This window comes from Nicotiana sylvestris, chromosome 3, assembly GCF_000393655.2.
Source record: "Nicotiana sylvestris chromosome 3, ASM39365v2, whole genome shotgun sequence".
NCBI classification, from domain to species: Eukaryota; Viridiplantae; Streptophyta; class Magnoliopsida; order Solanales; family Solanaceae; genus Nicotiana; species Nicotiana sylvestris.
In genome coordinates, this window is record NC_091059.1 from 209321721 (window position 1) to 209392872 (window position 71152).

Sequence of the window (71152 nt, forward strand, 5' to 3'; positions counted from 1 at the left end):
ATTTTAAGGGACCAACAGTCCTCTATACTGTGTCCCACTACTCCAGAGTGGTATTCACATCTAGCATTAGCTCGGTGCGATAGGGACTCAGGGTTCAGCCGGTTCGAGGCCACTGGCTGCAATAGATTTGGCCTGATTAGCCTTTGGAACAAGCTTGAATACGATTCACCAATAGGGGTGAACTGATTCTTTCTGAAAGGATGTCTTGGGCGAGGATTGTATTGGGGATCGTTTGGTTGAGGATTATATGGAGCTTGGTAAAGATGGGTATTTCTGGGAAGTGGAGCTCGGTTTCGTGGATAATGTTGTGGCCGCGGGTAAGGTTGCGCATTCATCACCGCATAAAGAGGTGATGCCACGACATAAGTAGCATCTTGAAAGGGATAATAATGTTGAGGGACCTCACGAAGCATATATGATTAGCTGAATGACCTGCAGGACCCCCTTGAGCTGGAAGCCATCATGGATCCTTCTTCTCTCCCGTTTCCATTTATCAAACCCTCTGAACCATTTTGAACACCTGATGATGTGGCTTTAAAAGTAGCATAACTCAAGATTCGACCTGTTTTTAGCCTACTTTCTACCAATCTCACCAATTTTGATAGCCTCAGCAAATGGCTTTCCCATAACAGACATCATGTTCTGGAAGTAGCCCGCCTCTTGGGCCTATAAAAAGACCGTGACCATTTCAATTTCATCCATTGGAGGCTTTACCCTGGCAGCTTGCTCACACCATTTGACAGCATATTCGCGGAAGCTTTCCGTAGTTTTCTTTTTCAAATTGGACAAAGTGTTTCTATCATGAGTGATGTCCATATTATACTGGAATTGGCGGACAAAATCTCGGGCCATATTGTCCTACACGTGCCAATGAGTAATTTCTTGATCCATATACCACTCAAAAGCGATTCCTGTGAGGCTTTCCCCAAAATAGACCATTAACAGCTCCTCTTTTTCACTAGCACCCCTCAACTAGTTACAATATCGTTTCAGATGAGCGATCGGGTCTCCATGCGCGTCGTACTTTCAAATTATGGCATCTTGAAGCCAGATGGCAAGTGGACATGGGAAAACATACAGAGGTCAGAGTATGAGATACTCTTTTGGCCACTCAGATCTTGCATGTTTTTTAGGCTTTGTTCGATGCTCTTCATCTTCCGAGCCATTTCCTCTTGCTCGGGATTTTTAACAACCTTTTCTACTCCTCTGAGAGATCATATTGTGGAGGTTGAGTGAAAGAGTACGGGGTCACATATGCTATTTCTGATTGAAATTGTGGACCTTGAAAGGTGAACATTGGAGGCTCAATATACGGCCGTGGTAAAGTTGGTTGTGCTCTGGTGCAGACTGGTGCTGCATAGAACAATATTGGAGGTGTCCTGGAAACTGGCCCACATAAGGCATGCCAGGAACATTGGACAGCATTGGAGGGTGCCCGCATGGGATGAGCGGGGTTGGGCACAGGGGTGTTGGTAACCTCACCTGACCTGGGGATCAACTCAGGGAACCTAGGGATTGCATTTAGCGGTTCCCTACCGTTAAACCAGGCATCCCACATTTTCAATATGCGGAGACGCAACATCTTATTCTCTTCAGCAACTGCTGATTCTAGCTGTAGAATAGCCGATGCGGGGCTATCCTCGGGACCAATGATTGGTAGATTGCTCGCGGAGGCCATCTGTGCCTTTGGATCTTGTGAAGGAGGGGAGGCTAGACTACCAACAAAACCAACCACCAAAACCTAGCTTCTTTGCACATCCAGCAACCTTGTTAGTTTTGAAATATCTAACATATAGGAAATCGCACGTTGGGATGCAATGCACCTAAAGTTAAACGCTTCTATCGTGTGTTTGAACGGTTGCATGTTTCATCCCGGTCTTAACTGACCTTCTTTTTTTTTCAATCTGCACCCATTTTCTTCATTTCTGCCCCTCTTTAATCACTCTTGATTTTTTTTCATTTCGTTTGTGTCGCTCTTTTTTTCACTCTTTCTTTCTTTTTCACTAAAAAAAAATTCAGTTTATTTTTCACTCAATTAATTTTATGGCTATGATCGAATTCGATAGGGATTACCTGCATATCATAACACCGCATGAGTTAGATCTTGCATAGTTCGGGAGGATCGAAAATGGAGTAAAACCGCACGAGTTAGATCTTGCATAGTTCGGGAGGATCGAAAATGGAGTAAATAAGCTAACCTTTTTTTTGGTTGGAATTTTTGAAAGAAATGCTTTAAAAGAAGAAAGGAAATATATTTTTTTGATTCTTTTTTGTTTTTTTTTTAAAGAAAGACTTCTAAAAATTCATTTGCCATTGATTTGAACTTTGAAAATTTCAAAAGTAAAAAAAAAATATTTTTTGTTTGAATTTTCATTTGTTTTATCTTTTTCTAAGGAAGAAAGAAGATATTTTTGGATTTTGGATGTTGCCTCTTAATTTTCGAAAGAGGGACTTTTTGTAAGAAAAATATTTTGAATTTCTGAGTTTTTTATTTATTCACAAAAGTACTTCTAAAGAAAAGCAAAATATTTTTGGACTTTAATTTTTCAATTTTTTTTGTTGACATTTATGAAATAAATACTTTTAAAGAAGGAAAGGAATATTTCCCTTTCTTTTGGATTCTTTGTTTTTTTTTAATTTTTGGAAAAATACTTCAACATAAAGGAAACCCTGTTTTGGATTTTTATTCATTTTGATTTTTCTTTCTATTTCTTTTTCCGTATGAAAGACTTCAGAAAGAAGGAAACTATTTTTTTTTTTGAGTTTAATTTTTTTTTTGAATTTTATAAGAAAATGCTTCTAAGGATGGAATTGAAGGGAATTGATTTTGGATTTTTTTTAAAAAAAAAGTTAGGGCCGAAACCGATGAGGTCTGCCTACGTATCGTACATCCGGTGAGAATCAGACCCGCGTAGTTCGGTCAGTTTTGACGGAACAAGGGAAACATGGCTTGAAAATTTTAGCTCATTTTGGAATGACTTTTTTTTTCCAGAATTTCGGCAGAGTTTCCAGATTTTCCAAATACCTACCTCACTTTTTTTTTTCTCTTTTTATTTTTTCCGATTTTCTTTTCCTATTCTAGAAGCCGGTCAACATGCAAGCCAAAACAAACAGATGTGCAAGTAGCAAGTAAGATGCATTAAGATGGTCTTTTAAATTGGGTACACCTGTCCTAGACGGACCCAACCCCTATGTTGAGTCCCCAAAGTCAGATGCACGTGATGCAGACAAGCGTACATACTAGGGATCCGACATGAGGCTATGTTATTCTAGGTTTAAAACCTGGGTGTATTGTTCTAGACTTGGTTTACCAGAGCGGACAAATCGAACCGAGAGGGGGCTACGTACCGAGAACCAAAAGGCCATCCGGCTTTGTAACTTGTCCGAGCCTCTTTCTAATTCAAGGTATGACACTAACAAAAAAGGAGTCACGCCAGCGTGCACATCCCCGAAGATGAGAAAAGAAGGGTTTCGTAACAGTTTATATACAGTTCAAATAATATCAAAGCGGTAAAAAGCGAAAATTAGCACATTAGTCTCAACATGTAAAAGTCAGATAAAAACAAGTCAACTATAACAGTTATTCTAAGCTCGAATTCTTGAACCCTGAACCAAAGTTCTGGGTTTTGATCCCCAGCAGAATCGCCACAACTGTCACACCTCATTTTTCCTACCCCCGCAAGGGGGTATAAGGGAGTTTTTTCCAATTTAAGTGACAATCGAAATGTGATTATTCTATTTATTTCAGAGTCGTCACTTGAAATATTTATGGTGTCCCAAGTTACCGGTTCATTTTAAAATCTCAAATCGAGGAAATTTTGACTATATTTTTAAAAGTCTGTGAACCAGAAATTCTAGATAAGGAATTCTGCTAATCCGGGAGAAGGTATTAGGCATTCCCGGGTTCCGTGGTTCTAGCACGATCGCTTAAACTATTAATATTGGCCTAGTTATCTGATTAATTACATGTTTTAAACCTATTGTGCATTTTTAACTTTATAACCGCTTTTATTCATTAAACTGCTTTCTAGGATTTACAGAATTATTTTTTGAACAAGTTATGATTGTCGTACACTTGCCGTTTTGGAACACACCGCAAATTACGCTACATGAAATGCGCCTGCGAATCACGATATGTTTATTTTATTATTATTCGAAGTTGTTATGATCGGGTCACATAAAATACACCCCCGAATTTGGGAATTAGGTATCGTGACTATGCCACGGGAATCTTATCATAGTCACGATAATTTATTATTAGTCGCGCCTAAAGCAACTATGACATTCATAAGTTTGTTTATTTCGTACCGATTTGAAATGGTTTGTAAAGTCCAAAGGTGAGTGAAATTCTTTTGTGGACAAAGCTCCAGCATTATTTGTAATGTTTTACTGGAGATAAACATTTTCATAAATGTAATAAATGTTGCAAAAAGATAAATAAGAGAGAATTGAAGTTACACTTTCAGAAGAGGGCATAAAGGTCCTAACATAGTAATCTATGCTACACCATTGAACTTGTGTGCACCCATAAAAACCCACAAATCGAGTATATCAAATATACGTCAATTACTGGCATATGCAATGTAATCAAAGGAAAGTCCAGCTACTAGTGGCCTACAACTTGAATCCAATTTATTAAATGCAAGAAAACTTCCCATCCTTACATACAACAATGAAATAACTCTCCACGATATTATGCAAAAGCCAGCAATATGAATGAAGACAAAATGTTTTATTTCATTGTTAAAGAATATCTCTACAGGAGGAAAAGGAAGAGGGCAGAAGAAGAAACTAAGCCGAAGGGAAAGCATTAGAAGCACAATCCACATTAGCAAACTTGGATTTATTAGTTCAAGAAAAGAACACACGTGAGATGAACAAAGTATATTCGCAAGATTTTGACGTGTCATGTCCTTCCCCACGAGGTAAAATAAGGAAGCCAATGATATCACAGTCCACAATGCAACAAATTAAAAAGGTTGATTAGAGAATATAAAATGAACTGCAAAATAAACCATAAATTTTGATTATCCACTGAAACCATAAATACAGAGGAGTTCAGAATGACCTATTTGAGCAAGGAAGATGTTAATATGAGCCAAATAAGGGCAGCAAATCAGTCAGAAGAGCTCGGCAAAATAGATACAGCAGATGCAACAGCATTTATCCGGCACAAACTTCAGAATCCCAGAAAAATGAGAAGACGAGGCAATAGCAACTTCAAACAATTTTGCTCTTGATTTTTTGTATGGGAATTTTTATATTCAAATATGCAGGAATCCGTGTATTTTTCTTCTTCCGGATTCGAAACAAACTCAACAGCTGCACTAAACTCTGAAATTCCCCCAAAAATGTAAAAAAAAAAAAAACGAACTTTGTAACCTTGAATTTAAGATCTGATCTCTATAGTTTCACGCTCTTACTAGAGGCCTAAGCGTGTGAGAGAGGGAGGAGCGTGTATGAGTAAGAGGAATCAATGTAGGTGTGTGAGTTTTTCGTTCCATGGGGGCTGAGTGAGAGGCCAAGGAAGAAGAAAGGGAATCGAGAATGGGGGGAGGTTGCGCCTTTTTTTTAGCTTCTTCAGGGTGAGGTCTTTAATTATCTGATGTTGTCTTCTTTCTATATCTAGATTTTATTAAAGGGTAAGGGGTATGGGTAGGTTAGAGTAATAGGCTTGGGCTAAAGGATTGGACTCGGGTTAATTAATTGGGGTCAATTTAAGGATTGGCCCAATTTTGAATAAACAAGACCAAACATTTTTTCCTATTTTCTTCTATTTATTTTTCCCTTTTTCTTTTCCTTAATTAATTAAAAACCTAAATAAAGCTATTTTTTTTGTAGAAAATAAAATTCTTTATTTATTAAAATAACTAATTAACTTAAAACTAAGTAAAACACTAATTTCTAAAGACTATAAGCTAAATATGTAAAAATGATTATTTTTGTAAATTTTTTTCTTAATAATACAATTAACTCAATGTAATTAATTCCTAAATGTAAGTTGAAACTAGGATGGCATAAAAATAAAAATGTGACAATTTTATAATTTTTTCTATAATTTTCAAATATTTAAAATGCATGAAATGCAACTGAATAAAGAAAAATTCCTAAAAATTAATTAAAATTATTTTTGGTCCATTTCTAATAGTTATTTTCATGTAGGACAAAAATTAGGTGTTCACATTACCTCCCCTAATTAATTTATCTTTAAATGTGGTTTGAAGATTATAGGTATTTGGGTAGTGCAATCGTTCAGAATGTCTGGTGGTTTTGGTGGAATCAATGTCTCTGTATCCACGCCCATATTAGGTAGAGGTGTATAAGAAAGAGGTTATGGCAATTTAGTGATTTTAGGAAGTCCAGAGAGATGTTGGAGTTTCTCCTCTAAAGTTAACTCCTCCACTTCTCTTAGCTATTTCTTCTATATATTTACTCCAACTTAGCTGATCCTACTAATTAAATTGTGTACCCCTTCTTATATTTTTTGTTCATCATATAACAACAACAACATACATGTTTATCATGCTTGATTTTGTACATATATTTAACAAAATATTATTTAAAAATAATTTAATTCTATTAGTTTTATTTATCTTTTTATCCTAATTTATTACTCCTACGTATTATTATTATTATTATTATTATTATTATTATTATTATTATTAGTGTTCATGATTCGGTTTGAATCGATTTTTCCCTAAAAAGAAACTAACTTAAATAAGTCGGTTTTTCAAATATTAGAACCAAACCAAACCAATTAAGTCAGTTTTTTCTCGATTTGATGTATGTCGGTTTTTCGATTTTTTCGGTTATTTGTCGATTTTTTTTTAAATATAAGACATACACTATCAAACACATATTTCGGCGACCACATTTTTAACGTAACATTATCAAATCAATTGCCCTTTGAGAAATCTATTATTTACCAAGGTATATTGATGATAATTGAATCAAATAGTGATGAATAATTTAAGGACTCAATTAAAAATATATTATTTTTAACATGAAATAGATTCTTACACTTAACAAAAGAAACTACCAATCAAACTAGAATGTAAAGGTAAAGAACTGCACTAAAAGTGCAAACGATTAATATTTACTATAAAAAGTTTGAAACTTTGTATAAAAGTGTTCATATATATGTGTGTAATTCTAAATTTAAAATAGCTACTCCTATATTCGGTTTGGTTTGGTTTTTTTTTTTATTAAAACCAAACCAAATTTGATCGATTTTTAAATTTTAAAACCAAAACCAAACCAAACCAAAAAATATTAATTTTTTTGGTCGATTTAGCTTAGTTTTCGATTTAGTTCGATTTTTCGGATTTTTTTGAACACCCCTAATTATTATTACTACTTTCACTATATTAATCTTTAGGCGTAAGTATAAATTACTTCAGTTTTCGAAGTTAAATATGCTGACAGTGGGACCCAGCGCGAAGGAATGGCAACGAACGATATCCTTATCCCGCGGATTACACACTATCGTCAACTGCCTTTCATCTTCTTGACTCAGCTTCCTCTGCCTTCCCAGCAGGAGGAAATTTTGCTCACTCCCACTTATTATGGCTTTCTCTTCGCCACTATTCTCTCCTGTTAACTTCGCCTTAAATCCTAACTCTCAAATCCATCCTAAAAGCACTAAACCCAACCGCCGGAACTTCTCCGTCTGCGCCATTCCGCCACTCTCTACTGCCACCGACATCTCGGCGGTCACCGGTCCGTTGGACGGAACGACTCTCGCCGTACTCGGTGGTGGTTCCGTGGCAGCACTTGCAGCTATCCTTTCGCTCGCCGACCCCGAGCGCCGGCGGCAGCTGCAGGCGGAGGAGGTCGGCGGCGGTGACAAGGAGGTAGTCAGAGAGTATTTCAACAACAATGGGTTTCAGAGGTGGAAGAAGATATATGGCGACACGGATGATGTGAACAAAGTGCAGTTGGACATAAGACTGGGCCATTCTAAAACTGTTGAGAATGTGATGAAAATGTTGACTGAAGAGGGGTCTCTTCAGGGAGTTACTGTCTGCGACGCTGGTTGTGGGACCGGTTGTTTATCCATTCCGCTAGCTAAAGAAGGTGCTGTTGTATCAGCTAGTGATATTTCAGCTTCCATGGTCGCTGAAGCCCAAAAACAGGTGATCCTTTTAAAATACTTTTTAGTTTTTACCAACAATAGTTTCACATATATCCTCCGTTCATTTTATGTCTTAGTTTGTCTGGACAGGGAAATTGGATTAACAAGAGAATTGTTTGGGCACCAAGTTTAGGGAAACTTTTGAATCTTGTGATTAAACCAAAGATGTATATAAATGTACCAAAATGCCCTTTGAATCTTGTGGTCTTAAGCATGCAATGTGAGATGTTGAAATTAAAGAGTTACTAAATATAGAAAGTGACATTCATTATGAAACAAACTAAAAAGGAAGGTAAGATACATAAATTGAAGCAAAGGAGTATAGTTTAAAGTTGAAGGTCCAACGAGTTGAATCTGCCTATGCTTTGCATCACATTTTTTGTAGTTGTGGAAGAAGAATTTTATGTATTCTTCTCTTAGCTTGGACAAACTAAATTACAGCGTGGGAAATGCAATGTCTTAGCTCGTACCTTTTCTTTTCACCAGCAGCTTTTATATTATCCTTTGGACTTTGGAGTATATCTTAGATTATATGACGAGCTTTGGTTCATCTTTAAGAAAGAAACTTGTTTTAGAAGTGTAATTGGTACTAGGATTATGGCTTTTGTGGAGTTGAGAACTGAGTTATACTTCTTAATCTTTAATGAAGGCGCAAGAGGAGTTATTCAAGGCTAAGGATGACCAGTCCCCGGCACCAGTAATGCCAAAATTTGAAGTGAAGGACTTGGAGAGTTTGGATGGGAAGTATGACACTGTGGTCTGCTTAGATGTTATGATACATTACCCACAAAGTAAGGCTGATGGTATGATTGCTCATCTTGCGTCATTGGCTGAGAATCGTTTGATCCTGAGCTTCGCCCCAAAGACATTCTATTATGATTTGTTAAAAAGAATCGGAGAGTTGTTCCCTGGACCTTCAAAGGCTACACGAGCATATCTACATGCAGAGGCTGATGTGGAGCGGGCACTGCAAAAAGCTGGGTGGAAGATAAGGAAGAGAGGCCTGATTGCCACACAATTTTACTTTGCAAAGCTTATTGAGGCTGTCCCTGCTTAGGATTGAAAGGCAAGTGAGATCTCATTTGTTTGGCCATGTTTCTTTGCCGCTGGTTAGAGATTAGGAAGTTCGTTGAGTGTTTATCATGAATGTGTTATCTCACTCCTCCGTTTTCTAACTTGTATAATAGTTTATAATGTATCAAAATTCTGCTTCTGACTTGGAAAATTTTTGTTGATATTATTAATAGATCATGAAATGTAAATGTTAGTCATCATTTGGTTGCTTTGATTCATTCCTTCTCGTTTCTAACTTTTGTGGTTCTCTGCCAGCAGCTCTGCTACATTTTTTCCTCAAATAATGCTTGATTGTTGTGAAATCCTATCCTTCCTTTTTTTAAGCTTCTATATTTCATTCCATGTGCATTGGAAACATCAAGATAATATTTTGAACAGTTAGCGGCAGTAAAAGAAAATATAAAATAACAGTTTAAAATTAGTTCAAGAGATAACAGATTACATCAAAGTTGAGAATTGAACAGTTAAATGAATTTGATTTCTTAAAGCCGTGTAAACTGTAAGATAATATTATTAGTGGAATGGTGTTAAACATTCAGGCTAAAGATGGAGATAATGTCATAAAAATTGGAGAAGAGGGGGTAGAATTTACTATCAAGTAATCCATTTTGGAGATGAGGTTGAACCTGTAAATTCTCAGTTATCTTGCTAAGTGTTTGCCTTCCTATGTCCAATTGATGCTAGGTTAAATTCATCACAGAAGAGACCGTCATTCATAGTCGAAGGCAGGTGTAAATGAGATCTTATGGTTGTCAATAAGTTTTGAAGATCACTAAGTAACCGGAAACCATACTTTCATAATCACTGTCAAGAACCTTGATAATCTATAAATAATCAAAACCTACTATTAAATTGTCATTATCTTAAAGGCTGTCTTTGTCCATCACATCTTATCAGCAACTCTTGCTAGTGCATCAGCAACCTTGTTAAGAGCAGCAATTAAGCTATCAGTGTGTTCCTTCTGCTGCTCCCTGTCCAGTTGATGGTTGTCGATTTGAGCATCAAGTTGTGCATGAAGCATGTTGGTGTTTTGCTCCAAAGTTTTCAGCAGTTTATATCCCAGACTAGTAGCAATACAACCATCTGGTGATTGTCTTTTTCTCTTCACTCCGTCCTTAAAAATGGAGCTTTTCCAGAAATCTGATCCAGGCTGTTCACCTTCAGCTGTACCTGAGAGCAATACAGAGGAATGTACTTTACTGTTAAAATCTTTACGGTATAGCATTTAACTAAAGTTGTTATGGATAACTTAAGTTAAATGGTGGCACTTTGAAATGTGCTATTAAATTAGAGTCATCTGAAAAATGATCCATCTATTTTTATTTATTTATTTAAGTTTCTGGTCATTTACTTGTACCACTCATCCTGTCTAGCTTACTGGAGTTATGGTTAAATTTTAACAGAATATTTGTGAAATTGCAAAATGTACTTTGTCTGTCACAAACCAAGCAAGAAAAAAGAGTTGGCACAGAAGTCTGTGTGATAACAAGTATGTGCTAGGAAAGACGAGGCTGCTTCAAGCTTTGAATTGTTGGTTATTATTGGTTATAGATGGGATGGACAGTGGTAGCATGAACCAAATCTCATATTAAATGTGTTAATTTTGATAATGCTCTGTTTGGTAGGAAATTCATAGAGTTGTATGCTTGTGAAGGGCTTACTTTCTGATGGATTGTAGTTGCAAGAAAATATTTATGCCACCAGGATAGAATTAGTACCTCCAACAATATAAATAGGATATAAATATAGTTCTACAGAATAAAATAGTTCCTCCAACATTATAAATCCAGAATTGTGCTAAATTACGAAAAAATTGTGCTAACCATGATATAATAACAGGGGAATTATCATCATGAAAGTTGTGTCCAACAATCTCAGATCAGTTCTGATGTAAAAAGTTAACTAACTCGTGTGCTGAAGTTCTGCTTGAGAGCAAAGCAAGTTTTGAAGGACACTTTAATTTACCTGATATAGGCGTGGGAGAGGGAATGGACTTAGCTTTCTTATGTTTGGCAATCCCTTCCTTCAGTGGGTTGCTTCCAATTTCCTCCATGGCTGGAAACAGAACATCATCTGCCATGATATATCCATCTGTATGAGAAACTGCTTCAGCCTCTGTGTTCTCCTGCTCGTCCTCCTCTTCCTCTTCTTCTGCTGTTTCTATCCCATACTCAACTTTATCATCTGTAGTTATGGTTACCAGAGCTAGTTGGTATGCTTCTGCTGTGAATTCCTTCCCATCCAAGACATCATAGACTTCTCTGTCAAAAAAACCTGGTAGCTTTCTCTCTCGCCTTAGATCATTACTCATAATCCAATAAGATTCGCTGCTTCCATTTGTTTGTGACTCCCATGCTTTAATTTTCCTGAAGTCACTGATCATGTTGCTCCATCGTTTTCTGCATTGAACAGGTCCTCTGTTTGCTCCATGTTGTCTGCAGTAAGAGGAGACCGAATTCCATTTGGGTTCCGGCTTGTCTGAACCGAACACAGAACTGGATTTACGCCCCCTATGAGTTCTTTCCTCTGCAATCTTCTTTCCTTCTATGAGAACAAGTGTTTCTTGTCTGGTCCATCGCGAGTGTCTTGGTGTTTTACTTTTGTCATCTGTGTCTTCAGTTGGTTTTTGCTGTCCATCAACCAAGTCAGCTAAAGATGTGGTGTTCTCATTCATCTCTGTTGAGCCTAATGTCATTGAGTTTTGTTTCAGAGGTCAATTAGGGTGAGATAACATTGCACAAAAGGGGACAGTATAAAGATCTTTGGGGATGGTCTATTGGTGGAAATTTGTCTATTGCCTATTATTGTGGGAGAGATTACTAGTTTCAAGAGATTTACCAAGTTGATTTGGTGATTGATTTCCAAACAAAGGCCTGAATTCTTTCTTTGGGGATTGAATTTTAAAGTCTTTCTTGTTCAAGCACTGGATTTCCTAAGAGACAATACCCATTAATTGGACAGATTTCTTAAAGTATATCTGTGTTACCTTATTGTAGATGCCCTTGTTGGATCAATGTGTTATGACTTGTGTCTCAAAAATATTTCCTCAAAACTTACAGCCTTGTTTGATTCTCTTATTCAAGAAGTTGCCATTTCTGAGAAGGGGACTGTAATCCTTTATTCGACCCAATACTGGTGCTCTATTTATTGCCGAATCGTTTAAGGCAGGTATATTGACCTTCTGCCGTGGGTTACTAGAATTTCCAAGTAACTGTTACTCACCAGCTATTGTCTATTGACTGCTGCCACTAAATAATGAAGTTTACCTAATAAAGCGTGATTGGTATGCCAAAAGTTATATTGAAATGTTTAAATGAAATTTTGAGTATTAAATGTTGATAATAGAGTTCAAATGTTGGTTGAGACAAGTGATATGAAATTAAAAAGTTAAGAGAGCCGTAAGAAAATTCATACACAAGGGGTCTCTTTTAGGTAGGGGTGCACATGGACCGGGTTGGTTCGGTTTTTATCAAAATCAAATCAAACCAACTATATCGATTTGGATTGGTTTGGTTTTGTCGGATTTTCCGGTTTTTCGAATTTTTTATTACTTAAATATTATTTCAATCTTACTTTGTTAAGTTTTTTATAAGTAATATATGTTTAGTAAAAATATAAAAAATTAACAAACATATTATCTATTAAAATATTTTTATGAGAGAATTTTCTTAGTAACACATAATAGTTATTTTTATAGTCGCCTGACAATAATGTTTCATTGATGTACACTTTCAAGGTTAACCGAATTTAATAATTAAACATAAAAATTAATATGATAACTAAATAATAATTATCACTTCACATTCAAAAAAGATATAACAATTTAGTAGATCTTAACATATGATATGAATATGGAAGAATAAAGAGATTGACGCATTTCAATAACACTTGATGAGAAAATGATCATACAACCATTATTTAAGGTTAATAAATATGGAGCACTTCATATACTATTAAATATTATATCCCGCATGGTAATCCCAAATATTTCTAGATATTTTTTTTAAAGAAAATTCTATATAAAATCTTAAAAGTATATATAAAAATTATATATTTATATGTCGGTTTGGTTCGTATTTTTTTATTCAATACCAAACCAAATCAAACCAAACCTAGTCAGGGTTTTTAATCGTTTTGGTTTGACTTTTCGGTTTGGTGCATTTTTCCGGTTCGGTTTGTACACCCCTAATTTTAGGGGTCTTTTGGGTCTTTTTCAGGGATCTTTTTCTCTCGTTGATGCAACATTTGTAAAAATTATCTTATGTTAGGGACATGTTAAACAGGTAGATTCAAGCATATGATGTTCTTTGTTAGTTGGCTTTTTTTATTTTTACAACGCTTATGGTTCGTGAAAATGAAAATGGGGCATCTCTATTCAGCTACGCACAAAATTGTAGCATGGGCAGAAAAATGGAAAACTTAGGTATTAGTGTAGTCCCACATCGGCTGAGGTAAAGGGAGACAAAGAGATGGAGTGGTATAAAATGACATGAGGGAACAACGTCAAACATACTTACCTGGACGGGGTCAATGGGTGGTCATGAATGCCCATGGCCTAGGTTGGTGACTTCCATTGCACTTTGGAAGGGCGCCCGCCTAAGGTCGGCCCAAGTGGCCGAGCCTACGTCATAATTTGTGGCAGAGGGGGCCTGCGTTCGCGCGGCCCCTACCCAATTCATATTTTAAGATTTTGGGCCCTTACATGAATTGCGTATTGCAGACTTGTAGCTGCTTTAACGGTGCTAAACCTATTGGGCCTTATGTAAATTGATAGCCCAAAATGTGCCTGATGTTGTTGCAGACTTGCACCATCTAATCAGTGCTAAAACTTGACTGACGATGTTGAAGATATACTATACAGATATCAATTTGCAACAGGCACCTACTGATGCAAATTCAATAATATGCCCCATTTTCGTTAATAATATGCCCGAAATGAGTTGGGATTCTCAAAAGAAAAAAAATCACAGATATCAAATTCAACATAAAGAATTTGCATAATTGTGATGGTATTAATTTCTATGATTAGGTAAGTCTAATTTGTGGAAGAAAATTAAAACTTGGGGAAGGAGACGATTTAAAATAGAAATATAATAGTAACAGTATACAAATATGCCGTTTGGCATACACTACTATGTAAGACCCGAAAATCCTTAAGTACTACTATGTAAGACCCGAAAATCCTTAAGTACTACTATGTAATACCCGAAAATCCTTAAGTTACAAACGCGGTACCTCGGAGTACGATAGTAGGTCTGATCAACGACGGTACTTGGATCTGCACATGAAAAACATGCGCAGAAAAGGCATGAGTACACTACAACGGTACTCAGTAAGTACCAAGTCTAACATCGATTGGGTAGTGACGAGGAAGGTCAGAGCCCTACTGAGGAAAAAAATTAATACGAGAGTTAACAATATGGAATAAAACAGTATAAATAAGTGCAACGGTAAGAAATAATGTAGAATTGACAGAACAACAACAACTAGATCAAAGACAAAACAAGCTACGAAAAGAAATACAGCTCAACACAGAGATAACAACCGGGCGCCTTCTAGGATACCGTCCTGTGGTCCCAAATATAAATATCAATGGATTTCCTGGGATACCGTCCCGTAGTCCAACTCATAATGCGAGGGGATCTACCGGAATCCCGATTCGTAGTCCCAAATGTAAATATCCAGTACTGGGGGAATTTACTGGGTGTATTCCCGTAGTTCCATATAACTGTGTAGGGAGATCTACCGGGAATCTAACCCGCAGTCCCAAAGTAAACAGACAAGGGGGCGCTACCGGAATCCCACATCCGTAGTCCCAAAATAAATACACAACAACAACAGGAAGATATCCAAAAATGACAAAATTTCATATTAAAGCAACAAGTGATTCTAGCCTAGCATGCTGCACAGAATTCAAGTAAGGCAGGTTAAATCAAATAAAGCAAATTAAGTCATTTAGACATGCTTTCCTAAGCTAACAACATGCTTAATAGTGCGAGAAATAGAAACAGGAAAGGAAACATACTAGTAATTACTTAAGAAAATCGGATTTCCAACAATTAGCACAAGTACGCACTCGGCACCTTACGTACAAGGCATTTCAATTACCAAATATACCAATCCTAAGAGGAAGGTCCCCCACACAAGGTTAGACAAGCCACTTACCTCGAACCGGCTCAAAATCAACCCAACACCACGTCTTTGCCCCGAGTATTCGACTCCAAATGATCAAAATCTATTCAATTAAATTGCATAATGTAAATTATACTTCAAGTAACTGATTCTATAATTAAATTCTAAGCTAATACGCGAAATTATGTAAAATGACCAAAATGCCCCTCGGGCCCATATCTCGGAATCAGGTAAAATTTACATTTTCAGAATCTTTATACCCTCACGAGTCTAACCATACCAAAATTATCCAATTCCGATACCATTTGATCCTTCAAATCATCATTTTATATTTTTGAAATATTTCACAAGTTTTCTTCCCAAATTACATCCCAAATCACGAATTAAATGATGAATTCAATGATGTATTCATGTACTCTAGCCAAATCTGAGTTAGAATCACTTACCCCGATGAATTTCTTGAAAAACCTTCGAAAAATCGCCAAAATTCGAGCTCTCTAGGTCAAAATATGAAATAAAAACCCAAAACCTCGTATTTATAGGGCACCTCCGGATTTACACCTCTGCGGACCGCACAAAAACGATTGCGGTCGGCACAAAACCAGTGCGGTCCTCGCAAAAACGACTGTGACCGCACAGGTTTTGATTGCAGTGACAGACGTTAGTATTTTGGCCATAATTTTCACTAGAGATGTCCAAATTGTGATTTCTTTACCTTTCTGAAAACTAGAGACGAAGAGCTACAACTTTCGTTTTTGAATCATCCTAAAATTTCTTGTAGATTAAAATATATGAGCTTTCGAAGTAGGACCAGTAAAATTTTCCTCACCGCGGACCGCACTCTCTTATTTTATGCAATAAAATAGAATATTACTCCCCATGTTCCAATTTGTATATTTATTGTTTGCACTTTGAGAGATAAATAAGTTTTTGTTTGATCGTATTTTATATACTTTTTATATATTATTAATTATTATGACTTAAAATATTTTATTAAAATATACAATTTTTTAATAAAAAAACATAAATTTTTTATGTTCGAATCCACAGTCAGAATTTAAAAAATTGGCTCTTGAAATTCGAATAGTTCTACGTAACTTGGCACAAAGGAGTAACTAAAAATAATTATATTATGATGGAAAATGTATAAACACGAAAAGCTGTAGAATATTGTAGAGAAGTACATAAACAAATTCTAATTTCTAATAGAATATTGAATAAAAGTAGCAGAAAATGGAATTATAGAAGTTTTAAGATCATTCTTGGATTACCGAAATTCAATGAAGTTTTAAAAATTAGAGATAAATATAAAACTTACCTAGTATATAATTTATAGTAATCCTTTAACTGTTTAACTAAGCGGTAAACTGTGGTTATTTACTTTAATTCGGGTAGTACAGGATTTTAACCTAAATACAGAGAGAGAGAGCGGGTATTCTTGAAAATTGAATTTAGTGGAAGCGGTGCAAGACTGTGGGGAGGAGAAAAATGGTGGAAGAAGAACCAAAGGTTATAGCAGAGGAGATAAGAAGGGAGCAAGAAGAAGTACTGTTGTCTCTCATTGAACAACGTACTAAAGATGTTGAAAATCTTCGCAAACGCATCTCTTATTACACTTCTCAGGTTCTCTTCGTTGGGACCCATACAAACCTTTCATTAAATGTCTTTTTAAGCTTTAATGGCTGAAATTGTAAAGTCTTAAAGTTGTCAACTTCGTTTATTGTTGGGAGGGGACCGGGATTGGTGCGGGACGGTCTTTAATTTCCCCCCTTTTTTTGTTTGAATAATGAAAACCACTGTTGATCCCTAGGAGTTTTGCGGTTAACGTTCTTTAAAAATATTAACCGAATGTAAAGAAAGCTGCTATCTACTCACAAGTCCATTTATATCTTCCGTCGTGGATTTGGATCTCCAAAATTGAAAATCATTGCTTTGTCCCGAAAGCCTTCAAATTTCTTTTTCTTTGATGTTTTTTTTTCTTTTCTTTTTAAAGAATAATTAACTTCAATGTCTATGTATTTTAGGGGCTTCCCAGTTTTGTGTGTGCACGCATATATATGTATGTACATGTATGAAAGATGTTTACCCTACTATAACATTCTTGAACAAGTGATTTCTTCCCATTTGCCTAAGTCTTGGTGGGTAGAGTTCGCCAAATTCATGTCCTAGTGGGAATTAGATGGAATACTCGGACACCAGCAGTCACAAAAAAAACATTTTTGATAAAATTATAGTCTCAATGGAGAGGACCCTCCCCATGAGGTTCGGGGTTCAAGTCAACAAGGGGAAAAAATGAGTAAAAGCTACTGTTGGCCCATAGGTGTTTTTGGATTTGTTACCATAAAATCGTGGTCATCTTAATGAGGATTTGCTTTTAAGAAAACCTGGAATATATGCTTCAGCAGGAATGACACAAGCTGCTGGTATGGACTATTAGAGTTGTGAAGTAGATGTGGATTCAAACCACACTAGGATTTTCAGTCCACTGAACTACTTGAACCACTTGGAAATAAGTATCCTTTCTTTATGTCATTTGGGCTGCCCCGAGATTCTAAGGATGACTGAAGCCTCTGTTAAAGGGCCTCCTGACTTGATCTTCTTCTTTATATACACAATTTGATGTATGAAATTGGAAGAAGTACTGCTTCTTTAAAGAGTAAACCAGGTTCAGGATTCAGACTAGTAATTGTTTTTTTATTATGCAGTTAGCTCTATTCTCGACTTGACGGCGGGAACCGTCTTATCTTAGGGTGTATGCGTAGCCCCAAATTGGGGGGGGGGTCCATTTTTTGATAACCAATAAGTAGCATAGCTTCGATAGACTTGCAAGTCTTACCATCAATCTTGGTGATATCTATGCAATGCGGCTATATCTGGATCGACCAAAGTCAGACCATTTCTGTCAAGGACCAATATAGTCAGAAAAAAGCTAATTACCGTATTTTTTACGTTTTTTTTTTCCTTCTTTTCCTTTTTGGGATCAATTTTACATGTTTGTAGTTCATTGTCTCTCTCTCAATAACAAGTGGTCTAGTGAAGATGGGTGCCTTGAGGAACCTAAAAACTCTACTATACTTTCTCCATGGTCTTCTCATTGTTCAAATAGATGACATGGAGATATTGTCATGTGGCTTAATGCGCGTTCTATTCAAATTATGACATTCAGGGTCTTCAATTGGAATATGAGCTGGCTGTTTAGCTGTTTATGTTTCTAATGCTTCTACATGAATGTCAATTGTATATCTTGTTCTTTCTTCCCATTCTTAGATTTGCAAGTTTTCTCTATGCCAAGGATACTCCATATATTTCTGATTCCCTGGCAAAAGGAGGATACTTGAATGTCCAATTTTATGAGTGATAAGCTTCAAATCTTTGCTTGTGGCAACAGATCCAGCTTTGAGTTAAACTTAGTGTAGTGCAACAGAATCCTTTTGTCTTAAAAATTATATATCTATAAAATTCCATAGGGATGATTGTGTATCTATCAAGTTTCATACACATCTGTGAACTTACCTTACAATCATTTTACTCGCAAAGGGATGGCTGTTGAATGTTGGCTATTACCTGGCGGAGGATTTATTATCTACTTTAATATGTAATTGAAATAATGTTCATTTTACTTCGGAGTCTTTCTCTTACTTTGGGACCATAACTAATATTTTCCATTTTCCCCCTTCTTTGGAATGAGATTTCCAGCTTGATCAAGCAGAGAGGAATTTAGAGGAGTCACAACAGAAACTTGCTAGCCTCCGGGCTCGGGTCAATGTGGCAACATCCACAAGCTTTCATGGGAATGACCTGGATCCGGTGAAAGCTAAAATAAGATCCGTCAGTCCTATTCAGATAAGTGATGATTCTTCTGAAAGCCTCTCTGAGTGTAAGCCTCAACCTGACAAAGACAACATCACAGCTAGAAAATCTTCAGCACTTGATAAAAAAATAGCAAGCCCTTTTCAGAAAAACAATGATAATTCCGCGAAGCTGCCCACGGCAAAACCATTACTTATCATTCCTGACGTGAGACCAAAGGTTTCTCAGCCTTTGAAGATGGTAGAACCTAGTCCTGTCCTATGTGGATCTGATTTGTGTGCTGGAGGATCAGGATTTAATTTTCGTAACACTCGCATTGCAAGGTCAAAAGCAGATAATATTGTGGAAACCCCTCCTGACGTTGTAGCTGCTGAGATTCAACCTAAAGGAACAAAAAGGAAGTTTGGTAATAATTTATTCCTTAGCTTTGATCTGTCAATACTAGTATGTGTAACATGCACTCTGATATAATATGCAAATGCTTTTTTTCGTATGAAAATTACCATTTGACGAGCTTGTTTCTCATCTTCTCTTTGTGGGTATAGAACAGAAAGAGCGTGAAGAGTTGATTCCGTTGATAGGTAGCTCCTCTTCAGCAAGCAAGATCCATTGTCAGACGTGCAATTTCATACCTAGTCAACACAAGCGAAAGATGAGAACTATTGTCTTGTGCCCTACGAATGATCAACTTTTTGCGAGCAGGTAGGTACGCCCTCTGTGTGAATGACAATTGTGGTTGTGTATTTCATTCATTGCTTCTAGATTTATAGATGAATTATGGGTGGACTAACTGTAGAAATTGCTTGTCCCTTTCCCTTCTACAGTTAGTCATGTTTGTCATGGCTCCACCAACTTCATCATGTATGTCATGACTTTAATCTAGTTTAGAGATCCTACAGTAACGCCACATGATTGTGGCCGATCTGAAGATGTTCGTGTTGGGCACATGCCCACGTTGTCCAGCCAAAGGCCCAATGACCTAATCCTATTCTCTTTTGGTTTCCATTCCTATTCGGAATTGGATTCGGTTTTTGTTCCTATTTGGAGTTGGTTTTGGCTTTAAGAGAAAGCACCACTCATGATCTATAAATAGGACAACATTGGAGAATTATTCTATGCTCATTGATACAAGTCTTTGAAAGACTTAAGCACATAAGAGTGGTTTTTGAGAGAGCTTTCGTCAAGAGAGAAGAGAGAAGAAAAATATTTGTTTTGCTGCAGATTTTTATTCCGACCAGCCAACGATTCAAATCATGTTTTCGATTCGTTAACCGTTGGATCGGGCTGAAATTTTGACTGACTGTTCGTAACATCTTGGTCTTGAATTTGAACGGTGGAGATCGGATTTGGAGGCTCGTAGCATCTGATTTTGAGCCTCGAACAACAACTTCGTTTTTGTGTATTATACTCTTTCTTCAATTGATTAGTTGTTGCTTTTGTTGCTATTGTTGCTCCGTATTTGGCATTTGTTGTGTAGCCAATTTGGAGAATTTTTGTAACCCTCTTATTGTGATAGTGGAGCTTTTTTGGATCTTTGTGATCCCGTGGTTTTTACCTTCGGTTTGAAGGGTTTTCCACATTAAAATTTAGTGTTCTTTATCTTCTTTATTTTTGGGTTTGCCTCTTCCTCGGCATAACAGTGGTATCAGAGCCAGGTTATTAATCCGGGTTGTTACGGAATTGAGGCGAATATGAACAAGATGGTATGTTTAAATGGGAGAAATTATAATGTTTGGAGAAGCAAGATGAAAGACTTGTTGTTCGTGAAGAAGATGCATCTACCCGTTTTTTCAGCTCATAAACCTGAGAGTATATCCGATGAAGATTGGGATATCGAGCACCAACAAGTATGTGGATATATACGACAATGGGTTGAAGATAATGTTCGCAACCATATTGTGAACGAGATACATGCGAGATCATTGTGGGAAAAGCTAGAAACTTTTTATGCTTCAAAACCGGGAACAACACATTGTTTCTGCTAAACCAATTGATGACCTTTAAATACAAGGAAGACGACCCTATCCTTGATCACATAAATGATTTTCAGGGCGTCCTTGATCAATAATGGGAGTTAATTTTGATGATGAGATACAAGGACTTTGGCTTCTTAATACTCTGCCAGACTCTTGGGAAACTCTTCGTGTTTCTTTGACAAATTCAGCTTTTGGAGGTAAGGTGACCATGGAATATGCCAAGAGTGGTGTGTTGAACGAGGAAGTAAGGAGAAAATCTCAGGGTTCGTCCTCACAAGCAGATATCTTGGTTACAGAAGACCGGGGGAGAGATAGAACAAGAGGCTCAAGGAATAGAGGTAAAAGTAGAAGTAAGTCAAGGTCCAAATACTATAATATTACATGCAACCACTGTGGCAAGAAAGGACACATCAAAAGGTTTTGTCACAAGTTGAATCAAGACTCTAGAGAAGGAAAGAAAACTGAAAATAACGAGAACAATGTTGCTGCTATTGTTCGAGATGACCTTATTTTTGCTTATGATGAAAACGACATCAATTTGGTATCCCATGAGACTAGCTGGATAGTAGATTCTGGAGCTACCTCACATGTCACACCAAGAAAAGATTTTTTCTCATCTATTCTGGAGTGTTAAAATGGGCAATGCCAGTGAAGTTAAAGTGTTTGGTGTTGACACAGTTTGTTTGAAAACTAATAATGGTTCAATGTTAGTTCTTCAAGATGTCAAGCATGCTCCAGACTTTCCCTTCAATTTGATCTCCGCAGGAAGATTAGACGATGAAGGTTACCATAATGCCCTCTTTAATAGCCAATGGAAGCTCACTAAGGACTCGTTAGTAGTGGCTCGCGGAGTCAAGTTTGGTTATTTATATGTGACACAGGGCTCTATTTTTAATGACTCAATAAATATGGTGGAAGGTGATACTTTATCAGAATTGTGGCATAGAAGATTGAGTCATATAAGCGATAGGGGGATTACGTGTTTGACTAAGAAAAGTTTGCTTTCTGGAGTGAAACAAGCAAAGCTGAAAAGGTGTATCCATTGTTTAGCTGGCAAACAGAAAAGGGTTTCCTTTCATAGTCATCCTCCCTCAAGAAAGCCCGATTTATTGGAACTAGTACACTCTGATTTGTGTGGTCCTTTTAAAGTAAAGTCAAAAGGTGGTGCACTTTACTTTGTGACCTTCATTGATGATTATTCTCGTAAGCTCTGGGTGTATTCTTTGAAATCTAAAGATCAAACACTTAGCGTGTTTAAGGAATTTCAGGCCTTAGCTGAGAGACAGACGGGGAAGAAATTAAAATGTATTCGCACTAACAATGGTGGTGAATATTGTGGTCCCTTTGATAACTATTGCAAGGAAAAAGGAATTCGTCATGAGAAAACTCCGCCCAAGACACCTCAATTGAATGGTTTGGCAGAGAGGATGAATAGAACTCTAGTTGAGAGAGTTAGATGCTTACTTTCAGAGACTAAACTTCCAAATACATTTTGGGCGGAAGCACTTAACACTATTGCCTATGTTATCAATTTGTCTCCTGCTGTTGCTTTGGATGGTGATGTCCTAGACAGAGTTTGGTTTGCCAAAGATGTTTCTTATGATCACCTGAGAGTTTTTGGGTGTAAAGCTTGTGTGCATGTTCCTAAAGATGAGAGATCAAAACTGGATGTCAAAACTAAGCAGTGCATCTTTATCGGTTATGGTCAAGATGAGTTTGAGTATCGTTTTTATGATCCAGTTGACAATAAACTTATTAGAAGTCGTGATGCAATATTCTTTGAAGACCAAACTATTGAAGATATTGACAAAGCTGAGAAGATAGATTCTCAGAGTAATGAGAGCTTAGTTGATATTGATCTAGTTTCAATTGCTAAGGCACCTATTGCACATGAAAGAACCCAAGACAATGATGGAGATAGTGATCAAGATCAAAATGTTCATCATGGTGTAGATGTTATGGATGCTCCAGTTGATGAAGTTATGGTTGATCAGCAATCAATTCCTGCACAGGTAACTACTTCGAATGCTCCTGAAACCTCTCTTAGAAGATCTACAAGGGAGAAGCAAAAATCCATGCGCTATAATCCTGATGAGTATGTACTTTTAACTGACATGGGAGAACTTGAGAATTATGATGAAGCCATGCAAGATACTCACAAAGATCAGTGGATCGAAGCGATGGAAGATGAGATGAAGTCGCTTTATGAGAATGACACATATGAGTTAGTGAAATTGCCGAAAGGTAAGAGAGCTTTATTTAAAAAATGGATATTCAGAATAAAGCAAGATAACCATACCTCTACACCTAGGTACAAGGCGAGGTTAGTTGTTAAAGGTTTTGGCCAGAAGAAGGGAGTTGACTTTGATGAAATTTTCTCCCTTGTTGTAAAGATGTCTTCTATTCGTGTGGTTCTAGGCTTAGCTGCAAGTCTAGATTTAGAGGTTGAGCAGATGAATGTCAAGACTGCTTTTCTTCATGATGATTTAGATGAGGAGATTTATATGGAGCAACCGGAGGGTTTTGTAACTAAGGGAAAAGAAAATTGTGTCTGCAAATTGAAAAAGAGCCTGTATGGATTGAAACAAGCTCCAAGGCAATAGTATTTGAAGTTTAAATCTGTCATAGAAGAACAAGGGTACAAGAAAACTTCTTTAGACCATTGTGTATTCTTCCAGAAGTTCTCTGATGATGATTTTATTATTTTATTGCTTTATATGGATGACATGCTTATTGTTGGCAAGAATAAATCCAGAATTGCAGTCCTTAAGAAGCAGTTGAGCAAATTGTTTGTGATGAAAGACTTGGGGCCAGCAAAGAAAATCTTAGGCATTCAAATCTACCGACACAGAGATAGAAAAGAGTTATTTCTGTCCCAAAAGCAATACATTGAGAAGATACTTAAGAGGTTCAATATGACAGATGCAAAAGTGATTAGCACTCCTCTTGCTAAACACTTCAAATTGAGTATTAGTCAGACTCCATCTACTGATGAAGAGAAAAAGGAGATGTCTCGTATTCCTTACTCTTTTGCTGTTGGTAGCTTGATGTATGCTATGGTTTGCACTAGACCAGATATTGCACATGCCGTTGGTACTGTTAGTAGATTCCTTTCTAATCCTGGAAAAGAACATTGGGATGCAGTAAAATGGATATTAAGGTATTTGAAAGGTACTGCAGATTTGAAGCTGTTTCTTGGCAATCTAGACTACGGAAGTGCATAGCTCTATCCACCACAGAAGCCGAATATATTACTGTCACAGAAGGTGCCAAAGAACTATTATGGATGAAGGAGTTTATTAATGATCTTGGCTTTGAGCAGCCAAAGTACATCTTATTTTGTGATAATCAGAGTGCTATCTGTCTCATCAAGCACTTCACTTTTCATTCTAAGACCAAACATATAAATAAAAAGTATCATTGGATAAGAATGACCGTGGAAGAGAAATTATTTGAGGTTGAGAAGATACACACGGATGAAAATCCTTCGGATATGCTGACAAAGGCGGTGGTTGCAGATAAACATGAATTTTGTAGGAAATTGGCAGGCATGAAGCCTGTCAATAGTTCTTCTACTTGAAGACTCATTTGGCCCCTTGGCTGGAGGGGGAGTTTGTTAGGCCCATGCCCATGTTGTCCAGCCAAAGGCCTAATGGCCTAATCCTATTTTTTTTTTGGTTTCCATTCCTATTCGGAATTGGATTCGGTTTTTGTTCCTATTTAGAGTTGGTTTTGGCTTTAAGAGAAAGCACCACTCATGATCTATAAATAAGACAACCTTGGAGAATTATTCTATGCTCATTGATACAAGTCTTTGAAAGACTTAAGCACATAAGAGTGGTTTTTGAGAGAGCTTTCGTCAAGAGAGAAGAGAGAAGAAAAATATTTGTTTTGTTGCAGATTTTTATTCCGACCAGCCAACATTCAAATCACGTTTTTCGATTCGTTAACCGTTGGATCGGGCTGAAATTTTGACTGAGTGTTCGTAACATCTTGGTCTTGAATTTGAACGGTGGAGATCGGATTTGGAGGCTCGTAGCATCTGATTTCGAGCCTCGAACAGCAACTTCGTTTTTGTGGATTATACTCTTTCTTCAATTGATTAGTTGTTGCTCTATATTTGGCACTTGTTATGTAGCCAATTTGGAGAATTTTTGTCACCCCCTTATTGTTATAGTGGAGCTTTTTTGGATCTTTGTGATCCCGTGGTTTTTACCTTTGATTTGAAGGGTTTTCCACGTTAAAATTTAGTGTTCTTTATCTTCTTTATTTTCTGGTTTACCTCTTCCTCGACATAACAGTTCGTACCCGAGCAAAATTCGAGTTCCTAAATTGCACACTGCAATTGGTCATATTAGATGATAATAAGTTTACTTTGCCTAAGTAATGATTTGATAAGTTGTTTCCTTCAGTGCTATTAAAAGCCATGGATTTGTCACTTAAAGTGATACGAAGCGAAGAGCTATCGCTTCATGAGTGAAACCAAGTGCTTCATAGAATGTGTGCTTCAAACTATGACAGCAAAGTAATCCGGATGGGAAGCGGTCGGTTTTCTGAATCTCAACTTGGAGGAGTTGGATTAATGTCGACATTTTTGTATATAGGATACTAAAACTACTTATTTCAAATTGCAATTTGATCATTGTGGTACTAAATTCATTGGTGTTTGGTATTTTTTTAACGCTTAACTTCAAAGAAGCATGCAACGTCGCTTCTCGCTTTTTGCTTAAACAAGCCTCATGGACCTTCTTGCTTTTCGCTTTTAAAACACTGGTTTCCTTGATGTAATGCTGCACTGTACTTGCTTCTTTTGAGAACGACCTGTTACTCATGTTTCTCAGTCTTTCTCATACAGTTTTCAACCTTTCAGCATCGAATGAAACAAATCAGTCTCGAATTCTTTGTATTTGCTTAGAAAGGCTAACTCAGAGTTGCTTAACATGCAGTGCACTGGATGGGGTTGTCAACTTGTGGCAGGTGCAGGACATGGGGTATGTCAAAACTTTAGCATTCAAATTCTAGAGCTGCATCTGTATCATTTTCCTTTGCGAGACCCACTTTCTAGGCAATAACTTTAGATGTCAATTGTTTTCCCCGCGCATCACCAAATGCTTGTATTTTGATGGTCTGTCACTTTGGTAATCAGGTCAAGTGCTAATCTTGTCAGTAGCACAGATTGCATTTCGCGCGAGGGTAGAAGATGGCCAGAAGACGTAGCATGGCATCCGAAAGGCACTAGTCTCTTTTCTGTGTACAGCGCTGATGGTGGGGATTCACAAATTTCAATCTTGAATCTTAACAAGGGAAAAGAGGTATTTTTAGGAAATTTCTTGATGAAATTATATGACAGACCATTTCACTCTAAAATCTGCATGACTGAAGAAACATGCGTGCATGGTTTGATTTTTAGGCTGACCTGTTTGGCCTTATGATGGACGAGGTTTGTAGCAGGAATACGGGGTAAATCACGGTCTATAATTTTAGGAAAAAACTGTGGAGTATACGGTTCAGGGATCTATGAATCTCTCTCTCTCTCTCTCTCTCTCTCTCATGATTTTGCTATAAAACATTTTTTAAAGAGTCAGAGGCAGCAGCGTGGTTTTATTTTTAGACTGTAGTCATAAAGTAAACATCCAAAAAGGGATGCAATGTGTCTTTTGTCAAGTATTCAAGTACATAAAAAATATCTGAATTCTCCTCCCTCCACGGAAGATTAAAAACCAATGGAAGCCCATCAGGTAAACCTGATATCATATGCCGCTCCTCCAGCCTAAACTAAAGTCTATGATTTATAGGTGCATTGTTGTTCTTGTCTCTGTCACTATCACAATTATCATACATTCTATTGGTGCTTGGTTATGTAGCACTTGATAGTATGTCTTGCATACTCTATTGTGTCAAAGGACTCTCTTGGATTTTTTCTCTGCTCTGATCTCATATCCTGGTATATTAACAGAATACGCGAGTAAATTTCTTGGAGGAGAAACCTCATGTCAAAGGGATCATTAACAGCATAACGTTCATGCCATGGGAAGAGGACTGTTTTGTTACTGGTGGTAATGATCATGCAGTTGTCTTGTGGACCAATAAAGATGGAGAAAATTCATGGAAGCCTAAAGTGTTGCCTAAAGAGCATTCTTCTGCTGTAATGGGAGTTGCCGGTTTGCAGCATAAGAAAGTTGTGATGTCTGCTGGTGCCGATAAACGTATATTAGGATTTGATTTACCAGCTCAGAGAATAGAATACAAACATCAACTAGAAAGCAAATGCATGAGTGTCCTGCCTAATCCACATGATTTGAACCTTTTTATGGTTCAGACAGGGTAAGTTACCATTATGGTCATTCTATGATCATTATGTGCATATGTCTTTGTTCCATTATGTGCATATTTTATTATGTAGATATTTCTTTTACATTAGTAATAATTTTTCTTGCTATTTCCCATTCCCTTTTCCTCCAAAGCACCCAATGTGTTGTGATTCTTTGGTATTTTTACCCCTTCCTTTCTTTGTCAAAATGTGCTATGTGCAATAGTGTTTGAGTAAAGTGGATTTCTACTATATTGTTTTTGATACATTTAGATTTATATGATAATGTTTCGGTTTTTCTTTGGTAATGCATCGGAAAATGATGTGTTCTACTTTAATTATGTTTAAGAACTATTATACCTGTGAGGAGGAAGAAGAAGAAGAAGAAGAGGAGCAACCTGAACAATGTAGAATCTAGAATTTGATATGGATCCATAAAATTTGTTTTTGGAATCCTATGAAGTCATTCCTCCTAAAAGGAAGAGATCTGGGGTTCATCTAAAAAGTATTTTGATAAATTTCTTTTATTAACATTATTGTGGTACCTAAATGTGAACAATTCAGTATCTAGACTTGGTGTTCAGGAGAATAGCATGCTAGATGAAGATATTAACACATACTTAAAATATGACTAAATTGGAGGAGTGCTACAGGATCTTGATGTAATTGGAAAATAACTACTAGAGTGAAAGCCTTAAAGGCGAGTTTTATAGAGCGGTTGTGAGACGAGTAGTGTTTATATCTGATGGAGTGTTGGACCTCTAATGACCCAACATATTCACAAAATGAGTGTTCCGAAAATACAGATTTTAAAATGGAGGGGTAGTCATACGAAATTTGGAGGGTGTTTGGATTGGCTTATTTTAAGTGCTTATTGGCTTTTAAGCACTTTTTTAGTTTGTGTGGTGTTTGACAATGATAAAAAGTGCTTAAAAGCACTTACTTTTAGGCATAAAAAAGTACAAAAATAAGCCAAAAGCCAAAAGGTTAGGTATTACCAACTTATGGCTTTTGGCTTTTAGCTTAAAAACTACTTTTTATAAGCCAATCCAAACACCCTCTTGACAAGATCACAATTTACCACATTTGGTAGAAGGTACAAATAGCACACATAGAGGATAAAATAAGTGAAGGTCCCTTGAAATTGATTTTGGCTATGCCGACTTTCAAATACACTAGTCCGTGTGACACTATGATGATTAAAGGTTGTAAAAGGTGATGACCTAGACTTAAAACTACGTGGAATAGTGTTGTCAGGAAAAAAGCTACAGTGTCTTAGACTCCATGCAAATTTTTTCCAAGGATAAAAATGATAGAAGTGAAAGATCCATATATTAGGGTTTATTTTTACTGGTACACTTACGTTCGGTTAGGTGTTTGGCAAGAATTTTTTGGTTTTTTCTTATTGGTTGGTATGTTAGTAGAAAATGTAGAGAACCTCTTATATTAATATAATATAGGAAGCCCCTAATTTCTCTTAAAAATTTTATGTTATGGAATAAAACGGATCCAAAATGAGTGAAATGGATATTGAGGATTCACATAGCCAACCTCGATTAGTTTGGGATTGACGCTTAGTTGTTGTAGTGTAAAGCCTGTTTTATATCTTGAACTATTTTCTTATTATGTCACAAGTCTGATTGAATTATTATCTTAAAGTAGATACGATTGAAGCAGGAATATGTTACTTAGGCTGATATATTCTTGTTATGCTTTTTCTGGTCCAATGACTGCATCTTCACATGCAGGACCTTAGAGAAACAGCTTCGCTTGTTTGATTTTAGGTCGAGGCAAGCTGAGATTCATTCCTTTGGGTGGAAACAAGAAAGCAGTGACTCGCACTCGGCTCTTATAAATCAGGCTTGGTCACCTGATGGTTTGTACATTTCATCTGGCTCTGTTGATCCTGACATTCACATATTTGATATACGGTACAATTCTCACAAACCTTCCCAGTCCATTAGAGCTCATCATAAGCGAGTCTTCAAAGCTGTTTGGCACCACACTCTCCCGCTCCTCATTTCTATATCTTCTGATTTGAACATTGGATTGCACAGAATTTTATGAGGTGCTTAAAGAGGTGTGCTTCCTTTTCTTTTTAGCCCTTATTGTTCCCATTCATTTTGGAAATCGTTACCGCGAAGCCATATTGGGCTCTTAGATCAAAGAAATTCATTGCGTGGGTTTGATACAGCAGGCGATTTGAAAAGGAAATGTTAAGGAGTGTCATCTTTTCCTGTGCCTTGTTCTGCATTCAAGCTGTTAAATCCTATGAAAAAGGCTGTCTGTATCATTCAGAAGTATTTCACCTCTTTGTTAGCTCAGAGGTCTGTCAATTAATTGACTGCTATTAGGAGTGACAAATGGGCGGATCGGGTCGAATATGGTTCGGGTCGAAAACGGGTAATGAAAAAACGGATAAATTATCCGACCCGACCCATATTTAATACGGATAAAAAGGGTTAACCGGCGGATAATATGGGTAACCATATTATCCATGACTTCTTGCTTATATGATCACTTTTGGGAGAATTCTTAGTCTCCCTAACTTGAGGAACCCCAATTTGAGGCTTTACAAATGTAAAATTTAGACTCATTGGTTATCCGTTTTCTAAATGGATAATATGGTTCTTATCCATATTTGACCCGTTTTTAAAAAGTTCATTATCCAATCCATTTTTCAGTGGATAATATGGGTGGTTAATTGTTTTCTTTGAACCATTTTTGCCACCACTAACTGATAGTCACTCCCAGGGGTGGGGTGATGTAGAGTGGTTAGTTGAAATGACAATCTTGACAACCAAGTACCCCATTAAAATCCAGTGGAAACAGACACTAAATGAGTTGTTATTGTCTGTCTAATCTTAAGTAGGTAGGGTTACCCAATATATATGTGGGAGATAGGAGATATTTTGTGAATTAATCGAGATGAATGCATGTTGCTCTGGACATAACCGTTATAAAAAACAAAAATGACTGTTGAAAGTTGTCTAATGTAATGGACATATCGCCAGCATTCCGTCCTTGTTTTAGACATATCCTTTAGTGGTTGACCTCTTGACCGTTGACCACTAACTTGACTTTGATATACCAACTTAGAGGTATTAAAATGGGTGCATCAAAGTTAAGAGTATAATAAGTATGTGTGAATACTGTGACAGACTATTTGCATGTTTTGGTGCATAATGAGATTGGTTAAATCAAGAAAAAAGTTTGAGTAGTAAGTCGTCGTTGAAGACTTGAAGTAGTGTTTTTCTATTGTTGTGGCGTGGGCAAAATATACTTTCCATTTGCACTCAATGAACGAAAGTATGAATGAATTTTCATGAAGGGGTCTACACCTAATCATGCTCTAAAAAGTTTGCCAGACCTATAGATCACATTATTAATTTGGAGGCCTTGTCTTTTTGGTTGCTTTCTTTTAAAGAAATACTATATTGATGGAGGATGATTGTGTTGTCTTTTTATTTAATGACCTATGCAAGTAAAAATGGTTTAAATAAGGTGCACCCAAAGGGTGTGGCCTACACTTTATGGTTTTTTTCTATCTGCCTAGTGATCGAGATAAGAGTACACCCAAATGGTTTTTTCTGTCCAAAGTCTTAGTTGATAGAGATACGCATATGGGCACAAGCAGTAGCGTAGCCATCCTACATCAAGGGTGGTCAGGCGCACATCCGTCGCCGAAAAATTATATTGTGTATATAAATTAAGTACTACTTTATATGGTTATATGTTATAGTTTTAACACCCTTAGCACAATTGAGTGAGGTAGTCCAGCCATCCAGGGTGTTAAAAATGACGTGTTGTATCATGGGTTCAAAGTTCTTTGCCCATTTTATTTGCCAAAATTAAACCACCATGTGTGGTATATTTGATTCTTTTGCAATCTAAAAAATTTTCTAATAAAATAACTCTTAAAACTTAAAATTTGTGTAGAAATAAATAACTAATCTTAAAATTAATATTTTAACTAAAAGTTTTCTTAAATTAAATTTTATAATTTAAAAGTTAAGCTCTACAAAACTTTTGGTATACTATTTACTTGACGGAATTTTTAGCTACGCACAATCTGACCAAACACCATACGAAAAAAATTGGTAGTAAATCTGGCGTGGAGTGCATGGACAGCATTTTCAACCAATTGTCGCAAACCTTTCAAAAACAATCTTCTTTCGTTGGTTCTTTCTAACATTGTTACAATTAAATTATAGAAAAAGGTGACAGAGAGATAGAGAAGTCTTCCAATTTCAATAATTACATGCAACAAAGTGGAGTTGCTAAGAAATGATGCTTCCTAAAAGCTTTACAATGCTTACATGTAAATCCACATGGCTTTAATTTCTAAAGTAATACGATTATTATCAGCATGTAGGGCCAGCTAGCGCTGGACATTTTGATTTATGCATGCATATATAATTCTTTATTTACTCGCATCAAATGTGTAAATACCATATGATATGAATTATTGGATTAAAAATATGATAACCAATAATATTAATAAGACATGACATGTGACTGAAATTTTACTCAGTATAATTTTGTAAAAGCATAGTGTAAATGACCGCCGGGTTTCCAACCCGTAAGCTACATTTATCTGTCCAAACAGAAGTTTCTATTTTTTACACCCACTCCACCCCCCCCCCCCCCTTCACCCCCAATTTTCTTTAAAGAGACATCTAATCCAACAAACTAATGAACGATAGTTTAAAATTGAAGTGGCCTTAAGGATTATAACATAAACTAATGAATGATATTTGAACATATCATTGATGCACCACCAAAGAATGTGGGCCAGCGGATGAGGCTGTTCTTCCCTTGACCAGAGGTCTCGGGTTCGAGCTCTGGGTATGAAAAAAATCTTGGTAGGGAGCGCTTTCCGCCGAATAAGGTCTACGCGGCGTGAATCTAATAGTCGGGCTACAATGTGGATAACGGACATCGGGTGGGAAACCAAAAAAGATATTGCAAGTATTAGTAAATATAACTTCTTTGGGAAAAGAAAATTTGAGTTATCGACTACTATCTTAGTTTAAGTAGCCTGTTTGTTACAACTTCATGCTATGTACTAGCTCTTCTATAGCACACTTATTTGCATGTCCATTTTTTGACAGTGAAAATCCCCCGTCAACTATTAACAATGACCAGACAAGTCGTAGAAGAAAATGTCTTTTTTTTTAAAAAAAATTGTTGAGTGAGATATCGATATGCTCGTGTATGGGTGCACATTCATTATTTGGAAGACCTAAAGAATTATTATTATTATTATTATAAATTCAGAAAGAACTTTTAGTTTATTTTAGGTTATCGAAGAATAGGTGAGTTATGAAATACCCCCTGTGTGCTATTTTATGTGGCACAACTTTTTATTTTATGTGGCATAATTTTCTTTTTAGTTTGTCCGAAATATGACAATACTTTTTATATTTAAAAAATATTTAGTTATAAACTTTCTATTTTATGCTTGATGGAATGAATTATAGTCACACAAATGTGATATGTTTTAGACTACAAATTTTTATTTTTTTCTTTCTTAAATTTCAAGCCTAGTCAAAATAACACATAAATTGGAGGGTGGAACCGTGGAAGTATCTACTTCTCTTTAGAGCCCGTTTGGACATAAGAAATATTTTCCTTTTTGAAAAAAAATTATTTTTTTTCGAAATCAGCGTTTGTTCATAAAATTTTCAATTTTCACTTGAAGATGCATTTTGGAAATTTTCGAAAATTTGAAATCTAAAAAGTTGTTTTTCAAAATTTTCACTCAAATCACTCACAAAATTTTAAAAAAAATCCAAATTATATTCATGTCCAAATACAACTCTAAATTTCAAATATTATTTTCACTTGAAATTTTTTTCCACCATGTTTTGAAATTTTACAATTCTTTTGTCCAAACGCCCACTTAGATTCTCACGAATGCATGGCTAATTTATTTGATCTACTTTGATTATTTGGTTCTCTTAATGATTATTCATTCAGTTTATTTATTTATTTATTTTTCTTTGAATTCTCGGTTTCCAAGTTGAAAGTGCACCTAATAAGTCATTCTTTAATTTGAAAGAAAAAAAAAACGCGCTTTTTGTTTAAACAGATACGACTAACGCGGCAGTGGGTGGCCCACAATGTTCTGGCTTAGTTTCTGCCAAAATCCATACCTCAACGGACGTTAAAGTATATATACACAGAATGTACGTTTGTGAATCTATAAATTTGTGAATACATATATACAGAGAGGAGAGAGAATAGATAGTTGTATTTGGACATTTTTGAAAGTTAGAGAAGAGGCGGCGTCGATGGGAAATTGCTGCTCCGACGTGGCCGGCGGACAATCGGCGGTCGGCGGTACCGGAAAAAATCAGAACGATCCAGCTTACTCTCCTAACGAGGCCGTCGATGCCTTCCTTAAGTCTCGCGGTTACCAAGGCCTCTACTCTCAGATCGAGGCACTTCACTCTCTCTCTGTTACTTTGATTTTCATTCAACCTTACTAGCTCATACGCACATATATCATTTTCCCTATGTTCTGTTAAACGACTGTGATTTTGAGGACTTAGTTTGTCGTTTCATTACCAATTGTGCTTGAATTAAGATACTACAAGTTGAATTGGCATTGGCCGTGCGAGAAACTGACTTGTTCTGCGATTAGGAATAACTAGCTTGATTGTATGTCTCTAAATTTTCATTGGTAATTGAGGTAGATGTGGACTTGTTATATCAGAATTCCTACGATAATAACTTAGTAGTTTTTTTATTTTTTGTTATTAAAGTTTAGTGTGTAGATATCATAGATAAAAGCTTCCAACTGCAAATGTGAGCATTCTGAAATACTAACTTTATCCTTCACAAGATCATGATCAAAATTAAATATGTTTGGCTCCAACCAAACAGAAAGGCTAAAAGTTCCGAGTAAACGGGTAGCGGGAATATAGTAATTCATTTAAATCTAAAAGATTATACTTTCGAGCTTGAGGTTTCTCCAAACAAATTATTGGATTCCTTTCTTCATATTGTACAGCTGTTTGTTTTTTATTTTTCGTTTTTGTTAGCTAGGAACCTAAGAGTAGTCATTGACTTGGAGGATGGACCGATGTAATTGGAATTTGACAAGTGATGTGGTTACTTAATTGCACTGCTCTTGATTAGCCAATGTCCTATTATGTCATCTGAAGAAGGGAGCCAAACTGCTAGATGTTCGAATTGATGACGAAGTCCATTTTTTCTTGTTTTATACGATGTAAATATAGCGGTGCAGTTATTTGTGAACCAAGCTACTTCATCACCAGTCCGTTATTGTAGGAGCTTTGAATTGACTGTTTCACTATGCAACATCATATTGCAGTTCTTGGCTATTTGATTTCTGTAATTGTGCTCTTCATTTTCAATGTTGGAGGTTTCTTATATTTATTTATTTATGCACTTGCAGTTGTCTCTATCTGCTACCAGCTTGCGCGATCGTGATATGCTTTCCAAGGTTTGTTGCTTATTTGATGCGCGTTAGATAATGTAAATGACAATGCTGACTTTCATGTGCCGTGATTTATAGCAGCATTGGGTTATTCTTAGATAGAGTGTCATCTTTTCTGGTTTTGACTATCATTGTTGCTTTTTTATATTCCTGTTGAATATGAATTTTTTCATCTCCGTAATATGACTTCAAATGTGAATCTTTGCCTTGGTGTTTTCTTGTTTTACTTTTTTCCATCAGTGCAATAATTTCTCCTGTATGAAGGTGAAATTCCACTTTCGGGGATAGTACTTACTCGAAGTCTCGAACACTCCAAAATACCATTTTTTTGACCTTAAATTTTTCACTCTCAAAAGCTAGCTTCTAAAGACAACCTGGTAAACTGAAAGGTTAATGGAACTATACTCGAGAAACCGTGGTACCAAACAATGAGGTTATTTTTCATGTACTACGTGTACTGCCTGCTAGCGTGTTACTTTGTCTTCGATTTACTTTGTATGGATAGCTTTTAAAATATGGCTTGCGGGAAAAGCCTATACTTGGTGCACCAGATTTCTGGGTAGAATGTTATCAGCAGTCCTGTACCAGCTAGAACTTATTGACTTCTGTGAGGTTTATGCTCTGAGCTCAGTTGGAATCCGTATAGTCTAGTAGTGTTTTGCTATGAATAACATTGATAGAGAGCTTACCGCCTCCATGTACAAAGAGTTTTTCTTTGTGGCAAAGAAGCATGCTTACCCAGCCTATAACATAAAGGCGTCAGAGACGCGTCTAAACTAATTTAAGGGTAAGGGCTTGTAGTCTCTCTTCTGTGGATACGCTATCCCTTCCGGTTATGATATGGGAAAGGGAGGTGAAATCTACTCACTGATCTTTGATGTTTAATTGGCTATGTTGTATTTGTGATACTGTGCTTAGTACTTCCATAACAAAAGAACTAGTTTTTGCTTGCCAACTATCTAAGAAGTACTCTCCAATTCTCATTATGGCTATTTTTGGACTTCAGTATTTTTTTTAGTTTATGAGTTACCTAATTGTCTTTTATCCCATTGTTTTTGATAAATGGTATTGTTTTAGTTGTATTGATTTTTCCTTGTCAATATGAGATGCCTTCTATCTTCAAGCATCATAGTCTGTTTTCTAAAATAAACATGTTATAACTTAACTGAGAATTTATTGTATTTATTTTTTACAGAGTGACCCTATGGCAGTCCTTTATTCAAAAGAAAAAGATGGTTCATTGAAAGAGCTTAGCCGTACAGAAGTAGTTTTGAACTCATTGAACCCGAAGTGGATTACAAAATATACAATTGCTTATTATTTTGAGACAGTGCAGAATTTAGTGTAAGTCCTGATACTACACTTCCTGGTTCTATTGAAATACATGTTTTTCGATATCACAATCTTTGCCTTTATTTCAGGTTTCGTGTGTACGATGTTGACACTCAATTTCACAATCAAGATGTCAAGGTATATATGTGATCATTTTAAAATTTCTGATAACGATAATTACAGTTTCTACTTGTCCCCAGAGGCATTCATATCAGATTAACCTGTAATTTTGAATATGAACTCCGCTATGTAAGTTTTAACATGAACCTTGAGCTGATTATAAGGAGAAGACTTAAAGAAGAGTGATTGAATCAACCTGCTGCTTTAGTGATTTGAACTGTGTAATGTGCTAATTGCTTTATACTGTCATAATCCCTACTGTTATGTTGTTTGTACTAGCTTATGTGCTTGATCTCGAAATCAACATGTCACTTATGTGGTAAAAGATCTGCATATATTTTACGAACTAACAACACTTCAATAGCTTACCCGGTTGAAGCATAAAACAACAGTTGGAGCAAAACAGTTTGTGTTTTCACCGTGCAAGAAGTAATATTGATTGTAATCACTACAGCTTATTGCAGCATTGGCATGTTAGTTTCACTTTTTAGGAAATGGTTCTAGACTTTCAAGCAAATCCACTATATGTTGTTGTAACAGATGGAACCTTCTAATTCGCTTCCTTTACACAATACATCTCAAGTTATGTGATGTCACTTTTCATCTGTATCGTCTTTTAACGGGACAATTCCATTTTTTGGACATCTCAGGCAACATGTGAAAGTATTCCCTCCTTTCTTGTATATTGAAGGGAGTTTTTCTTTTTGAGATCCTTGCAGATGCTTGGTCTTAGAAGTAGTCCTACATAATGGTGTTTTTTGGGAGCTAGCTGTCTGCAGTGACAGTTTCATTTCAAATTGAGTAATCTTGCTTCACCTGAACCTTGAATTAGTTCAATAGTTAAAAAAGGAAGTAGATCAATAGTAAGAATGATACGTCCAACTACCATATTTCTGGTTTCATTTTCTCTTGCTTTACTACATGCTCATCTAGGAAAGAGGGGGGGTGGGGGTAGTTTAACATCGTATACTTGAGTACCTGCCGTATGCTTTGAATTTGCTTTTGTTTGCTTATTATGGACAATGAGTAATCCAATTTTTCTCTTTAAATGCTATTAGATAGTACAAGATACAATAATCTGTTATATATCGTGTGAAAAAATATTAGAGGATACAAGGTATATAATCATGTTCTTTTGAATGCTCATTCAAGTGCTTCCACAGCAAAAATCTTATGAAATCATGGAAGTTTGTATAATTATTGCAGATGCTTAAACTGGAAGAGCAGGACTTTCTTGGTGAGGCCAGTTGCACATTGGCCCAGGTGTGCATCCCTTTTTAATCATTAACATTTGTTCATAAAATTATAATATCACCATAGCTTTCTGGCACTGGTAGAAGTGAAATTGCATGGTTTACCATCAAGGCTATTATTAGCATGCTAACTGAAGAGTAAGGAGAAAACATATCTCACCTTGAGGCTCTTCTACTAATTATTTGTACAGTACTTGGTTATGGACATGCATTCCGTTGTTTGGTTGAGACTCGAAATAGATTGTTCATAGTTTAATTTTCCTGTAAGTACTTTTTAAAAAAAAAACTCTTTTCTTAAAAAAAAAATTGTTTTGAAACTGCTGTAAGTACTTAGGAAAAAGAAAAATGTTGCTTCTATTCAGAATGGCTTTCCTGTTAGTCGGAGCTACAGTATTATGGATCTGCTTTTTCAGTTGTACCATTTTGCTTTATTTTCAAGAGGTTATGAATTTTCTGCCAGATAATGGTTACAAGCCGTGAACCATTTGAATTATTGCATCTCTGTGTAATATTCTTGCGTACAACTATTTCTTCCACGATTTAGGATCAAATTCTGGTATTGTCCATTTTAATAATGTAGTTGTACATATGAGGTTATTTTGTTTATTAATCCAATGGATGTTAAACATATTTCCGTGTAGATTGTCACAAAGTCGGGCAGGTCCCTGACCTTGGACCTTGTATGTGGCGAACAATCTTCTGGTCAAACGCATGCGCGAAAGTTAGGCAAGCTTACTGTTTTAGCTGAAGAAAGTGTCAGCTCCAAGACTACTATTGAGTTGAGATTAAGATGTTCAGAATTGGAATCAAAGGATTTGTTCTCAAAAAGTGTACGAAACTCATCAGAGTAGTTTTATCTTTTTTCACTATGAAACGTATGATGCTGATAACTCTTCTGCTTTTGGCAGGATCCATTTCTGGTGGTCTCAAAAGCTACAGAAAGTGGAATAGTGGTTCCAATTTGCAAAACAGAAGTGATAAAAAATGATCACTCACCCATCTGGAAATCGGTGTTCCTGAATATCCAACAAATTGGAAGTAAGGTACAATACAATTCCCTTTTGAGTGATCCATTATGCATTTTCTTAAGAACGTGTTGTGTTTCTTGGGCAAATCCCATACAAATAGAACCCTGAATAGGAGGAAATGATATCCTTCAAAAGCAATTTCTTTTTCCATGAGAGTGTATGCTGTTCCAAGCAATCAATATATGTTGAGCTACATGCGCTTTTTTCCCCCTAAAACTTATTTGGGCAAGCTCTGAAATTGCTAGTATTTTTCATACGAATTATGATGAAACTCCCAGTTCTCACTTTTCACAGATCTTTGCTCCCTAATGAGTAGATTTCACCATCTATTTTCTCTAGTACTTTAAATTAGCTGTCTTTTTGGACTTTGTAATTAAACTACTCCAATTGATGGGATTCAGCAGATATCTATGGAGTTAAGCTCTTGTGCAATAACAAACTTTACTCATCAAAGTAGTTAGTGGTTTCGACTTTGAGCCTGCACTTTAAGAACTCACTCGTTTTAAGGGATGTGATTGGTAATATACTTTTCCCCTGAGGAAATTACCATCTACTTTGTGCTGACAGTATGTTGCATAATCGAAAGGGATATCACTTCTGCACAATATTTATTCTTTGATTTTCAGTTTAGAAACATTTGAATTAATGCAGGACAGCCCATTAACTATCGAGTGTTATGACTTCAATAGCAACGGCAAGCATAGTTTACTTGGGTAAATGAGCTTCTTTTTCATCTCTTCATCATTTCTGACTTTTACTGACTGGAAGCTGACAGTATTTCTCCTGATTGTCAGAAAGATTCACAAGTCACTGTCAGATTTAGAAAAGTTACATTCTGCCGGTATTGGTGCAAATCTTTTTATACCAGCTGCTCTGGGACCTAATCAACAAAACAAGGTAAGAACTTATTAATCAGGTAAACAATACTGCTATTGCAACTTATTTAATTAAGAGTCACTGGATTTTTATCCAGGTTCTGAAGAGTGAGCTTTTCGTGGAAAGCTATTCTGAGAAAATCCAGTATACATTCCTTGATTACTTAGCATGGGGCTATGAACTCAACTTCATGGTGGCCATTGATTTCACTGGTATGTGGTTGCCTAATGATACATATATTTTCATGTTTTCAAGTACCTGTTTAATGTCTCCAAATACCAGATTCTCATAAGTCTTCCTTTGTTTCCATAGCTATGCCTGGAAATGTAGTTGTCGTCTTCATCAGTGGCATGATTTATTTGGACAAACTCCGGGCATCTTCCTCTTTTCGCATGTGCAGTGGGGGCTGGACTGATGCCTCCATTGACAACTACTATTTGTTATTGTTGCAATGTTAGCTTAACTTAAAGATTTTATGGAATGTGAAAATCTTTGCAATCCCCCTCCCCATCTATGTCAGAATATCCCTGGAGGGAAAAACTAATTATTTTTCCTAACAATTATGTAGATCCTGTTTGAGTTGTTGGTTGCTTCTTTTCTCAATAATCTTCTGCATTGAATTTGCACATACAGCAAATTATTCAGAAAAATAAGTGCAACCAACAGTTCGAATAGGGTAGAGGGGAGGGTCCATACTCTCCGGAGTTCCAAACCTGTGGGCCAACTGGGGCACATGGGATGTCTATGTTATTGAAACAAAAAACTTCTGTATGTTAGTGCTCGCATTCATACTTAGCTTGCATCTGAGCCTGTAATCATTTCTTGTGTGAATTATTGTATGTCAGCTTCCAATGGAAATCCACGCCTCCCTGATTCATTGCATTATATCGACCCTTCAGGACGGCCAAATGCCTATCAGAGAGTAAGAATATAGTCTCAATAATAATGATTTGATATGTTTCCTTCATATGAAGTAGGTTATTTTATGAGCATATCAATTTCAGGCAATCTTGGATGTTGGAGAGGTGTTGCAGTATTATGATACAGACAAACGTTTTCCTGCTTGGGGTTTTGGAGCACGGCCAATTGATGGCCCAGTTTCTCATTGCTTCAATCTAAATGGTAGCAACAGTTACTGTGAGGTATTTCTTAGAGAGCGTTATATACTTTCAGTTTTGTTATTGCTTTAGCTTTCTGAATTTTGTTTTGCTATTAATTTCAGCTGTTTTTTTTTCTTCCTTTAACTCTAGGTGGAAGGAATCCAGGGTATTATGATGGCATACATGAGTGCTCTTCATAATGTTTCACTTGCAGGTCCAACTTTATTTGGACCAGTGATTACTTCTGCTGCACATATAGCAAGTCAGTCTATGACGAACAATGAGCGGAAGTATTTCGTTTTGTTAATAATCACGGTACATTTCATTTTCTATGTTCTATATCTTGTCTGATTTCCTGATGAACATCTGTTTTTAGACCTTTCAAGTAAAATATTAACCATCATCTGCTATACCAATCAGAGTTTTAGTGAACCAATCCCTTCTCAATCATGTGTATATATCTCTATGCATATACATCGTAAACTTAACCTGAATGCATAAAAATGCAGTGAAACCTCAAACGTGAATTTTTGTTAGAAATCAAACTGTCTATCTTATTTTGGTTGGGTTTGATTTTATTAGAGATGTTTATAACTGAATTATATTTTTGAAAATTTCCAGGATGGAGTGATAACAGATCTCCAAGAAACAATGGATGCTCTTGTTCAAGCTGCGGATTTGCCATTGTCAATTCTTATTGTTGGGGTTGGAGGAGCAGACTTCAAAGAAATGGAGGTATGCAAGTGCAACAACTTATATCCTCAACAAGGAGTGGCTTTTGAGTTATCCAATTCAATTAACTGTGATGATTTCCCATGTGATCCGTTTTCACAGATATTAGATGCTGATAAAGGAGAGAGGCTAGAGTCTACAACTGGACGTGTTGCCGTGCGGGATATAGTACAATTTGTTCCTCTCCGAGATGTACAAAGTGGGTCATACTATAAATTTCTCAGTTAAAGCTTCCTCATGTAGAAAAGGATAATCAAACGTTCTTAAGAGCTTGAGAGAATATTGCAGGTAGGTTTCTACTGTATGATCTGACGCCTTTTCATTGATTTGCAGATGGAGACGTCTCAGTTGTTCAATCGCTTTTAGCAGAATTACCTTCCCAATTTTTGGAATTTATGCGGTTCAGAAAGATACAGCCGACTTTATGATCATATTATTATTGTACATATAGATGTTGATTCGCCTATTGCCCCGTGCTATTTGCCATTTTGGAGCTGGCTTCCCAAGACTAAGTTTTGCTTTTAGATTTCTGGTCACGTCTTCCTTCATGTTGCCCAGAAGATTTAGCTGATATTTTTCTTCAGCATCATTGAGCCGAGGGTCTATCGGAAACAACTCTCTATCTCCATGAGGTAGGGATAAGGTTTGTGTACACATTATCCTCCCCAGACCCCACACTCATACTGTGGGAATATACTAGGTATGTTGTTTTCTTCAGCATCTTGTTGTAATTGATTTGTTGATTAAAAAAACCATGTCCCTTGCCTTCCGTTCTGCAAATTCCAATCTCGTTAGGAGTAAAGGGCGTCGTGATCACCTTCCAGTTGTGATAATTACGATTACTTTGCAACAAGCTCCCAACAAGTAAAGGCAGTTGCCGCTGGCAAAATAACGGGCAATTTTAAAGGCAGTTGGCAGGACCAAGGTAAACGAATAAGCCGATGAATGAGGTGGTCTGGCAGTACCGGAGTCCGGCTTCAATTCGAGCTTCTTGTATGATGTGTGACCTTCTTACAAGTTCTTTTCCTTTGGTGGTGAGGGGTGGGTAGTACTTTTAAATTATAATGAGATTATTCAGTGCTTATTTTCATTTTTTAGATGATTAGCTTATTGGATTAAAAACGAGAGATACAACACAATATAAACATGTATTTGGTTATAAATTAGATAAATTTGGATAGACTTTACTTTCCAATTTTAATCTTGGCTCTTTAAAAGAACCCGGGAGAAGAGTTTTGGAGGAAGACATTTACTATTTTACTTGGGGATAGTTATCTCACAGAGTGTAGTATGAAATAGTTCTGGGACTAATTATACCGATCAAAATTTTTAACCAAACATGGGATGGAGCAATTTCACATTTTATTCCGAATTATTATAGTTATCCCTTCAACCAAACTCCCAAAAATATTCTACATCTTACTTCTATTTTATCAATTCTTTTTGAAGAAAATCACGTAAGACATCTTATTGATAGGTCTTTAGATATGTGAAAAGTCTCAATTTGAAATTGTTTAAAATTTGTGGAGAAAAATGCATGTTTTTTAAACATTTGTTAATTCCTTTTCATGATGATTCCTTGCAATAGTTATTATGTACAATAATCAAGTCTAACTAAAAATCAATTTACCGTTTGCTGTGGACCCATCTTCATTCGGAAAAAATAAAATTACAAATTTTAACCTTAATATTATACTTAAATAAATACAACACAACGAAATGAGTATTTTGCTATTCGCCAAAATGATGGCTCATTCAAGGAGAGGTGCGGTTTTATAAGTTTTATAAAAGCAAGGGGTGCCATATTACGTTCGTAAAACCGCTAGTTTCTGGTCGCTGACTTGCTGTTACCCTCCAACATAATTTACTAAGATGTCGAAATTTTTCTGTTAACTCAACCTTTTGCTGTTGTGAAGCAATTCAACAAGATTTACTATATTCATAACATGTACTTAGTTAAATTTCATAACATGGTTCATCAAATACCAAAAAAGTTTTTTCCTTCAGCTTTAAAAGAAAACGTTTTTAGCAATTTTTGAGTTTTTGCAAAATCTTTAAAAAATTATATTTCCAAAAAATCTTCTTCGAAATTTTGGCGCAAACGCTACCTTTTGTCCCATATGAATGTAAGAAAAGAAGAAAGCATAAACAGATGGATATACATATTGTTCTTATGCGAAATAATTACACAAGCATCTCAAAAAAAAAAAAAAGTAGGACCGCACAATTCTCTCTATAGACCATAGTATAGTCCACACTAAGTTAAAGTATTCACATTCGGATATAAAAAGCAAGAATAGTAAACCCTAATATCTTCTTCTTCCTCTTCCTACTCTTCTTGCCCCATTCCTTGTGGACCTCCTTCAATTGTTTCATTAACTTTGGGTTTGGTTGCTAAAACAGATTAAAGGTAGAGTTTTGTTAGAAGAAACTAAAGAGTCAAAAACAGTGGATCCAAGGAATGGAGAGAGGGGACTTTTCATCCAATGAAATGGAAGAGAAAGAGAATAATGATAATATTGATCATCCTCAACTTCAAGAGGAGCCCTATAATATATACTCAGCTCGATCTCAGCATGACATGTCTGCTATGGTTTCTGTCCTTTCTCAAGTTATCGGGAACAGTACCACCCATTCTTCTTCTGCTAATGTTACTCCATTAACCCTACCTCAGTCTGCTGTAGCTCTCCAAAATCAATCTCAATCTATTGAGGATCAAGGTATTACTCACAAACCACAACTAATTATATGATTAACATCAAATTAATTCTTTTCCAAGTATAAAGTAAGCAATGTTTTCTTTCTTTGGGCCCCTTTTTCTTTGTTAAGTGTCTCAAGTCAGTTTAGGGAGTGAGTTGTCGTCGTCTCCTTATATCGTCTTAAACAATGATAACCTATTGAGTTAGTTCCAGAATTGAGTTAGATCCAAGATCCACGTTCTTTTTTTAAATAAAAAAAAACCTATTTTTGTAAGTTATTTATCATCTTCATTGGATGACAAGTGCTTTCCTAAAAGATGACCATATTTAATTAGATATATTATCTGACTCATTTCTTTTTTTTTTTCGCAAGCTTATACATATTTTTATTAGATTATATAACCTAATTATGCATCTCATTAATATCTTGTTCATGACCACTACTATGGGTGGCCAGGCGTCCTTAGTTAATTGACATTCTAGTTTCTAATTCCCTAAATGGAAATAAACTGATTGTTTCCTCCTTCATTCTTCCCACAAAATTTCTTCGAAGCAAAACAAAAGGGAAAAGAAAACAAAGACTTCGGGGGAAAAAAAGAGGAAAAAGAAAAGTAAGGAACATTAGGTAGCAGTTAGCTTCAACTAGTTCAATTTCTTCCTAGAATTACACCGACATCGGTTGTCAAGATCACAACAAATCTAATCAAGTTTTCTTAATAGGAGTAGGATTTAACTCATATACATTGAAATTTAAAAAAAAATTAACACTATCAATGTACCTTAACCTCCCTATTGCAGATAATCTACAAAAGTAATATATTATTTTTCAAGTTACTAATCCCATTTTTATGAATGGTTACGTATATAGTCCGACCTCAACAATCATGCTTTATAACAACACTTTACTATAACGGTCAAGTTTTCCTTGGAACCACTTTTTCATATTATGTATATATAACAACATTTCATAATAGTAGTCAAAATTTTTTGGATAGGAGAATATTGTTATAGAGAGGTTTGACTGTAGTTATATTTTAGGTGATCGATCTAATAACAGTGTATGTATATGTGAAGGGAATTCGAGAAGAAAACGGTATAGAGGAGTGAGGCAAAGACCATGGGGAAAATGGGCAGCCGAAATCCGAGACCCAAAGAAAGCAGCAAGAGTATGGCTTGGCACTTTTGAAACTGCTGAGGCTGCAGCTGTTGCCTATGATGAAGCAGCTCTCAGATTCAAAGGCAATAAAGCCAAACTCAACTTCCCTGAAAAAGTTCAAGGCAAATTCCAATACCTTCCTACTAATACTAGTCAAGATCATCACTTGCCTAATGATATTGTTGCCCAACAATATATTCCAACTACCTCCAATAATAATCATCCTCTCCCTTTTCAAGAACATTATCCTAGTTTACATCACTATGCTCAGCTGCTTCAGAATGACAGCAACATTACTGATTTAAACTTTGGTATCTCGCCAAGTTATAATCAGCAGTTATCTGGTTCTTTTGATTTTTCGCAATCATCATCTAACAGTACATTATCAGAATTGCCACCTTTGACATTACAATCAAGTTACAAGCAAGAAGAAGAAGTTTTTATGAGCTTTTCATCGGATTTTGGTACTTCTTCAAGCTCATGTGCACCTCATGAAAGTAACTGGGAAGATTTTGAAGATAGAAAGTCATAAGTTTATGAAGAATGGAAGAAGTTTTTATGAGATTTTCGTCGCATTTTATTTCGTACTCTATGGTTGAACTGGGGTTTCCTATCCTCTTGTGTTTCAGTTAAGTGTAATACTTGAGCGTTACCTGCTTGGAAGTTGGAACTATATATATTTACGAAGTAATGACCAAATATTGGCGTGGTTTTATGTGTTTAAGGCTAAGTGTCAAGCTAACACAACGACAACATACCCAGTGTAATCTCACAATTGAAGTTTGCGGAGGGTAATGTGTATGTAGCCTTACCCTACCCTGTATAGGTAGAGAAGTTGTTTTCGATAGACCCTCGGCTCAAAGCAAGCGTGCAAAGGTGAACTCAATTCATATGGGACTTCTAAATCGTCTAAAAGAATTACAAATTTATGAAATATGTATATTTGATGCATCAACATTTATCTTTTGTGTGACTGCTATTGTGCCTAAAGAACGACTAAAGAAATCACTGTTCACTATATTGGATTAAAAAAAACGAACCCCCTTCTCATTTTGGACAAGACAGTCATTTGCAAAGATGAACTCAATTCATATGGGACTTCCAAATAATTTTATATCGTCTCAAAAAAACTTACAAATTTGTCGTGTTACTCCTAGTCCATGTTTATCAATGTGAGTATTTGTAAAGCATATGACATTCAATGAAAACGGTACATGCATCATGATGCCAAGTTAAATAAGTGGAAGCTATATATAGCGAATAGAGGAGTAGAATTTTGATTATGTGTAGCTGAAGTTGGCTAGCTAGTAATTGAATTACTCCTTTGCATGGCAAGGAAATTAAAGTAAGAATGAGGTGGCACGTAATTATTGGGCAACTAGGTTTTGCTTTTAGTTCAGTTGGATTATAGGCAATTAGATTTGTGGAACGCCGTCCTTTCCTTTAATTGTTACGTACTCAAGTATATTTATTAAAGTAGTAGATGATACTGCTAAGTAAGTAAAGGATATCTAGTTTTCAATCAGCTTCCTACTGTTAATAGATCACAGTGAACATAGAAAACATTTAGCGATTTCCCTTTATCTCAACTGTTGTGATTTTGCATGCTTGCTTTGAGTCAATGGTCAATCGTAAACAACCTCTCGACCTGCACAAAGTAAGGTAAGGTTGTGCACTCATTACCCTCCCCAAACTCTATTTACGATATTACACTTAGTTTGTTGTTATTGTAACACCAATATTAGAAGATGAAACAAATTAGGCCTCAAGATATGTATATCATGAACTGGATACGTGATTGTAATAAATAATAAAAAAAGACAAATACAATTAATGAGTTATGATTTGAATGATTAATTACTAATTGAGCAACTTCTTTTTAGAGGCCAACAAATTATTTAATTTTATTGACTACTTAGCACCCAACGCTAACTTAAACAAACAACACTCCCCTCCCTCTAAATTTTTTCTTATTCTTTTATTAATTTCCATCATTTAAGCCTATAATTAGGAAAAAGAATAGACTTAGATATTACCTTTTTTAGTTTATGCTTTAAAATAAATAAGTAAGAATATGAATCCACTTGTCAAGAAATAAACTAGAGTCATATAAATAATGTTGTTATATGACTCACGTAGTAAAATTTCTCGGCACAAATGGGTTGGCCTCTCAATCGTCGAGCGAAAGCTGATCAAGTCATGAATATTTTAGAACTTTCCTTTTAAAATTTATATATATGTCTCCCATCCGGCCTCTATTAAATCTATTAAAGTTCATTAAAGCCAACTTCTTTGGACGTAGTTTTGACAATTTTGAGTCAAGGCCAAGAGTGTATTTTCTAGAGAATGGGGATTTTCATAACATCATTTTGGTCTTTAGATGGTAACAACTAACATCTAAAGAATGGATTATGTATAGGAGCTTAACTTCTATATAAAGACAATTTATTTATTTTTAAACACAATTAGGCTACCTAAAATATAATAACATAATAGTTGTTCAGATGAAGTGAGATTAATTACTGAAAAATAAAAGTACAATCTACTATAAAACGTTAAATAACACTGCAAATTTTTTTAGACATAGATGCGTATAAGTCAAATCCTATGTATAGGTAGTAAAGACGTCCGCGCACCAATTAATGATTGCGGCGCTTTAGGCATAGAGGAACCAGGGCACAATGGACCAATATTAACTACTCCCTCCCTCTTTCTCACCTATTTGATTGGACACGAAGTTAAAAAAAAAAAAATTATGGCTCTAAACAAGTCAAAAAGAAGTCCAAAGTATTTGTATAGTTATAAAAACTTTTCATTAAGGGCAGAATTAAAAATTTAAGCTAAATTATTTCTAAATTAGAAAGAAGTCATTCTTTTAGGAACAGACCAAAGAGGAAATATGTTCACATAAACTGAAACGGAGGGAGTATTTGTATACAGTACATCCTACATGCACTTCTTTCCTAGACTCTATATAGAATGCGCACCCGGCTACTCTTTTTTATATACATCACATAGTTAAAAGAACATTAAACATTCTAAACATAAATCGGCGAATTAACTTTGAGAAAGGAAAAAAAAAGTAGAAAAAATAGATATGAGAAAGAAAAGGCATGCATATATATATATATATATACACTTCCCTTTCCTTTGTTGTGAAGCTAGTTCGATAACTCACCTTTTGGCGTTAATTCCAAAGCTTGAAAAAATGATCATCTGAGCTTTCCCTTTTAGCATATAAACGTGCATGTCTGATCATTCTCAAAAGCTTTATTGAAATCAAGTTGCAGATGACTATATTTTAGTAAAAAAAAAAGGGTAGTTTCAGAATACAGTGAAAGTAAAAAAGTACTGAACTTCGGCATGCATTTTTCAACTTCTAGGTCTGCATTCTCTGTATCTTATTACCTTTATAAAGAGATAGAGAGAGAGAACAAATGTGATAGGTTGAACAAAGTAATCCAACAAGTCATAGAATTCGGCTTAGGTTGACGGATTCTAGCCCATATATAAATTTAACCTGACTATATCATATTAAATGGCTTTTTCACTACTGTATTTTCTTTTTATTATTGTTGAATTTATGTTTTTCTTGAGTCGAGAGTAGGGGCGTACACAGAATTTTTTGTAAGCGGTATCCAAATTTAGAGAGGCGTACAAATGAAGGGATTAATTTAATAAAATCATAGTTTAGAGAAACACAATTCAAATATAGTAGTACAGTTCTCCCCCACAAACTTTTATTTTTATAAAATGTACTCATAATAGACTCATTACAACTATTACCAAAAAAAAAAATCTATATAAGGCAGTAAACATTTACTCAATATAGCTCATTATCCATTCGAATTCATAGGACGTTGCTTCTTTCAAAAAACTTCCAAAAGAATACTAAAATATTAAGAAAAAAGTTTTTATCACCGTGGCAAGTCGAACGCTTGACCACAAGCAGAAATTGGATTGCTTCACCAACGGGCCAATATAGTTGTAAACGTCAAGTTGTGCCATTTATTATATTTAGATTATATTTTCTTTTGCAGATTATTTATATATATATATATTAATAAATAAAATTTTCGGTCAAGCGGTGTCGGATGACACAGCTTGGCTCAACGTGCCTACGCCCCTGGTCGAGAGTCTACCAGAAACAGTTATTCTATCTCGACGTAATCGGAATAAATTCTAAGTACAAAGTATCTTTCCCGCACCACACTTATAGAATTACATTGTATTTATTTTTGTTATTGTTGTTGTCACAATCACGCTAAAAACAAAGCCATATCATTCAACGATCAAAGTGAATAAAACACGTAGCGAAACAAGGACCGTCTAACTTTCATGAATTATGATTTCATTTCTTTGCTTTTTCTTCAAGACATCATTGGTGGTACTTTTATCCTAACTTTCTTTAATAAAATTAGATAAGTAAGTTAATTGCTTTTCATCCTAAAGCAAGTCTTATTAAAGGGTTTCTCGAGTCACTTCTGTATTCCAATAATTTTTTATTTACATATTGAAGTAATAATTAATACATGGAACTATGAATACTGGTTGGGGTGAAAACCTTTTTTATTAATTGCTACTTCCGCTTCTTATCTGTCTTTTAAGATTTTGCGCATTTGGTCTATAGGTCATAAGAAAGTTTGTCTAAACTATTTTTTTTTCTATCTTAAATATCTTACTTAATTGACACTCCACTAGGTGGTGTAGAACAGTAGAAGGGTTAAGCTAGAAAAAAGTAACAGCAAATGATTTATTGTTTTACTAAAGCGTCAAATATTTCGAAACAAAATTATTTTGCCAAATCGACTAGTATTTGGGATCGAAGACTTACCGTGAAAAACGAATTCCAGAGGCATCTTCCATTTATATCGATTTGAATTTTTCCGTACCATATTTTGATCTGCCTTTCTTCGATTCGGAATTCCCAGCAAATCCTTGACAAGTAAATAATTAATGTGCCTTTGTTATGGTAGGACTATTGAGACCTATACCTATTATCTGAGACGGAACTAAAATTTCAAATTTATGGGTGTGAGATTCTAATCCTTTTAAGTTACTGAGTTTTAAATTAATAGTAATTAATATATTTAATAAAAAATTTAAGATAAATACAAAATTCGAACCAAAGCTACTGAATTCGGTAGAACCATCTCCCGACACTCTAGCTCTATCCCAGCCTATTATTAGTGATCTTTAATTAATTGTAATAGTAATATACCTTATTTTCTGGGTTACAACTATCACACTTTAATTAGGATGGTCAATGCAGTTATATTTAGTACTGGATAAAAATTCTTTTAATTGTCAAGATTGTGCCAAACCACTGCAGTAAAAGTTGTATGCGGTCATTTCAAGATGTTAAAGAGTCCAGTGTTCTTGTACATAAAACAATACTAGTAAAATGTTACCGTCAAACTTTTCTACGACAATCTTATTTGTTTATATTTATGAATATTATAGCGAAATGTTATTATAAAGAGTATATATTATAATATAATATAAAAATTAATTCCGAACAAAACTTGATTTTTATAATAAAGTGTTAGTTATATAAGAATGTTATCGAGGAGGTCTGCCTGTAATACCATTTTCATGATAATGACAGTTATTGAGAAGAAAAGGATAAAATAAAAAGAAGGAATGATTCCCGCAGCTAATAATAATTACATTTGAATATGATAAAACTGTTTCTTCCTTTTTTAGGCACGCCGACTTGCTAAATTCCTTTCACTAGCTACTGCACATGTGTATCCGATACTTATATCATTGAAATCATTACTAGTAAAATATACCAACATAAAAGAATCCTCATATTTTACATAACTTTCTCCGAAATCATATATCTCTGCACTTTGACATGAAGTGAATGGACGAACCCCACGAACGATTGTGAATAGGTGTTCATAACACGCGACGAAATATAATAACAATTTTAGGAAGATTTTTTTGTATTTAAATTTTATTTAAATTTTAAAGATCGGATCTAAGACGTATCTGGTAAAGAAAGTCTCGTTTCAAAATTTCTTCGATAGTGCAAAGACTCTATGCGTATCCATACCGAGACCGATCCTTGCTATCAACTCTTTAATCAATGAAACCCGCGAATAAATTGAATGAAAAACTTGTGCTGAAATTTTTCTCAAAAATCTCAACTCAAATTAGAAGAACAAGAAACACTTTTCTTGTAATTGTTTTCTCTCTCTTGGCTTTGTATTGCACTCTCACTTTCACAAAATATTTTTCTTGTCAAGAATAAGTACGATAAATTTTCTTCATCACCCTTTATATAGCATCACATATAAACCATTTTCTTATTTGGTTGAGGTAATAATTTACTTAGGGTAAAAGCTTATTCCAAAATAAACTTCATGGAATTTTTCTAAAAAGAAATCGGAAACATTTTTAAGAAGGTTTGGATCTGCCGAATTTTTACATGGACTTTAAGAAGTCCAACGTGAAAGTTGGATTGTAATAATAACAAATCCAATTCAATATTGGATTTTCCTTATAAGTCATTAATTAATATTTTGCTAAAAACAAAGTTCAAATCCCATAACAAATCTCTTATGGGATTTACAATCCAATTCCAAATTGGATACTTTATTAATATTTATATATCTCCTATATATAAATAAATGTCAATTATGACTACTAAATATATATCATATATATTCAACCAAGAGATAATTTAATTTTCTATTCCAAACAGAAAACTTTAATTTGTTCACAATACTAATTATATTCTCTGTGCTAGCAAAGAATATAATAATATTTCATTTGAATTAATAATTTAATTTACTTGACTAATTAAATTTTTTAATTTAATTATCAAACAATTTAATTAATCCTTTAGCAAAGATCAGAACACTCGTTAGTGTGCAACCCCATAGGTTCAATACTAAACCGGTAGTAAATTGATCATATCAATATACTAATCAAGGGTGGCGTCTAGCAACACACCTTAACGACCGGATAACATGAAGTATATAATTTACTCTCAAGAACCCGTTGAAGAATAATGTAGTAATTCCTTCTGTCCTTATAGCTCTAGGTCACCCTAGGATATAGTTTAACTGTCAAATCCTAATAGGCGACCAACTATGTGTTCATGTCAAATATAATCGACCATTGAATGACCTAAGAAACTCTTTTCTTCTTTCATTCAATTGTTATGGCATAGGTCTTAATTTGGTCGTTTTATAATTCATGACAACATGGAGCTTAAACTCATCACCAAGAGTTGACAGATTTCATCTTGACCAATCACTAATTCTACAAGTATTTAATCGTACTCAATATCCTTTCAACTATTACCCTAGAGCCATAGGTGTCTAGTATCAAAGTACAATAAATAACTTGTCAATTACTATAACGATCTCAGGTCAAAGGAAACTCCTTACATCACATTCTTCAAGAGAATATCCTATTGACAGTTTATGGTAATTATAACCATTAGGAATTATCCAATGAGTCGGTTCAATGATCATATCGCTATATGCATCATCTATCTATGTGATTTAGTTAATGAGATCAACTAATCTTTATTCCATAAAGACAATCACATAAATATTGATCTAACCGGATTACTAATGTGAAGACCCAAAAGGTCATCACTTGTGTTGCAATGAAATTCTACGTTCCGAGGACTTAAAACCCTTCCTTAGCACCACCTCAATTTGTGTGCACAGTCCAGACACGTAGCCGGAAAGCTTAAATGTAAAAATCTGTGAAAAATGATAAGTTTTGATTGTAAAATGAATAAATTTGACTTCGGTCAACGTTTTGAATAGACGGGCCCAAACCCGTGATTTGACCGTCCTAGAGGGTCCGTAGAAAAATATACGACTTGGGCGTATGCCCGGAATCGGATTCTGAGATCCCAAGCCCGAGAAATAAATTTTTTAAAGAAAATTGTTTTCTGAAATTGTTTAAAGAAATTTGAAATGAAATTTGCTTAGAACATGATGGTATCGGGCCCGTATTTTGGTTCCGGCGCCCGGTACAGGTCTTATATATGATTTAAGATGTTTCTATGGAAATTGGTGAAAAACGGATATCATTTAACGTGATTCGAACTTAAATTGCAAAATTGATGTTTAAAGAAGTTTTGAAAAATTTCATTGATCTCGAGGTTTAATTTGATATTCATGATGTTATTTTGGTAATTTGATTACACGAATAAGTCCGTAGGATATTTTTGAGGTTTTGTGTGCACTTGGTTTGGAGTTCCGAGGGCTCGGGTGAGTTTTGGGTATGTTTCGGGATGTTTTAGACTTAAAACCAGAAGTTGTTGGTCTCTGAACCCGCCAGTGCGGTCCGCACAAAAATGTGTGCGACCGCAGAAGTGGACCAATGCGGTCCGCGGTCGGTTTCATGCTATGCGCGGTGGAGGCCTGTGCGGCCGCAGTTCATTTTGTGCGGTCCGTATAGGGGGTCTGAGAGGGGTATAAATAGACGGGATTTTCAGTCATTTTTTATTTTTTAAAACCTCAAAAACATAAGAAACGATTTTTCAAACAGCCCTTCTTCTCCGAAACGTGGGTAAGTGATTTCTAACTCATTTTTTTCACCCCTTAACATCTTTTAACATGATTTCAACTCAAGGGGTAAAGCTATAATTGAAATTTGAGTTGTGTTCGAGGCATCGAGGTAAGTGTTTGGTCTAACCTTAGCTTGAGGGATTAGGAGTTGTGTCTTATTTGCTACATGTTATTTTGGAGTACGACGTATAGGCATGGTGACGAGTATCTATACGTTGGTGTCAAGCATGCCCATGAGTCTTGTATTATAGTTGTTATGACTCCGTTGTGATTTATTGCGCTTCATATGTTATTATCACCATTGTTACCTTGCCGAGATGTTGATGAAATATCATTGTTCCCTTGCCGGAAAGTTGCTATATTGCTTTTGTTCCCTTGTCGGGATTCCTTGTGATTATTATTTACTTTTCATTGGGAGCGGGTGGTACGCCTACCGCAAGATATGATGAAATGGGAGTGAGGGGTACGCCTACCATAAGATATGATGAAATGGGAGCGGGTGGTACGCCTATCACAAAATATGATGAAATGAGAGCGGGTGGTACGCCTACCACAAGATATAATGAAATGGGAGCGAGTGGTACGCCTACCACAAGATATAATAAAATGGGAGCGGGTGGTACGCCTACCACGAGATACAATAAAATAGTAGCGGGTGGCATGCCTGCCACGAGATATAGGAATTGGGATCGGGTTGCATGCCTGCAACAAGATGTAAAAAGAAAGTGAAATCTGTCTTTGTTTTTCCTCATTCTTGTTAGTGGTTGATTTTGATTCCTTTATAATTCTCTTGATATTTTGTTTTACCTGTTATTCCCCGAAGCATGTTTCCCCCTCCTATCTTTATTTATTTATTTATGTATTTATTTTCCGCTGTATATATATATAATTGTACAGGTTTATCTGGTCCTAGCCTTATCACTACCTCGCCGGGGTTAGGCCAGACACTTACCAACACATGTGGTCGGTTGTGCTGATGCTACACTCTGCATTTATGTGCAAATACCAGAGCAACACTAGGTCAACATCAATAGCTTGGGAGCCAGCCTTCAGTCCACCGAGATTCCGAGGTAGTCCTGCAGGCGTTCACAGGCCCAACGTCTCTTCTGTCAGTTATTTTGTTCTGTTATCATTGTATCCGAGAGAGACAGTGTTCCTTCTTTCAAACGTTTGTATGTAGTAATCATAGATACTCCGTGAATGTTGTGACACTAGTTTCTGGGTAGAGGCATATGTTGATTTTCGAATTATTTTTGTTTATTTTGTTTAAGTCTTCCGCTTAATCTCATATTCCGCTATTATTTAAATGTTTATCACCTATTAAAGCAGGTTTTTAAAAGGATTAAAATAAAGAAGTAAAGAATTTTCTAAATTTTGTTGCTTGCCTAGTTTCTACGAGTAGGCGCCATCACTATTCCCGAGGGTGGGAAATCCGGGTCGTGACAAGTTGGTATTAGAGCTCTAGGTTACATAGGTCTCACAATTCACGGACAAGCTCAGTAGAGTCTGAGGGATCGTTACGTAGACGTCTGTATTTATCCCCTAGAGGCTACAAGGTTAGGAAAAACTTCACATTCGTTCTTTCTTTTCGTGTGGTTTGTTTCTCAATGCTAATTGAATTCCTACTCTGTTCTTTCGCAGATGGCGAGAACACACACTTCCTCATCCATCGCTCATCAGCCCGAGCCCCCAGTAGCAGCTTCCACGAGGGGTAGATGGCGAGGCCGAGGCCGTGCTAGAGGCCGAGGTAGGGGCAGAGCTCAGCCCCGAGCAGCAGCACCAGTGACGAAGCCTCAGGTTGATTTTGATGAGGAGGTTCCGGCCCCAGTAGTTCTATTGGGCCCAGCTCAGGTCCCAAAGGGGTTTATTGCTACCCCAGTTCTTCAGGATGCTCTGTCCGATTAGTGGGCCTCATGGAGAGTGTCACCCGAGCAGGCTTTCTTCCTGTAGTACCAGCCGTCTCTTAGGCTGAAGGAGGAGCCCAGACTCTTGCTACTCGCACCCGAAGTAGGTAGCTCCCTAGATTCAGACTCCAGCGGTTCAGCCAGTTGGAGCAGTTCAGCCGGGTGTGGTAGCTCAACCGGCGATGGAGCGGCTATGTCTGCCGATGCTTTTTGGAGGTTGGATAGGTTCACCAAGCTCTTCACTACTACTTTCAATAGTGCTTCTTCTGAGGATCCCCAGGATTATCTATACAGCTTCCACGAGGTTCTTAGGAACATGGGGGTTGTTAAGACCAATGGGGTCGATTTTGCCATATTTCGCTTGTCAGAATCTGCCAAGACTTGGTGGAGGGATTTCTGTTTGGCCAAACCAGGCGGATCGCCAGCCTTGACTTGGGAGCAGTTTACACATCTATTTCTGGAGAAGTTTCTCCCCATTACTAAGAGAGAGGCCAATCGAAGGCAGTTTGAGCGCCTCCAGCAGGGTTCCATGACTGTTACCCAGTATGTGACTAGGTTCATCGACTTAGCTTGCCATGCTCTTGTTATACTCCCTACCGAGAGAGAGGGTGAGGAGGTTTATTGATGGTCTTATTCAGCCGATTCATCTTCAGATGGCTAGGGAGACTGGGAGTGAGATATCTTTCAAGGAGGTAACCAATGTGGCCAGGAGAGTGGAGATGGTTATGTCACAGAGAGGTGGTCATGGGTCGGATAAGAGGCCCCGTCATTCAGGCAGATTCAGTGGTACCTCGTCTGGAGGTAGATATTCATATGGTAGAGGCCATCCCCCTAGGCCTTTCCAGTCAACACTTCAGGTTTATCACGATGCTTCAGGTAGCCGTGGTCCTCAGATGTAGTATTCTGATTAGCAGTCCTACGGTGCACCACCAGCACCAATCAGTGCACCACCGCTTCAGAGTTTCCAGGGTCGTCAGCCCCAGTAATCGAGGGCTTGTTTTACTTGTGACGACACGAGGCACATTGCTAGGTATTGCCCTCGAGCTTTGAGCAATTCTCCGCATTAGGGTTCCCGTGTTATGGTTCAGGCACCAGGTGTCCCACAGGCCGCCCAGCCAGATAGAGGTGGGGGTAAAGGTGCTAAAGGTGGAGGTCAGCCCGCTAAAGGTGGAGGTCAGCCAGCTGCAGGCCATCCTAGAGATGTAGTTCAGGGTGGTGGGGCCCAACCCCGATGTTATGCTCTCCCAGCCAGGCCAGAGGCTGAGGCTTCAGATACAGTTATTACAAGTACGGTTCTGGTTTGTGATAGAGATGCTTCAGTGTTGTTTGATCCAGGGTCTACATACTCATATGTGTCATCTTATTTTGCACCGTATTTGATCATGCCTAGTGATTCATTGATTGTTCCTGTTTATGTGTCTACACTGTAGGTGATTCTATTGTAGTTGATCGAGTCCGTCATTCTTGTATTGTGGTTATTGGGGGTCTTGAGACTCGTGTAGATTTGTTGCTTTTAGACATGGTCAATTTCGATGTTATATTAGGGATAGACTGGTTATCACCTTACCACGCTATCTTGGACTGTCATGCCAAGACTGTGACCTTATCTTTACTGGGTATGCCTCGTTTAAAGTGGATAGGGACTCCTGGTCATTCTACCTGCATTGTTATCTCGTATGTGAAGGCTCGGCGTATGATCGAGAAGGGGTGTTTGGCCTATTTGACATATGTTTATGATTTCAGTGCTGAGGTTTCGTCTATTGATTCTGTGCCCATCATTCGTGAGTTCCCTGAGGTATTCCCTTCAGACCTACCGGGTATGCCCACCCGACAAGGATATTGACTTCTGCATTGATTTGGCTCTGGGCACTCAGCCCATTTCTATCACGTCGTATCGTATGGCTCCGCCTGAGTTGAAAGAGTTGAAGAAACAATTGCACGACTTGCTTGAGAAGGGTTTCATTAGACCCAGTGTTTCGCTTTGGGGTGCGCCGGTGTTATTTGTTAAGAAGAAGGATGGGTCGATGAGAATGCGTATTGATTACTGGCAGTTGAACAAGGTTACGATCAAGAATAAGTATCCATTCCCGAGAATTGATGATTTGTTTGATCAGCTTCAGGGTGCCAAGGAATTTTCAAAGATTGACTTGAGATCTGGCTACCATTAGTTAAGGATTAGGGCATCCGATGTCCCTAAGACAGCCTTCCGTACTCGGTACGAGCATTATGAGTTCTTGGTTATGTCATTCGGGTTGACAAATGCCCCATCAGCTTTTATGGATTTGATGAACCGAGTGTTCAAGTCTTATTTGGATTCGTTCGTGATAGTTTTCATTGATGATATTTTGATATATTCCCGCAGCCGGGAGGGGCACGAGCAACATCTCAAAGTGGTTCTTCAAACTCTGAGAGATAGTCAGTTATATGCTAAGTTCTCAAAGTGTGAGTTCTGACTGAGTTCAGTTGCATTCCTGGTTCATGTTGTGTCAGCAGAGGGAATTCAGGTTGATTCGAAGAAGATTGAGGCAGTCAAGAACTGGCCTAGACCAGCATCAACTACAGAGAATCGAAGTTTCTTAGGATTGGAAGGCTACTATCATCGGTTTGTGGAGGAGTTCTCATCTATCGCAGCCCCGATGACCAGGTTGATCCAGAAGGGTACCCAGTTCAGATGGTCGGACGAGTGTAAGGCGAGCTTTCATAAGCTCAAGATAGCTCTGACTAAGGCACCAGTGTTGGTTTTGCCCACAGGTTCAGGGCCTTATACAATCTATTATGATGCATCTCGCATTGGACTCGGTGCAGTGTTGATGCAGGATGGCAAGGTCATTGCCTATGCTTCGCGGCAGTTGAATATTCATGAGAAGAACTATTCGGTTCATGATTTGGAGTTGGTAGCCATTGTTCACGTATTGAAGATTTGGAGGCATTATCTATATGGTGTGGCATGTAATGTGTTCAGGAATCACAAGAGTCTTCAGTATTTGTTCAAGCAAAAGGAGTTGAATTTGAGGCAGAGGAGGTGGTTGGAGTTGTTGAAAGAGTATGATATCACTATTTTATATCATCGGAAAGGCCAATGTGGTAGCCGATGCTTTGAGTAGAAAGTCAGCCAATATGGGCAGTCTTACTTATATTCCGGTCGGTGAGAGACCGCTCGCATTGGATGTTCAGGCTTTGGCCAATCAGTTCGTGAGGTTGGATATTTCTGAGCCAAGTCAGATGTTAGCTTGCACAGTTTCTTGTTCTTCTTTATTGGAGCGTATCCATGATCGGCAGTATGATGATCCCTATTTGTATGTCCTTAGAGACATGGTGCAGCGCGGAGGTGCCAAGCAGGTTACCTTAAATAATGATAGAGTTTTGAGATTGCAGGGTCGAGTTTGTGTGCCTAATGTGGATGGGCTTCGGGAGTTGATTTTAGAGGAGGCTCATGATCGCTTGAAACTTCACACTACTAAAAAGTAAGAAGAGAGGGTCACAATAGTTTTTACCCGATATGAGGGTCGGGATCGATTTCCACAGGGAGCTAGGAATGGAGTCGAGTATCTATCTAGACTAGAAGTGTGTATTTGTTCCAAATGTCACTTCCATACATTTTTGGGTTTTTAGATTATAAACTACTATTACCAAGCTATTAATTGAAACTAGATTATGCTACGAGATAATTGTTAAGTTGTATCTAATGGGAAGGAGAGCACTAGGGTCGTGACATTACCTAGGTGGCTAATTGACGGGTAGAAGTTACTAAAGTTCGATTGACATAATTGGGGCTTATGTTATAACCATTGCACAATTTTACCCATTCTCACACCTCTCGGTAGAGAGAGTGATTTTGCCCAATTGACTCTCTCTCGACCGAACAGGTAGGCAAATTAGCTCAAGCAACTAGGGTTCAAGTGGGGTAATTACTCTCTCGAGGTTTAACCCTTTAATTGGGACTATCAATTCTCTTGAGTCCATCTCAATTCCTTGTTGGGTCAATTTTGGAGACTTGAGCTCTCTTTCTCAAGAAGAGCCAAGTCAACTTAGCACAAACCAGCGTTTGCAACCACCAATTCATAGATTAAACCATAAAATTGACCCAAATAACAAACATCCATAGTCAATCTAACAATAGATGGCAACACCCATCAATTACCCATACTAGGGTTGAGCCACAACCCTAGCTAATGGGTTTAACTACTCATGCTTGAAGAAGAAAATAGAGTAATAGATGAAGAACAAGGCATATTAATTAAATGCTAAATGAAAATACAAGAATCTATCATTAACTTGAAGCTAAGATGCCAAAAATGGCTACAGATGAAGTTCCCACGAGCGCAGCTAAGTTCTGGATATATCTGATGACCTAAAAATGATAAATTGTTCTATTTATACTAGGCTGAAAAACTGGACAAAAATACCCATGCGGGGTCAGCGCGAGCCGCGTAAAATGGATCGCGGTCGCGCTAGGCTCTTGGACTTTAATTCTGGGTTCTCTGACTTGGGCTCCGCGGATCGCGTAAAATGGACTACGGCCACGGAGGCAGCTATCGCGGTCTGCACAACAATGACATCGGACCGCGTTAGCATTTTCCATCTCTATGAATATATCTTCCGCGGACCGCACAAGAAGACATTGTGGCCGCGGAACCTTCACCGCGGACCGCACACTGTGGACTACAGCCGTGTTGCCTGAGGCTTGGTTTTTGTCATCTCTCTGAATACCTTTTTTGCGGACCGCACAAAAAGGCAGTGCGGTCGCGAAACTTTCATCGTGGGCCGCGCAGTGTGGACTGCGGCCGCGTTGCTTGAAGCCTGATCTTGCCATCTCTCTGAATCACCTAGTGCGGCCGCATTCCATTTTGTGCGGTCCGTACTAGGCTTGTTTGTCCTCAATTTACTTTGTCTTTGATACTTGAGTAGTTTCACTCTGTTTGAGCCGATCTTTGATATTTCGTCACTTTATCGATCAAACCTGCAATCAAGCACAACTTATGAGCCTTTTGGGACTATTTTGTAACTATTTATAATCAAAGCATAAGCAAGAAGGAGCATAAAACTTGTTAAAATCTCTACTTATCAACTCCCCCAAACTTAAGCCTTTGCTTGTCCTCAAGCAAACAAAATAAGACCCACCCCCTAAAGGAAAATCTAAGTATTTCCAACTATCCTAAAATAACCTCAACAAGCATCAATTAGGAATAACAACTGCCCTCAATACGAATGAATCATTAACAACATTTAAACTTTTAAAAACTATGGATCAAGTGTGACACAAGAGCATCAAGAGTTGACTCATTACATCAAAGAACTCTCTCCATTCACTTTGACCATTGTGGAACCCAAACTCACACATCCTCAACTCTCCCTAAGCAAACCTCACCTTTTAGAGTATTAGCACACAAACCGGGGTTAATGGGAATTCACTAATATCTCTCAAGGAAAAGTCACAAGTACGGCTCTAAGTACCATATGCTTGCCCCTCATGTAAGTATCCACTAATGTAAGCGTCCTTTAACTCAAGATCATATAGGGCTTTTGAGGAGTCAACGTGAAGGCTTTTGGTTCAGGGTAGGAAAAGTTTGGTCTAAATGGGTTCCATCTTCCCTTAAGCACTTCTTTTGATTCATTTGGCACAATTCTCTTGACTCTTTGAGTATCTCACTTCTTTTTAAGGGGTTAGAGAGGCGTAATGTCACTCTTTTTATTGCACTTCAAAGCGTTTCTCCTTTTTCAACATTTTCCACACGTTTTTCTCTTTTGTTTTTTTTCTTGAATCCATTTTTATTCTTTTTCACATTGGGCTTTATTTTTGTCTTTTTCTTTTCTTTTCTTTTTCATTACCTTCCTTTTCTTCGCTTTAGTACCTTTTACCACTTGTTCCTTCTCTCGTCTCTCCCCCCAAACTTAGACTTTTGTCGTTGCTCAAGGGAAGATTGGGTGCCGAAAGAGGGTATATTTTAGAATGGATATAGGCTGATAGTATTGGTTCTTGAAAGAAAAAGGTTTAAGGCTCAAAGGGGTTAACTAGAGAGTATATCATTGGTGGGCTATGGAGTTGTTCAACTATCATTTGGATCAAGGAGAGCCTATAATCACTTCTCAAGACAAATTTCACTTAAGATTTTGCCTCAACAGACATTCAGGGCAAGTTCTAGACCATTGGCTCGAAACTTGGACTCACAATTCAATTTCTCACCACACAAGCTCAAGGATTGTAAAAGATATAGAGTCGGGGACCCACAACAACCTTAGACACGATTTGAGCACATAATGGTCCCGAAAGACCACATGATGATTGTTTGGTTAACACAAGAGTCTCAAGGTCATGACTTTCACCATCCTAAATACAACGACTTGTCTTTGACCATGGGATCAAAGGCAACTGTGTTAGGCCCAAGTGAAGCTTTGCTTGAGGAAACCTTAACTACAAGCTACCAAAAATAGAAACAAAAACTTACTCAAACCCTTAAGAAGGTTGTCACGCCATCCATCATCAGGAAGAGCCACCCGGTTCACACAATACTCCACCTTTGGAAAGAACCGTGGCATTAAGAAAACCAAAGGCTTATTGAAAGCACCAAAAACAAAACAAAAAGCTACGAGCCTATCTAAGGAACTAAAAACGATTTGTTTTTACGAAAATAGAAAATAAAATGAATGTATACAATAGGGGATTTAAATATACAATGGGGATGAATGTATACAATAATGTAACTTTATATATAGACCAAATGAAAGATAAAAAGTGCGATAAAAGTAACTAAACCTAAAATTATATACAGACCAAAGATGAGAATCAAAAAGACATAAAATGTAACAATATATACAGTCATCCAAACATGTAGGGTGTACCCCCTCAAATAAAAGCTGGCATTGTCCCCAATGCCAACTAAACAAATAAGCACCAAAAAGTATAAGGAAAAGATATAAGAACTCCCTAAGTTGTGTTCGTCTGCATGGGATCATCAGTGGTCCCTGGGTCCTCTGTATGTGCGGCAACCTCAGACAGGTTCCTAGTCTCCTATTGCTCAGCTGCTGGGACTGGGGCCTGGATTTGGACGGGCTGAATATCAGGAACATCCTCTGGCTGATTGGAGGGAGCCTCTGGTGGGTCCGCCAACTGGATGATTGCCTCATCTGCACTAGGGAGCTTCCTCTTCTTCTTTGGAAGCCTCTGTGTCTGCTCCTGCTGTGGCTCTGCTGCTGGAGCTGGATCCTCAAATAGCAAGTCTAAAGGCAGCTGGTCTACCTTAAGTTGGTCCACATCCGCACTAAGCTCCTTCACAGACTCCTTGGAAACCCATGTTTTGCGCAGCTTCTTGTGCTCCCTGGTAAGCTCCTTCAGGGCCTTGCCATGTGAATCTACTGCCTTAGCCAAGGCACCCTGAGTACTGATGATCTTTTCCTGGTTCTACAGGATCTTCTTCAATGTATCCTCAATGGCCTGTGGAAGTTGTGTTGGCTGCGGTGCCGACTGAGCCACAATGGTAGAAGTCAACGTGGACAACTTGGATGACGCAGCTGACATCCAGTTGTTCAAGCTATAAAGTGTCTGGCTCAGCTGGTGGGCAGTGATAGGATGGGCTCGGGAAGATGGAATCCCCAGGCCAGCTGAAGTAAAGGGACCAGCAGCAGTGGAAGGTCCGGGAGGCATATTAGCAACTGTGGAAGCAGGCTCAGTGGAGGGCTCTACCGCAACCGGCTCTTCAGACTGGCTGGTTGGGGTAAAAGCAGGCGGCTTGTAATTTTTGGTCTTGGGGTTGTCTGACCCCTTCAGACTGTACCATGAAAACGGAGCCACAAGTTTGACCTTGATGTCAAAAGGTCTCTTCTCCACCTCCAGGTCCCTGAAATACATAGTCAGGGTGCTGGGAAAAGGGTAGTTCCGCTCATGCTCAACCCCCACTGCAGAAATGACGCGGGACATCACATTGCCCATGTTGATAGGGTATCCCGCCATAATAGCTGCAACAAGAATAGCCCGGGCAAGCGGAATAGTTTGATCATGGGTAGTGGGGTCGAGCGGACTGCACACAAAAGTCAACCACCCCTAGCCTCAAAGTTAAAAGTCCTCCGAAGTATTTTGACCCCTGCTTGCAACCACTCTGGAACCGTACCCGGGACTGCCAGGTATGAGGCTAACCACGGACGAACCTCCTCGCCCATTGCCAACTTTTCATTGTAACGGGACTCATCTTCTTTGTTGAACCCCAAGTATTCATTTAGTGCCTTCCCGGTAAATACCACATTTTTGTTTCGCACTTTGGTCACTTTAGTTCCCTTCAAGATGTGGGCCACATTGCTATAAAACTCCTTGACCATGTGCTCATTCGCTTTCACACAATTATCTTTGAAGTGCTCCCAACCCACTCGAGCTCGAAACTGTCTATGTACATTAGGGTGTAGGGGTAGAAGGTCTCTGTCAATGAAGCTCCTCTCAAGAATCAACTTTTGTGCCGACCACCATTCCCTAAACTTGTGGAATGCCACCTGGCTGACGAATCTATCTTCCCAAATAGCGGGATTTCTAGTCCGGTCAACACCCCCAACCTGAGGCACACCACCCCCAGGTAACTCCCCATCTCCCTCATCACCTCTAGCACCCTCTCCAAATATTGACGCTGTGGGAGAGGTAGAGTATTCATCCCCACTACCTGCCGCTGAGCCCTCAAATGACCTAGAAGAAATGTTGATTGAAGCTCGAGCATCCGGGGAAGAGGGAGGAGTGTCTCTATGTATAGCGTTCTCCGAATACTGGATGTGTAGTGGGACTAAATCTAAAGAGATCTCTCGGGAGGGCTCGTACTCACTCCCCGAGTTGTCAATGGCTCTGTCAGCCGCTTTGATTGCTTTCCTCATGTCCTTTATGTTTTTTCTAGCCTGGGGAGAAAGTTTTACCATCCTTTGCTTCCCTCCCCCGGAGGAATTACCTCTGCCAGGTTGTTTCGAGCCTTTGCCCTTTGTTTGACCATTGCCTGCAAGCATAAACATCTAGCTTTGTTAGTATCAATACAGACAGTGAAAGAGATGTGGAAAATGAATTTGCAGAATAGAAGCCACAAACTGCAAAACATGTTGCAGAAATAGTGCACCGCGGCCCGCACAAAAAGGGGTGCGGCCGCACTGGGGGAACCGCAGACCGCACTGAGGCAAGGTCTATAACATCACCTCTCTAAATCCAACCACCGCGGCCCGCACAAGGTAGCACCGCGGTTGCGGTGGGCCAGCACGGACTGTACAAAATGCAACGCAGCCGCACTGGGCAAGATCTTAATTCCTGAAAAATCCTCACCGCAGTCCGCACAAAATGGCACCGTGGACCGCGTCGAAGCACCGCAGACCGCATAAAAACGACCACGATCCGCGGTGAGTGCTTGGTCAAGACACTGAGTTAGGGTTCTTGGTCTTGCATTTTTGTTCAAATTTTCACTTAACTTTGTCCCTACTCAATTTACCCAGTTTATAATACTCCTCAGGCATGCAAAACTTAATAGTTAAACTAAACTAACATCAAAATTGAAGAATTACGGGGGAAAAAAGCCTACACAGTTAATAGAAAAAGGCATAAAATGAAATTAACTAATTAAAATAACAAGAAGTGGTTGAATTGTTACCAGATATTGAGAAGAAGTGAAGAAACACAACGCAAACAAGCTAGTATAAAGAAGAGGGAAGATGAACAGTGATTTTTAGGTCTCTGAGAATCAATTCTTCGAAAAGGGTAACCGGTGACCTCAGAGGTCTATTTATAGAAAAAGCACGTGGGACCCAGCCTGACCTACCAGCGCGACCGCACAAAATGGACCGCGGACCGCGCTGGGTTTGTTCAAAAGAAACTTGAGAAGGCAACCTCTACGGTCCGCACAAAACCGATCGCGGTCGCAGAGGTCCACCGCAGTCCGCACTAAATGGAATGCGACCGCGGTGGCAATCATCAGAGAGCACCTCACTTGTCCTTCACCAGTGCGAACCGCACAACGTGCAATACGGCCGCACTGGCAACTTCAGAGACTATTCAATTATTCCCAAATTGTTTTGCACTGTATCAACACAGTCCCTGCAACATCTCACAACCAATTAGCTCAAAAATCAATCCTACACTACAAAGAAAATAAAAGAAAACAAGAATAAAAAGACATGGGTTGCCTCCTAAGAAGCACCTGATTTAACATCGCGGCACAACGCATGTTACCATCACATCACTTTAGATGAATTAGTGACACTAGGTGGCTGTCATCAAATTTTCCAAGATAATGCTTGACCCGATCCCCATTAACTCTGAAAATTTCACCATTTTTGTTCCTTAGATCAAGAGCACCAAATGGGGTCACAAACACAACTTCAAATGGCCCACTCCACTTTGACTTGAGCTTACCCGGAAACAGACGTAACCGAGAATTGAACAAGAGAACCATATTTCCAACCTTAAACTCCTTACCCCGAGCATATTTGTCATGAAGGTACTTCATTTTGTCCTTATACAAGGATGAACTTGAGTAGGCATGAAATCTAAACTCATCGAGCTCATTGAGTTGTTCAACACGAAGATTTGCCGCAACATCCCATTCCAAATTCAACTTCCTCAAAGCCCACACGGCTTTGTGCTCTAACTCAACCGGAAGATGACAAGCTTTTCCAAACACCAAATGATACAGAGACATACCAATCAGAGTTTTGTAAGCCGTCCCATAAGCCCATAGAGCGTCATCCAACTTTTTCGACCAATCAGTCCTATTAGCATTGACAATTTTTGACAAGATGCTCTTAATTTCTCTGTTGGAGACTTCCACTTGACTACTAGCTTGAGGATGATAGGGGGTAGAAACCTTATGATTGACACCGTACATGAAAAGCAACGTGTCGAAAGCCTTGTTGTAAAAGTGAGACCTCCCATCACTAATAATCGCACGAGGAGTGCCAAACCTTGTGAAGATGCTCTTTTTAAGAAACGCAACAACACTCTGGGCTTCATTATTAGGCAAAGCCACAGCTTCAACCCATTTTAAGATAATCAACCGCCATGAGAATGTAAGTATTCCCACATGAGCTAACAAATGGACCCATGAAATCGATGCCCCAAACATCAAAGATATCCACTTCAAGAATCGTATTAAGAGGCATCTTATCCCTTTTTGAAATTCCGCCCGCTCTTTGGCACTCATCACATATCTTCACCAAATTGCCCGCATATTTGAACAAGGTAGGCCAATAGAATCCACAACTAAGAACTTTCGAGGCGGTCCTCACCCCACTATGATGGCCACCATATGGTGAAGAATGGCAAGCCTCTAAGATACTCAATTGTTCTTCCTCCGGGACACATCTACGAATCACACCATCCGTGAAAATCTTGAACAAGTATGGCTCATCCCAATAGAAATCCAAACTATCCCGCTTGAGCTTCTTCCTTTGGTTAGAAGAGAGCTCACACAAGATTATTCCGGTCACAAGGTAATTGGCAACATCGGCAAACCATGACATATCTTTCATTGACACCGCAAGGAGTTGTGCATCGGGAAATGAATCATTGATCTCAAGGCCGTCACAAGGCTTCCCATCCTCCTCCAAACGGGACAAGTGGTCCGCCACTTGATTCTCACTACCCTTCCGGTCAATAATTTCTAGATCAAACTCTTGAAGAAGTAACACCCATCTCATCAATATTGCCTTGGAGTCTTTCTTGGTCATCAAATACCTAAGGGAGGCATGGTCGATGTGCACTATAACTTTGGCCTCCATAAGGTAAGGTCGAAAGTTTTCCATACCAAACACAATAGCCAACAACTCTTTCTCGGTAACTGTATAGTTCCTTTGAGCCTCATTCATGGTCTTGCTTGCGTAGTACACTGGATGAAACATCTTTTTGATTCTTTGTCCCAAAACAGCCCCAACTGCAACGTCACTACCATCACATATGAGCTCGAAAGGCAAGCTCCAATTTGGTGCGGTAATGATGGGGGTAGAAGTCAACTTGAGCTTGAGAAGCTCGAATGCTTGCATACAACTCTCGTCGAACAAGAACTTTGCATCTTTCTCTAGCAACTTGCACAAAGGGTGTACCACTTTTGAAAAATCCTTTATGAACCTCCGGTAAAAACCTGTGTGCCCAAGAAAACTCCTCACCCCTTTGACAGAAATAGGGGAGGAAGCCTTGAAATCACCTCTATCTTGGCTTTGTCAACCTCAATTCCTCGCTTCGAGATTTTGTGACCCAACACTATACCCTCTTCAACCATAAAATGGCATTTTTCCCAATTGAGTACGAGGTTTGTGTCTTCACATCGAGCCAATACTCTATCCAAACTTTTCAGAAACTCATCAAAAGAATCCCCAACCATACTGAAATCATCCATGAAAACCTCCAAGATATCCTCCACCATGTCGGTAAAAATAGCCATCATGCAATGTTGGAAGGTTGTCGGAGCATTACACAATCCGAATGGCATTCGAGAGAAGGCGAATGTGCCATAGGGACATGTAAAAGTTGTCTTTTCTTGGTCCTCCGGGGCAATTAAAATTTGATTGTACCCCGAGTAACCATCCAAGAAGCAATACAAAGCACGCCCCGCAAGACGATCTAGCATTTGGTCAAGGAATGGCAATGAGAAATGATCTGTTCGGGTCACCTTGTTTAGCTTCCGGTAGTCCATACATACTCTCCACTCGGTAACCGTGCGAGTAGGAATGAGTTCATTGTTGTCATTGGCCACCACAGTCATACCACCCTTCTTCGGCACACATTGCACCGGAGAAGTCCAAGAACTGTCAGAAATAGGATAAACCACATCGGCGTCCAACCACTTGATAACCTCTTTCTTCACCACTTCTTGCATCGCCTCATTTAATCTTCTTTGATGCTCCAAGGAAGGCTTTGCATCCTCCTCCAAGATGATTTTGTGCATGCAAAATGTGGGCCTTATTCCTCGAATGTCAGCTAGAGTCCATCCAATTGCCATTTTTTGCTTTTGAAGCACCGCCAAAGTGGCCTCAACCTACATGTTAGTAAGGCAAGAAGAAAGAATAACTGGTAAAGTAGAATTTGAACCCAAGAATTCATACCTGAGGTGCGGAGGAAGTGGCTTCAACTCCAACACCGGTGGCTCCTCAATGGATGGCTTTGTTGGTGGAGTTTTCCGATTTTCAAGATCCAAAGATAGCTTCCTCGGCTCATAATAATAAGAGCTCATCCCATGTAGGGCATTGACACTTTCCACTCTACTAGCATCATTATTGACATCCATGCTCAAGAGCACTGCTTCAAGCGGATTTTCCACGTTGATCATAGCACTGGTATCATCCACAATCACTGCTGTGACAAGGTCTACAAATTAGCACACCTCGGTGCTATTGGGCTGCTTCATAGTTTTGCAAACGTGGAAAATGACCTTTTCATCTCCCACTCGTAAAGTGAGATCACCCGCTTCAACATCAACCAATGCCTTCCCCGTTGCAAGGAAAGGTCTGCCGAAGATAATAGGAACCTCATAGTCCACCTCACAATCCAAAATCACAAAGTCGGCCAACAATATGAATTTGTCCACCCGGACAAGCATATCATCAATAATGCCCAAAGGTCGCTTCATCGATTGATCCGCCATTTGAAGTCTCATTGAAGTTGGCCTAGGTTGCCCAATACCCAAAGTTTTGAAAACCGAGTAGGGCATCAAATTGATACTAGCTCCCAAGTCACAAAGAGCTTTAGCAAAATCCACACTCCCAATGGTGCAAGGAATGGTGAAAGCACCGAATCTTCAAGATTTGGGGCCATTGAATGCACTATAACACTAACCTGGTGAGTCATCTTTATAGTTTCACAGTCCATAGAATGCTTCTTTGTAACCAAATCTTTCATGAATTTTGCATAGCCCGACATTTGTTCAAGTGCCTCCTTTAGAGGCACATTAATAGATAAACTCTTCATCATGCCAATGAACTTTTTAAACTGATTATCAATCTTCTGCTTTGCGAGCCTTTGAGGATAAGGTGGAGGTGGCCTTGGCAGAGGAACCTTGGCTTTTGGCACCACCAGCTCGGGCATGTCAATCACGTGTTCCCTAGACGGGTTCACGACATCATGGGTTTCTACCTTGGCCTCACTAATATCAATCCTTACATCACTGTTCACATTTTCTTCAACCACATCTTCAACAATCAAAGGTACATCAACATCCTGCAACTCAACATCTTCATCCACAACTTGTTTTTGCTTTGAGGCATTCACATCACCACCTCTCCCACTTCTTGTTGTAACCGCCATCACATGATTTTTATTTCCACCCTTCGGGTTCACTATCGTATCACTTGGTAGAGCACCCTTTGGGCGAGTATTCAATGACTGAGAGATTTGGCCTAATTGCACCTCCAAGTTTCAGATAGAGGTGTTGTGAGAAGCCAACTGTGCATCGGAATCCGCATTTCTCTTCATCATATGCTCGAACATCATTTTAATTCTACCCATATCATTACCAGAAGAACAAAGACCCTGAGAAGAGAAAGGGGGTGGATTGGTCGGTTGTTGGTACATTGGGGGCCTTTGAAAGCCTTGCCCCCTGTTACCTTGGTTTCCATTGTTGTTCCACCTGCCTTGATTGTTGTTGTTGCCCCAGTTATTGTTATTTCCATTCCAGTTGCCTTGGTTGTTGTTCTGATTACCCCAATTGTTGTTTTGGTTGTTATTCCAATTGCCACCACTTTGTTGTTGGTTGCCCCAATTTCCTTGGGGTCGCCATTGTTGGTTTGAAGAGTTGTCCATATTGCCTTGATAGTTTTTGACATATTGTACCTCTTCACTTTGGTCATCATAACCATCATTTTGACACCTATCTTATTCATCAACAAATTGCTCAGAATTTCCTTGATTTTGTTGCCTCCTTTGCCTTCTCTTGTTGACAAGCATACTAACACCCTCCATGGCATTCACTTGGTGAGGATTCTGAACTTGTTGCAACTGTGCCTTAGCCAATTGATTCATTGTGGTGGTAAGTTCATCTATCGTTTGCCCGTGATCATGTAATTCCTTGTGCAAATGGATAACCGTAGGGTCACCTTGAGGCACATTTGCTCTACTCTACCATGCTGAAGATGTGTCTGCCATTTCATCAAGTACATCACATGCCTCCTCATAAGAAAGTTTCATAAAATTGCCCCCGGCCAATTGGTTAACAATGCATTGATTTGTAGTATTTATGCCTCGGTAGAAAGTTTGTTGGATCATGGCCTCGGTCATATCATTATTTGGGCACTCCTTCACCATCGTTCTATATCGCTCCCAAATCTTATACAAAAGTTCTGTCGGCTCTTGCTTGAAGGCTAATATTTCATCTCGAAGTGCCGCCATATGACTAGGAGAGAAGAATTTGGCAATAAACTTATCCGCCAACTCATCCCAAGTTGTGATGGAATGGTTGGGGAGTCTCTCGAGCCAATTCAATGCCTTTCCCCGAAGTGAGAACGGGAAAAGTCTCAATCTCAACGCATCCTCGGACACATTCGTCTGTTTGCTCCCCCAGCATGTATC

The 71152-nt window shown here is 37.8% G+C and overlaps 5 protein-coding genes, 1 long non-coding RNA gene and 1 other non-coding gene across 11 annotated transcripts; 5 read left to right on the top strand and 2 right to left on the bottom strand.

Annotated features, from left to right (window-relative positions):
- Positions 1-7446: 7446 nt before the first annotated feature.
- Positions 7447-12218, top strand: LOC104223503 (magnesium protoporphyrin IX methyltransferase, chloroplastic). Of its 4 annotated transcripts, none has more exons than XM_009774957.2 (3): positions 7447-8135; positions 8784-9200; positions 10106-10632. In XM_009774957.2, exons 1-2 carry the CDS (start codon positions 7566-7568, stop codon positions 9189-9191), a joined length of 978 nt encoding a protein of 325 aa, XP_009773259.1. In that variant the 5' UTR covers positions 7447-7565; the 3' UTR covers positions 9192-9200; positions 10106-10632. The 4 variants fall into 4 exon arrangements, with proteins under 4 accessions (XP_009773259.1, XP_009773260.1, XP_009773261.1 ...); XM_009774958.2 differs by lacking the exon at positions 10106-10632 and adding an exon at positions 11621-12218 and having other exon boundaries at positions 7483-8135; XM_009774959.2 differs by having other exon boundaries at positions 7483-8135; positions 10127-10632.
- LOC104223504 (trihelix transcription factor ASR3-like) lies at positions 10092-11882 on the bottom strand. The gene is made up of 2 exons (XM_009774960.1): positions 11174-11882; positions 10092-10378 (listed from the first exon to the last, which is right to left on the bottom strand). The coding sequence occupies exons 1-2, from the start codon at positions 11880-11882 to the stop codon at positions 10092-10094; spliced, it is 996 nt and encodes a 331-aa protein (XP_009773262.1).
- Positions 12219-13717: 1499 nt separating the features above from the next.
- Positions 13718-13878, top strand: LOC138888835 (U1 spliceosomal RNA). The gene has a single exon (XR_011406414.1). It is a non-coding gene; the product is annotated as a U1 spliceosomal RNA (small nuclear RNA).
- A 2865-nt stretch (positions 13879-16743) lies between these two features.
- Positions 16744-29755, top strand: LOC104229622 (uncharacterized). 2 transcript variants are annotated; one of them, XM_070168663.1, is made up of 7 exons: positions 16744-16963; positions 19037-19556; positions 19696-19852; positions 26073-26117; positions 26273-26438; positions 27083-27450; positions 29185-29755. In XM_070168663.1, the coding sequence occupies exons 1-7, from the start codon at positions 16829-16831 to the stop codon at positions 29501-29503; spliced, it is 1710 nt and encodes a 569-aa protein (XP_070024764.1). In that variant the 5' UTR covers positions 16744-16828; the 3' UTR covers positions 29504-29755. The 2 variants fall into 2 exon arrangements, with proteins under 2 accessions (XP_070024764.1, XP_070024765.1); XM_070168664.1 differs by lacking the exon at positions 26073-26117.
- A 3901-nt stretch (positions 29756-33656) lies between these two features.
- Positions 33657-42546, top strand: LOC104229614 (protein BONZAI 1-like). The gene is made up of 16 exons (XM_009782272.2): positions 33657-33882; positions 34863-34910; positions 36100-36248; positions 36326-36374; positions 37563-37619; positions 38251-38439; positions 38518-38652; positions 39289-39350; positions 39432-39534; positions 39611-39725; positions 40359-40435; positions 40518-40655; positions 40764-40928; positions 41235-41348; positions 41448-41544; positions 41679-42546. Exons 1-16 carry the CDS (start codon positions 33733-33735, stop codon positions 41771-41773), a joined length of 1743 nt encoding a protein of 580 aa, XP_009780574.1. The 5' UTR covers positions 33657-33732; the 3' UTR covers positions 41774-42546.
- Positions 42547-43484: 938 nt separating this feature from the next.
- Positions 43485-48572, bottom strand: LOC104229616 (uncharacterized). Its single transcript, XR_711671.2, has 2 exons — positions 48379-48572; positions 43485-43739 (listed from the first exon to the last, which is right to left on the bottom strand). It is a non-coding gene; the product is annotated as an uncharacterized lncRNA (long non-coding RNA).
- LOC104229615 (ethylene-responsive transcription factor ERF113) lies at positions 43735-46151 on the top strand. The gene is made up of 2 exons (XM_009782273.2): positions 43735-44065; positions 45119-46151. The coding sequence occupies exons 1-2, from the start codon at positions 43807-43809 to the stop codon at positions 45730-45732; spliced, it is 873 nt and encodes a 290-aa protein (XP_009780575.1). The 5' UTR covers positions 43735-43806; the 3' UTR covers positions 45733-46151.
- Positions 48573-71152: the final 22580 nt, after the last annotated feature.

Excerpts from the sequence above, each read along its gene's own strand:
- LOC104223503 (XM_009774957.2), top strand. The coding sequence starts at position 7,566 with ATGGCTTTCTCTTCGCCACTATTCTCTCCTGTTAACTTCGCCTTAAAT. Across the intron at positions 8,136-8,783 it reads TCGCTGAAGCCCAAAAACAG|GCGCAAGAGGAGTTATTCAA; the intron begins GTGATCCTTTTA and ends TCTTTAATGAAG.
- LOC104223504 (XM_009774960.1), bottom strand. The coding sequence starts at position 11,882 with ATGAATGAGAACACCACATCTTTAGCTGACTTGGTTGATGGACAGCAA. Across the intron at positions 10,379-11,173 it reads CTCTCCCACGCCTATATCAG|GTACAGCTGAAGGTGAACAG; the intron begins GTAAATTAAAGT and ends TATTGCTCTCAG.
- LOC104229622 (XM_070168663.1), top strand. The coding sequence starts at position 16,829 with ATGGTGGAAGAAGAACCAAAGGTTATAGCAGAGGAGATAAGAAGGGAG. Across the intron at positions 16,964-19,036 it reads TCTCTTATTACACTTCTCAG|CTTGATCAAGCAGAGAGGAA; the intron begins GTTCTCTTCGTT and ends TGAGATTTCCAG. Across the intron at positions 27,451-29,184 it reads CTTTTTATGGTTCAGACAGG|GACCTTAGAGAAACAGCTTC; the intron begins GTAAGTTACCAT and ends CTTCACATGCAG.
- LOC104229614 (XM_009782272.2), top strand. The coding sequence starts at position 33,733 with ATGGGAAATTGCTGCTCCGACGTGGCCGGCGGACAATCGGCGGTCGGC. Across the intron at positions 39,726-40,358 it reads GGTGGCCATTGATTTCACTG|CTTCCAATGGAAATCCACGC; the intron begins GTATGTGGTTGC and ends ATTGTATGTCAG. Across the intron at positions 41,545-41,678 it reads TCCTCTCCGAGATGTACAAA|ATGGAGACGTCTCAGTTGTT; the intron begins GTGGGTCATACT and ends ATTGATTTGCAG.
- LOC104229615 (XM_009782273.2), top strand. The coding sequence starts at position 43,807 with ATGGAGAGAGGGGACTTTTCATCCAATGAAATGGAAGAGAAAGAGAAT. Across the intron at positions 44,066-45,118 it reads TCAATCTATTGAGGATCAAG|GGAATTCGAGAAGAAAACGG; the intron begins GTATTACTCACA and ends GTATATGTGAAG.